The sequence below is a fragment of the Vombatus ursinus genome, unplaced genomic scaffold (genome assembly GCF_900497805.2).
Source record: "Vombatus ursinus unplaced genomic scaffold, bare-nosed wombat genome assembly UNPS02014859.1, whole genome shotgun sequence".
NCBI lineage: Eukaryota > Metazoa > Chordata > Mammalia > Diprotodontia > Vombatidae > Vombatus > Vombatus ursinus.
In genome coordinates, this window is record NW_020954637.1 from 5,183,463 (window position 1) to 5,244,515 (window position 61,053).

The 61,053-nt window shown below is 45.0% G+C and overlaps 2 protein-coding genes across 2 annotated transcripts; both read left to right on the forward strand.

Moving 5' to 3' along the window:
* Positions 1-29,090: 29,090 nt before the first annotated feature.
* Positions 29,091-39,672, forward strand: MUL1 (mitochondrial E3 ubiquitin protein ligase 1). The gene is made up of 4 exons (XM_027841478.1): positions 29,091-29,210; positions 33,643-33,730; positions 35,019-35,139; positions 37,493-39,672. The coding sequence occupies exons 1-4, from the start codon at positions 29,091-29,093 to the stop codon at positions 38,220-38,222; spliced, it is 1,059 nt and encodes a 352-aa protein (XP_027697279.1). The 3' UTR covers positions 38,223-39,672.
* Positions 39,673-57,637: 17,965 nt separating this feature from the next.
* Positions 57,638-59,865, forward strand: CAMK2N1 (calcium/calmodulin dependent protein kinase II inhibitor 1). Its single transcript, XM_027841328.1, has 2 exons — positions 57,638-57,934; positions 59,705-59,865. Exons 1-2 carry the CDS (start codon positions 57,769-57,771, stop codon positions 59,773-59,775), a joined length of 237 nt encoding a protein of 78 aa, XP_027697129.1. The 5' UTR covers positions 57,638-57,768; the 3' UTR covers positions 59,776-59,865.
* The last annotated feature ends 1,188 nt before the right edge of the window (positions 59,866-61,053 follow it).

Sequence of the window (61,053 nt, forward strand, 5' to 3'; positions counted from 1 at the left end):
GCCCCGGGAGAGACAACAAGGATGGGAGAAGAAACACAGTCAACAGAAAATTCAGAGAAAGCAGAAAGAAAAGACAGTTAGGATGTCTAAACTGAGTAAAACTGTTTTCATTTTGCGCAATCAGGACTTTGCCATAGGTTGCACCAGCTCCAGTGCCCTGGGAGACACGAGAGAATGGCTGGGGGCACTTGGCGTTGGCAGCATCCATCTTCAAGGAGTTCCAGATACGGGACTTATATAGTGGACAGCAATTGCTTGCCTCAAAAATAGAGGAACTGGCCAATAAATTCGTCCAAGCCCTCCAAGTGCAGGCTGATATTGATCAGCAGCTGGAGGAGCAGATTGAAAAAGTAGCATTGGCTACTCAGGACTTTGGGAATGAACTTATGTGGCTGGAATTGAGACAGCAGTTGCCATGCGATGGCTGATATTGATCCATTTGTGTAACATCCTTAAACCATAACGCCACTTGCGACACCATTTCACAAAGTATAATGACACTCTCCTTTCTTTTCTATTTGATGTAATGTTACCTGTGCCTTTTCCCAGATGTAGGCTACAAATCTTTCCTCTGTACTCCAGGCTTTACGGATGTTAATTAGACTGGCACGGTACATATCTGACACTTGGCACCAACACGAGACTGATGATATTGTTCATCACCTTAGTTTGGATTAAGCATATGTCTTTCCCCATCCCCTCCTTTGTAACCCATTGGGCATTTATAACCCCTTTTGCATTTATACTGTTATTTTTACTACCCACTATTTTAGGAGGTTTTCTTAGGATTTTTAGAGGTTTTGTAGAGGTACTAAGTACCGAAGGCCTAGTATGGAGACCCCGTCTCCACCCCTCTATTAAACAAAAAGGGGGAATTGTGAGGGACTGTCTGATGTTGGCAGCTACCAGGTTGAGCGCTGTGGCAAGAGTAGGGTAAGATCTGGGTATTTTGGAAGTCGAGGCAGGGACTGTGGTAGGCAGAGTCGTGTGTACTGGGATGGGCTGGATCGGAGAAGCCCTGAGGCAATTGGGCAGTGCTATGATGGTTTGCTGTGTTGGCCTCTGAATAAAGCTCTGGTGTTGGTGCCTCCCAATGGCTCGTCTCTGTGTGGTGATCCAGCTCAGAACCGAAGACCCAGGTGTGGGTAAGACTCTGGTAGTGTGCTTCTTATAAGAGAAGCAGGTACTGGCGCATGGCTGGCAGAAGGTCGGCGTGCGGCCGGTACACCTCCTTAAGCCAAATCTGATGAGAGTAAAGTTCACTCACTCCTTCTCACCTCCCCCTCTTCCCCTCCACTGTAAAAGCTTTTTCTGCCTCTTTGATGTGATAAAACTTACCCCATTCTACCTCTCCCTTTCTCCTTCTCCTAATACATTCCGCTCTCACCCCTTAATTTTCTTTTTTAGGTATCACCCTTTCATACTCAGCTCACCTTGTGCCCTCTGTCTATATATATTCCCTCCAACTACCCTAATGAGAAAGGTTTCATGAGTTACAAATATCATATTTCCATGTAGGAATGTAAACAATTCAACTTTAATAAGTTACTTATGATTTCTCTTTCCTGTTTACCTTTTCATGCTTCTCTTGAGTCTTGTATTTGAAAGTCAGTTTTTCTATTTATCTCTGGCTTCTCAAGAATGCATTAAATTCGTCTATGTCATTGAATGTCATTTTTCCCCCTCGTTGATTACACTCAGTTTTGCTGGATAGGTGATTCTTGGTTTTAATCCTAGCTTCTTTGACCTTTGGAATATCATATTCCACGCCCTCCGATCACTTAATGAAGAAGCTGCTAAATCTTGTGTTATCCTGACTGTGGCTCCACCATACTTGAATTGTTTCTTTCTGGCTGCTTGCAATATTTTCTTTTTTTTCTTTTTTTATTAATTTATTTTGATTTTTATCAGCAATCACTTCCATATACTTTTGAGTTTAAAATTTTTCTCCCCCTTCCTCCCCACCACCCTCCCCAAGATGGTGCACAATCTGATATAGGCTATACATATACATTCCTGTTAAACATATTTTCACATTAGTGATGTTGTAAGTAAGAATTAGAACCAATAGGAGGAACCACCAGAAAGAGGAAACAAAACTCAACAGAAGAGAAAAAAAATAGCAAATAGTATGCTTCGATCGCATTCAAATTCCATAGTTCTTTCTTTGAATGTGGTTAGCATTTTCCATCGCAAGGCCTTTGGAGGCGTCTTAGATCCTTGTATTGCTGGGAAGGGTTAAGTTTATCAATATTAGTCATTGCACAACGTGGCTGTTATTGTGTACAACATTCTCTTGGTTCTGCTCACTTCACTCAGCATCAGACCATGCAAGTCTTTCCAGGTTTTTCTGAAGTCAGCCTGTTTGTCATTTCTTATAGTGCAATAGTATTCCATTACATTCATATACCACTACTTGCTCAGTCATTCCCCAGTAGATGGGCATCCTCTCAATTTCCAATTCTTTGCCACCACAAAAAGAGCTGCTATGAATATTTTGTACATGTGGGTTCTTTTCCCCGTTTGTATGATGTCTTTGGGATATAGCCCTAGAAGTGCTATTGCTGAGTCAAAGAATATTTTCTCCTTGACATGGGAATTCTGGAATTTGGCTAAAATATTCCTGGGAGCTTTCCTTTTGGGATCTCTTTCAGGAGGCGATTGGTGGATTCTTTCAATTTCTGTTTTACCCTCTAGTTTGAGAATATCAGGGCAGTTTTCCTTGATAATTTCTTTAAAGATGATGTCTAGGCTTTTTTTTTGATCATGGCTTTCAGGTAGTTTAATACCTTTAAAATTATCTCTCCTGGATCTATTTTCCAGGTCAGTTGTTTCCCCAATGAAATATTTCACATTGTTATCTATTTTTTCATTCTTTTGGTTTTGTTTTATAATTTATCGATTTCTTGTAGAGTCATTAGCTTCCATTTGTTACATTGTAGTTTTTAAGGAATTACTTTCTTTTTTCTTCAGTGGCTTTTGGACTTCCTTTTCCATTTGGCCGATTCTGCTTTTTAAAGCATTCTTCTCCTCATTGGCTTTTTGGACTTCTTTTGCTATTTGGTCCAGTCTATTTTTTAAGGTGTTATTTTCTTCAGCATTTTTTGGGGAGTTTCCTTTAGCAAGCTGTTGACTTGTTTTTCATGATTTCCTTGCATCATTCTCATTTGTCTTCCCAATTTGTCCTCTACTTCTCTTACTCGATTTTCCTTTTTGAGCCCTTCCTTGACCTGGGACTGATTCATATTTTTCTTGGGGGTTTGGGATGTAGGAGCTTTGACTTTGTTGTCTTTTTCTGGTTGTATGTTTTGATCTTCCTTGTCATCAAAGTAAGATTCTGTAGTCTGAGTTTTTTTCCTCTGTTTGCTCATCTTCCCAGTTAGTTACTTGACTGTTTAACTCTTTGTTAAGGTAAGCTCTGCTTCTAGTGTGGAGGGTGTACTGTCCCAAGCGTCGGGGGTTTTGTGTAGCTGTTTTCAGAGATACTTCTAGGGACCTGTAAGTTTTTGGTTCTTCTGAGGTAGTATGATCTAAGGAGAGGTGTTCACTCCTCTCTTGGCCTGTGCTCTGGTCTGTGAGTGACCATAGGCACTCTTTTCTGCCCTGGAAATGAGAGGAGGGTTCCTTCTCCACTGCTGCCACAGGCTCTGCTATGCCAGTGCTTCTCCTTGCCCCAGAACTGTCACCCAGGACTGGGACCCAAATACAAGCATGAGCAAAGCAAGAGAATCCTGCCTCAGTTCCAGCAAAGAGATCCCTGCAATCCCCCTATACTCAGCCACTTGATTCCCCCCACCATCTGTGGGTTAAGAGCTCCAGAAGCAGCCACTGCTGCTGTGGCCACCACTCTGGGGTTGTACTAGGGCCAGGGCTAAATCATGCTCCTCTCCCACCCAGGTCTGACTGACCTTTCCCACTGACCTTCTAAGTTGTCTTTGGTATTTGTGGGTTGAGAAGTCTGGAAACTGTGACAGCTTCCCTTAATTCAGTCCCCTGAGGCCTGCTCCAGGTTTTCTGGGCCCCAGTCTTTGCCAGTGTGGCCCACACTGAACTGCACTCCTCTCCCAGTCTGGTGCAATAGACCTTTCCTATCAACCCTCCTATCAGCCCAATTTGGGCTGGAAATTTGTTTCACTCTGTCTTTTTGTGGGTTCTTTGGCTCTAGAATTTGTTTACTCATTTTTTACAAGTATTTAGAGGGGTTTGGAGGGGAGCTCAATCGAGTGTCTGTTTTTACTCCACCATCTTGGCTCTGTCCCCCTTACTGTTACTTTCAATCACTGATTTCACCCATGGCTGTCAGGGTGATGCTGCTCAAGTCCAATTTCTCTTCTAAGGAATAGCCCTTCAAATACTTGAAGAGAACTCTCTGAATGAATGAATAAAGCATTTATTAAGTACTTACTGAATGCCGAGCAATGTGATAAACTGAGGATGCAAATAAAAAACATATATCTTTCTTTGCCAGGGGTTCACATTCTTTTTTTTTTCTTTTGGTCATGAAAACTTTATCTTTATTTATTTATTTATTTTTCCACTCAATAGTATTTTCTTTTTTCCAATCACATGCAGAGATAGTCTTCAACATTTCACTTTTATAAGATTTCCAAATTATGAGTTCCAAATTTTTTTTCTCCCTCCCTTCCCTCTCCTCTCCTCTCCCTCCCCTCCCCTCCCCAAGATGGCAAGCAATCTGATATAGGCAATACATTTACAATCACATCAAACACATTTCCACACTAGCCATGTTGTGAAAGAAGAATCAGAATAAAAAGGAAAAACCATGAGAAAGAACAAACAAACAAAAAAAGAGAAAATAGTATGTTTCGATCTGAGGAGCTCAGAATCTGATGGGGGGGGTGGGGAGATAACACTTCAGCTTCAGTGCAAATGGAAAAGTCCCATGAGCTACAAACAGATGGCAATGCCCCTTCTTTAATATTATTTTCACTGATAAAAGCATCTCAGCTTCTAATGTTGAACCATGTGACAGTGCCAAGAACTTCAGTCATGAAAATTTTCTTTTCTGGGTTCTCAGTACCTGTGACTGTAGCAACCACAGGAGCAGTTCACAGGATGCATTTGTACGCAGGATGATAACTGAGGATGCTGGACTGGAAGCATTGTTCTTCCCAAGGTTTTCAGGTGTGTGGTCCTTGCCTGTCTGCCTCTGGGTAGAGAGGTGTGGTGATGGAGGTCAAAGAGGTGGTTTGACTTGCTTGGTACATGCTGCCTCTGGTCTCCTCTCTCCCTCTGAGAGCTGTGCTGCTTTGGCTAGGCTGGCCTGGCTACCTTGTTAGGAGCAGTTGGTGGTGATCACTGGTGCCTTCTCCACAAGAGTCGTTTTCCCAAGTGATGTCTGGGAGAGCTGGGCTGGAAGAAGGACAGGGGCTTGGGGGAGTACTACTTCTGGGTCTCTTGTGCTTACCTGTCTGTTGGTGGTAGGTGGTCAGTAGTTGTTGCTGGTGGTGATAAAGGAAGATGAGAACCTTCTCTACATGATTTCTGTCCTCAATAATGACTGGGGTGAGGAGGGGCTGGGCTGGAAGCAGGTCTGGTGCTACTGGGGACACTGCTATTCCCAAGGCTCTTGGGCTCAAGGTCCTGTTTCCCCCTAAGTCTTCTCTCCTTCAAACTACACTAAACACGCCCAGGTCCTTCATCCTATCCTCATATGATACAGATTCCAGTCCCCTAACCATTTTGGTCACATTCTCCTTGTAGCACTTCAGCTTGTAATTCTCTTTTGGGCAGTGAGGGCACACAGTGGGTAGAGTACTGGCTTGCAATCAAGAAGACGTCTTTCCTCAGACACTTCCTAGCTGTGTGTCCTTGGGCAAGTCACTTAACCTCTGCCTGCCTCAGTTTCCTCACCTGTAAGATAATAATTGCACCCACTTCCCAGAGTTGTTGTGGGGATTAAATGAGATAACTGTAGAACATTTAGCCTGGTGCCTGACGCTGTCATAAAAATATTAGTTATTATAGTAATCATAGTTTACATATGTGATTTTTAGGGCAGCTAGGTGGTGACACTTACTAGCTGTGTGACCCTGGGCAAGTCACTTTACCCTGTTTGCCTCAGTTTCCTCATCTGTAAAATGAGCTGGAGAAAGAAACAGCAAACCAGTCCAGTATCTCTGCCAAGAAATCCCCAAATGGGGTCACGAAGAGTCAGACATGACTGAAAAATGACTGAACTGCAACACTGTATCCAAAGCACTGTCATAGGATGATAAGGTTAGAGCTTGAAGGGGGCCTTAGAGTCTATTTAGTCTAACCCCCTGATTTTATAGATGAGAAACTGAGGCCCAGACTAATTATGTGACTTGCCCAGGGTCACACAGCTAGCACGTGTCTGAGGCAGGATCTGAATCCAAGTCTGCTTGATTCCAAGTCCAGGGTTCTACCTATGAAGCTGTGACTATAAGACTTAGGCCTTCTCACTTGAGGGGCTGTGATGTGGAAGACATATTTGAATTTTTTTTTCCCACCTTGAAGAACTGGATATCTTCTCTTTTTATTTTAAAAAAAAATATTTTTTATTTCATTCATTACATTTTTCCAAATGACAAGCACATTTTTTCAACATTCGTTTTTTAAAATTTTGAGTTCCAAATTCTCTTCTTCCTTCCCACCCCTCCCCTCTCCCTGAGAAGGAAGCAATTTGATATTTATTATATTTGTGAAGTCATGCAGAACATATATCCATATTGGTCATGTTGCGAAAGAAAACAGACAAAACCCCCCAAGAACAACAAATCTAGTATAAAAAGTATGCTTCCATCTGCACTCAGAGTTCAGCCGTTCTCTTTCTGGAGGGGAAGAGCATTTTTCATCAGAGGTCCTTTGGATTTGTATTGATCATAGTAGCTAAGGAAGACTAGTACCTCAAAGGTGTTTTGCTTTTTTTTAAAGCTATCTACTACTATTATAGTCACTGAACATTTACTTAAAACAAAACAAAACTGGAACTTGATCTCTTGAGCTTTTCTTGAGGGGAGTCAAAGAACATGAAACCTGATCACAATACTCCAGAGAGGGGCTGATGAGAGCAGAGCCCAATGTGGTGGTTCTGGCCCCTGTTCAATGCATGTGGGACTCTGGGAAAGAGCCTGAGCTCAGCCTGCTGGAACAGTGGGCGTAATAAAGGCCCTCACATCCTGCCTGCTGTCTTTGCTTACTAGAATGGCACTGTAGCCTGGCAATGTCCCAAGGCAGGGGATGAGTGACTTCATTTACCCTGAGCTGAGGGAGGTCCTTGTGCTATGTAGAGCCATCTCTGGCAGAGATTGATGAGACTCTCCCTATTGTCCCAAAGATTTTGAAATGTTGGACACAGAGACCTTATCAGGGTGGAAAAGAACCTCGGAGGTCATATACAAAGCATGAATCCCTCTGCAGTATCCCTGACAAGTGGTCATGTAGCTTCTACTTAAATGCCTCTGGGGTACCGGCATACATACACACACACACATATATATGTATATGTATATGTATATATATATGTATATATATATAAACATATCCACATAGCTACACTCATATATTTAAATATATTAAATACATATGTTTAAGATGTTAAAAAAAAAGAAAAAATGCCTTTGGGGATATGGAGATCATTACATAATGAGGCACATCATGCCATTTTCCCTCTGCCCTCATTGTCAGGAAGGTTTCTTCATATTGAGCTGGTATTTGCTTTCCTTTGACTTCGACACATTGGTCTTAGTGCTGGTCAGACAAGTCTCATCCTCCTTCCACGTCATTCATTAACTGTATGACCTTGGGCAAGTCACTGACCCTCTTTAGGTCTTATCATATACTTAAACCTGGAAGGGACCTCAGAGGTCATCTAGTTCAACCCCCTTGTTTTATAGACCAGGAGTGAAGCCCTGAAATATTAAGTCACTTATTCAAGGTTGTACAGATGGCTGTGTGGACAGCCACATGGACCAGAGTTTATAGGAGCCTGCTTATACTGACTCATGACAGCCAATTGTTATATTTTCAGTGTGAGCGTTTACACTTCAGAAATCATCAAACATTATAAATCAGCGTGATTTGTTGTTTTGTGACTTAAGAGAGTGATGGAGAAAATGTTAATAATGCAGGTTAAATCTAAAAGTGTGTCATATGTACATTTTTTTTTTTTAGAAAACCAGTTGTCAAACATTTACCAGCACGCACGGTTCTGAACTCTGATTCCAGAACCAGTGCTTATGTCGCTAAACCATGTTGCTTCTCAGCCTCCTCATCTGCATAATGATATGGTTGGCTTAGATGACTGAAGCACCTTCTAGCTCTAAATTTTGTCATCATCTTCTGATAGTCTTGCAGATATCTGAAGACAGTGATCATGGATCTTAGATCTTTTTTTCTCCAGGTTAAACGTTCTTAATTCTGTCAAATATTCTTAATGTAGAATGGCTTCTGCTCATCATCTTGGTTGCCCTCCTTTGGACATTTTAGAGGATGCCAATTGACACTGAACCTCTTCTTTCATTGGTGTAAGTATCCTTCAGGGAAGAGCTAATAAACTCTCTGGCTTATAATGAACCACGAGCACACCAGGTGGGGGCTCATGATTGGTAGTATAGGAAAACTTCATAGTAATCCTTAGGATTACTCCTAGAATCCTAGGGGAAGAAGTAATCTGAGGACCCAATTTGCTAGTCTTATTTGGAGTTGGAGAAGTAGTCGAGAGTAAGGGTGAGGTTGGGAGAGTACTATGTATTGTTATAAGGGATGGTTATCAAGGAGGGATATGTATTAGAAAATGCAGGTAATATAAAAACAAAACAAAACAAAAATCAGCATAAAAAAGTGGCACCTACAACTGAATGTGATTCTTAAGACATGATCTGACCAGGGCAGAGTACAGCAGGACTATCACCTCTGTAGTCCTGGATGCCATGACTCTATTATCATAGCCTTGGTTTGCATTCTTGGACTTTAAGTCGTACTTGTTGACTCCTGTTGAGCTTAAAGTCTACTGAAACCCCTGGACTAATTGTTGTCTAGACAAACCTCTCTTAAATTATACTTATGAGGTTTCTTTAAAAAAAAATAACCCAACAAACTCAATGAGAATACTCCATTTGTCTCTATTAAATTTCATCATGTTTGATTTGGTTCAATGTTCTAGCAGCCAGGGGTTTGGAATCTTCGGCCTCGAGGCCACATGTGGCCCTCTAGGTCCTCAAGTGTGGCCCTTTGACAGTTTGGATTCATCTCTGCCATTTTCCATGTCACTGTTAACAATGTTCAACAGCACATGGCCAAGGCCAGGGCCCCGGTTCATTCTACTAGGGATAGCAGACTATAGGTGACTCTTCTTGGAGTCTGGCCATTCAATCAGCTTCGAATCAACCTAATTGTACTATAATCCCAGCCATCCACATGCCATGCTGCTTCTACTCTGGCCATGACTCAGATCCATCTCCATCCCACCAGAGGGAGGACTTTGTTTTGGCCTTGGGGGTGCCAGACTGGCTTTAGCTTTAGCCTTATCTCATCTAGAACTAGGCTTCCCTCTCACTCCCTAGCTGCTTCTACCCCATGCCGCTTCCCCTCCAGCCCCCTTTTATGTGTTGCCATACCCTCATTAGAATGTAATCTCCTTGAGGCCAGGCTTATCTTGCTTTCTTACATATTATCTCCAGTTCTTTTTTTTTTTTTTTTTTTTGGTGAGGCAATTGGGGTTAAGTGACTTGCCCAGGGTCACAACAGCTAGTAAGTATCATGTGTCTAAGGTCGGATTTGAACTCAGGTCCTCCTGACTCCAGGGCTCATGCTCTATTTGCTGCACCATCTAGCTGCCCCTTGTTATCTCTAGTTCTTAGTGCAGTATTTGGTATATCATAATATATAAATATATGTGTATATATATTTTGTGTATTAAGTGCTTCATCCACCTGTCCATCTTCTAGTGCATCTCCCTCCACAAGGTAGCCTGAGAGGCTTTGCTAAACCAAATGATTTGCTAAAGTCTGGGTCTGTGATATATGCAATATTCTTAATCTCCTGGTCCAGTAACGCTGTCGAAAAGGAAATCAGGTTAGAAGACCTGTTCTTTCTGAAATCATTAATTATAATTTTACTAATGAATAGCCATATAACCATTTAGACTTTGGGTAGCAATTTATATTTCAATACCTAAAATGTCATGACGGCAAAACTTACAGTGTCGAAAGATGACTTTTTGGTCACCCTCTCTCAGTCCCCATCAGGATTCTTTGTCTATTTATTCTTATTCATTCACTTGCATTCCTAGTGTCCAACATAGAGCCGGACACATAGCAGGTGCTTAATAAATGCTTGCTGATCGATTGATTCACTTTTTTCTAGGCAGCTTTGGTGGTACAGTGGGTAAAGTGTTAGACTTGGATTCAGGTAGTAGACCTGAATTTGAATCCTGCCTCAGACAATTATTTGCTGTGTGACTCTGGGCAAATCACTGAACCTCTGCCTGTCTCAGTTTCCTCATCTGCAAAACGGGAATGATAATAGCACCTGCCCCTAAGGGTTGTTGTGAGAATCAAATAAGATAACCTGTGTAGAATACTTTGCAAACCTTAAAGTGATAAATAAATGCTAGCTATTATTCCCCCCCTGCCAATACGATCATGGTTAGAGTATGTTTTGTTCTAGTGCTACTTTTTTCACTTTTTATTATTTCAAAAAAGAATCTCCATTTAAAAATATTCCTTGGACTTTTGAGTTTTAGTTGAGTGATAGTCTAGCAGCTAGCACTTACTAGCTGCATGACCCTGGGCAAGTCACTTCACCCTGTTTGCCTCAGTTTCCTCATCTGTAAAAAGAACTGGAGAAGGAAATGGCAAACCACTCCAGTATCTCTGCCAATCACGAAGAGTTCGACACAATTGAATAACAACAAATTAGCTGTCATGTGGTGGTTGGTCGTTTGGCTTTTCCATCAGTAGGGTCATTCATTCATTCTTACTTGCTGTCACCCTTGTGTGTACCTGTCTATTCCTCCCTCTCTACCCCCTTGGCTTATCCCATCTGGGAGCAGTTTTCCTTTTGAACCATTCCTGGGGAAATAGGGAAGGAAAATAGTGAAATCCCTAACTCCAGTACTAGCCTAGGTAGTCAAAGCTCTCTCAGCCAGATTGCTGACTTATTGCCTAGAGAAAGCTCCTGGCCTAAATGTTCCTTTTGCTTTGGGAAATTGAAAAAATGAATCAGCAATTTTCTCTCTCTCTTCCTCCATTCCTCTTCCCCTTCTTCCCTCTCCTTTTCTCCCTCCTTCGCTCCCTCATCTCTGCTTCTCTGTCCCTCCTCACTCACTCTCTTCCTCTTCCTCTCTTTTCAATCACCAACATCTTTGCTCTGTCTCTTTCCCAACCATCATCTTTGCAGCACCCCCTCCTCCCTTCTCTCTCTTTTCTTCTCTTTCTTCAGCTCTAAGCTCCTAGCCAGGGGACCCATTCTGTCAAAATATCTCAATTGTAAATGTCTCTCTTTCCCCCTCTAGGCATTCCCTTATGGCATCTCTCAGCTTCATTTGATCAAGGATACACACAGATTGGTAATGAAATAGTTAATCATATTTTTCGTAAAAATCAGCTTTAAAGACAAAGATAGCAGAAAAAACAAATAAACTATTAAGAAACAGAGACAAGTTTGGGAAACAGGCTCCATGGAGAGAAAGGGAACAAAGGGGATAAGGTAAATGGAGAACACTCTGCCTTGGGTCTTGCAGTCCAGAGGGGTTTCAGTGGCACAATTTTCTTCCCCACATGCTTCATGCACAATCTGCTCATATAGCCCCAGACTTGGAGTCTGGTACCAAGGATTCCAAGGCTGGCACTGCTTCTCCTACATGGCTCTTGGAGATCTCCCATCTCGGCATCTCTAGCTCCGCTGCTTTTTCGTGGAGGCTGCCTCTCCCTTCCCCCTTCCCTCTTTGTGCAATGATCTGGTGTCAGTATTCTTGCAGACATGGTTTCTGCTGCCCACAGTCCCTCAGGAGGAGAGCACTTGTCGAAATCTAGCCCTGTCAGTCACAAGATTAAGGCAACTTCCCAGGGGACTGAAGAGAGAAATGCTGGTATGATTTCTGCCTAACCAGCAGGCATCTATCTCCAGCATCCTGATCTCCTTGACAATGCCAAGACAATGTTCCAGTAAGATTCTGCAGCACTAATATACCACAGTTTGTTTAGCAATTCCCCTCTCCTTGGACTAATTGAGCATACAGTGCCTTAATAAACATTAAACAACTTTTAACAACATGGAAGTCACTTGAGAATCAGCTGTCTGTGCAGTCAGATCATTAATGGGTTACAACAAAATAGAAATCAATATAAAATCAGAAGCAAGGATAAAGGTGGGAAGACATTTCATGCAATAACAAAAGCTCCAGCAGAGCCTCTTTAAAATGAGCTATTGATGCTAAAAAATGGGAGATGGAAAAATGTGGACATTTGCACTGATTGTCACCATTTCTAATTAAAGAAAATCTTGATGCATTTGTTTTTTTAATGCCACAATCATTTCCCAGCATCCTCCAATAGAACCTTCTCTTGTGACAATGAAAAACAGTGAAGCAAAACTGATGCCACGATTGGGTGTGATAGCTAATACAACATTTTGCACCTGCATTCCCCCACCACTTTCTGAGGAAGTGTATTTCATAATCTGTTCTCCAGGACTAATTTGGGCCATAACCCATGCTTGATAAAGTCATGCTAAATTTTCTTGATTACTACTTCCTTTTATTAGTAATAGAATGGGGCTGCCACATGAGCAGAGCTCCTTTGATAACATCTTCCCATATGGATGAGGCTAGGGAACCTGCTTATGTGAGAGTATTGATGCTGGGTGATGACGGTGCCTTGGAGAAATTTGAGCATGTGTAAACATTTTGTAAACGGTTCCAATCCACTGATATAGTTAGGAAGCTTTTCTATTGTCTGCATAGCTGACAGTGGGACTCCTCATCGTCATCCTTGGCCATTCTTTCTAGGTTTGATTCCTTCACTAACGGTGTCTAAGGTGAGAGGCCTTGGGCCTTCTTCCCTCTAAAAAGAGCTGTTGGTTGGTGAAATAGACCCTAGTCTTTGGCCTTTGCATATCTTCTTTTCTGTTTTATGTGAAGGAATTTAAGACTCTAACCATGTGGATTTTGAAAGGTCAGGGAGCAAGCCTCCAGAGGTCCAGGCTTCCAGATAGCCTAGTGTCCCAGTATTTGGGCTTTGTGGTCCACTCAACCTCAGTTCCCTGAGGATCAAGGAATAACCTTCAGGAGTGACCTTTAGTATTTAACCCAGCAATAGTTGAGATGAGGACACATCTTGCTGTCATGACTCATCTGAAAGTGGATGTTAGTGGTACCAATGTTATGTAAAAACTATGCTAAGATTAAGCCCAATCTCCCCAGAGACTGAGGTGGTATAAGGCACAATGTGCCCACAGTGTTGATGGGAAATGCCTGTCTTTTTGATATCTTCTAAAAGCTAATTTCTGTTGTGATTAAATGGAATTGAGGCAACAGTCACTGGCATCTGACAGTAGGGAAGGGAGAGGAACACAGTGGGGGCAATGGAATTAGAGAGGAGACACCACCAAAGCCCCCAGTGTACCCCTAGACCAGAGGTGGGGAACCTGTGGCCTTGAGGCCACATGTAGTCTTCTAGGTCCTTGCATGTGGCCTTTTGACTGAGTCCAAGTTTTATACAACAAATCCTTTTATTAAAGGAATTTGTTTTGTGAAGTTTGGATTCAGTCAAAGAACCATACTTGAGGACCTAGAAGGCCACATGTGGCCTCGAGGCCGCAGGTTCCCCCTCTCTGCCCTAGACCCTTGATGGGGGAGGTCTGTAAAGCCTCCCTCTAGAGAATGAGTCTGGAGTATACTCGCTACACTAATAATCTCTTTAATAATGTATTCTCGACTTTTGCCAGGAATCAAAGTCAAGTTCACTGGCCTAACGTTTATAGATTCCATCCCCGCCCCTTTTTTGAAAATTGGGATGACATTTGCTCTTCTTTATTCCCTGCAAATTCTTTCTTCTTTCAAATACTTTTCTTGTTCCATCAACTATCATTGAAGATCCCTTGGCAGTCATACCTGAGGATGTAGTTCACCCAGGCTTGCTGACCTCAATTCATCAAGGGCAGCCAGATGCACCTTCTTTATTGGATATTAGTCCCCTATTTGCTATCGTTGTTCTGTCCTCTCCAGTCTAAAAGTCATTCTCTCTGGCAAAGAAAATAAAAGGGCATTCCAAAGTGAGGAGCTCTGTCCTCTCTCTATTGTCAGTTATCATTAACCTATCTATCTTGAGCAGAGCTTATATCCCTTTTCTCTCCAAGGTAGCTAAAGGAAATAAACAACCACTAGCTCTTTTTGTGCTCCTTGACATTCCTTGACAGCCTCAGTTCAACCTGAGATTTATTTCAGGATTGTGCCATACTTCTGTGTTCAGCTGCCCTTGCTTCCATTTTCTGTGCCTCTCTTTTTAATGTTGATTCGATAGCCACACTGTCCTCTGCCCTAATGAGACCTCATCTGAAATAATAATGTTGAGTCCTGGGCACTACAGCTGAAGGAGGACTTTGGTAAGCTGGAATGGTCAAAGATGGGCAAGCAGGATGGTGGAGGACCTTGACTCTATGTCATATGAAAACCAGTTGAAGGAATTGGGGGGAGGATTTAGCTTGGAGAAGAGAAGACAAGACTCGGGGAATGGAGGGGCATGATAGTGGTCTTCATGTATTTGAAGGGCTATCAGTTAAAGGAGGGATTAGGTTTGTTTATCTTGGCTCCATGAAATAGAGCTAAGAGTAATGGCAGGAAGACTTAAAGTATCAGGAAAAACTTCCTAACAGAGCTATTCCAAAGTGGAATTGACTGCCTTGGCACACTGAAGTTCTTCAAGGAGAGGCTGAAGGACCACTTGTTGGCCATGTTATAATGGAGATTAGTTCAATGTATGGAGTGGATTAGATGGTCACTGAAGTCCTGTGAAGGGAAACTGATTTTCATGAAGAATTCAAGAATACTTAATTCTATATTGGGAGGATAAAGGGATCAAGCATTTACTAAGCACCTACTATGTGCCAGAAACTGTGTTAAGCACTTTGCAAATATCTCATTTGATCTTCACAACAACCCTAGGAAGCAGGTGTTAATATTATCTCCGTTTTATAGTTGAAGAAACTGAGGCAGACAGAGGTTAAACAACTTGCCTAGGATCACATAGCTACTGAGGCCCCGTAATCTATCCATGGTGCCACCTAGCTGCCTCTATTGGGGTGAAGATAGGGAACCTCAAATGGTAGAGCCCTCTTGCAGAGCCTTGGCTGTGGGGAACTCAACTTTGAGAGGATTTTCCATAGCTACAAGCTATATGTAAATCATATGTTCCAGCGCAGGGTCCCTTCCATGGATTGAGAAATGCCATTTTCCTTGGAAGATGGTGGGAAGCATTTAAGTGAGAAAGCAGGAGCATCCTACGGACAAGACATCTCTAGAATGGCCAGCCCATGTCTGTTTCAAGGAAAGATGAATGGGAAACTTGATTCCAAAGAGGCAGCATGGCTTCATCAAGAATAGGTCACGAGGACTAACTTTATTTCCTCTATTTTTTTGGTATAAGTTTACTAAACTGGTTCCCACACCTCTGGTCTAGGGGTACACTGGGGGCTTTGGTGGTGTCTCCTCTCTAATTCCATTGCCCCACTGTGTTCCTCTCCCTTCCCTACTGTCAGATGCCAGTAGATGAGGGAGATATGGGGATATAGTTTACTGAGATTTTAGCAAAACATTTGATAAAGTATCTTCTATGAATTGAGTGGAAAAGTTGGAGAGATGTGGCTAAAAGAGTGGCTAAGAAATAGTCAGATTCTGGGTTCAGTGGCAAGACTCAAATGTAATGGCTAGTCTCAAAGAGTAATCCTTAATGGTGCAATGTCAGAATGGCAGGAGGTCTATGGTGGAATGCCCCAGGGATCTATGTTGTTGAACATTTTTATCAATGGCCCATCACATTTACAAATGACACTAATCTGGGAGGGATACCTAATACATGGGGTGACACAGTTAGGATCCAAAGGGATCTTGATTATTTAGAGCCCTGGGTGGAATAGAATAATTCAATAAGAGGAATAAATATAAAGACTTAGTATGGAGTTCAAAAAAATCAACCTCATCAATATAGGATAGAGGAAGCAGGGGTAGGGAAGGAGAGGGAAGCAGTTTCTCTGAAAACGTTGCCAGCACAATATGTCAGCAACATGATGTAGTAACCAAAAAAATGAATGTGACTGTGAGCTGTGTTAAGATACTGGGCTATAGTCAGACCACTTCCGGGGGTCTTTGGTTCAGTTCTGGGTGCCAGTGTTTAAAAAGGACATTGATGAGATAGAGGGTGCCTAGCAGAGAGCATCCAGGATGATGAAGACCCTTGAGCCTGTGCTAGATGAGAACTGATTGAAGCAACTGGGTATGTTTAGCCTATAGAATAGAAGACACAGAGAGGACGTGATAGCTGTCTTCAGGGAGATTAATGACTATTCAGTGAAGGACAGATGAGCTCTGTTCTATTTGATTCCAGAGTGCAGAGCTAGGAACAATGATGGTTTGAAGTTGCAAAGAGGCAGATTTAGGCTTAACTTTCTAACAATTATAGACTTTTCCAAACATAAACTGGGCTTCATCAAGAAAGGGTGGGCTTTTTTTTTCTCCCATTGGAGGTCTTCAAGCATGTGAAGACAAGAGATTGTCATCATCAACAACAAAATGGTGTCTAACCTACTTTCGCCTGACATTCCCTAGTGACTTGACTTCTCTTTGGGGGAAGGGACTGAGGCAGAAATGCAATAGATTCTGGGGCATCTATTGAATAACAGCTACTCTTCAGACCAATGGAGAGCTTTCAGGCTTGCATTGGTGTTAAATTTCTTTGGAACTGGCCAGCTTAGCCCCATGCCAGTGAGGGTAAAGGGTCACCAAGTGCAGGTGAGTTTCATGCAACTTCCAGGAGGGAGCCCTTATCATCCCTCTATGGCCACATCATTCATCTGCCTTAGACAGAACAAGAAGACTGATAAAGTGGGTGTGTCTGTGGGGAGGGTCAAACCTCACCCCTGTCATCCAACTGCTGCTACTCAGCCTCTTTCCCCTAAATTTGGAACCCCTTGAATTCTACCCCCAGCCTCAGATATCAGATATCAGGACACAAGGAGGATACCCCAAAAGCCCTTCTATGACTAGAAGGCTAGATTCTGGGATCTTACTGCCTGGGAAATGAAAATACCTACTCTTCTGCATAGGAAGTTGTGTTTCAGGAACATTTTCCATGAACTCTCAACTCTGGCCACCTGGGCAAGCACATGTCTACTCCTGCCATGTGTTTCTTCAGGAAGTTTTCATGCTCCATCACTGGACAGATGTTACTGCCTTCCCTTGAGATAGAACCAAGGCAAACCTGCCCCCCCCCCCATTCAAGTTTATTCTGCTCTGTCCTTTGAAGAGGAAACATACAAAAAAGGACTGAGGAGGTCTATTGGTTCACCTTTATAGGCCAGTTTAAAAGGATGACTCTTCCCATAAGGGTTTATCCCCCCAAAAGTCCCAGGCAATCTAAGCAGATGTTATTTTTTTTTCTTACCAAAGTATCATTGGGAATGTCCCAATACTCTGTAGGGGAATTTTTTTGCTCATCATATTGATAAAAGAGATTTCCCATGATCAACTCCTATTACATAGGGAAGAAATTTCTAACAAAAGATTTGCCCAACAGGTGAGTAGGCTGCTTCAAAGGGTATCACTCAAACAGGTGCTGAATGACCACCTGTCAGGGATGATGTAGGAGGAATTCTGGTAGTGGATGGAGATTACACTCAATGACCTTTGTGGACCCTCTGGGACCTGATTGTCTGTGGTTACCTCCCTGCCAACCCTCTACTTATACAAATTCTACCTATATATGACAAAAGTCCTACCTCCTCCATAAAGTCTTCCATGGCCATGCCAGCTAAAACTCATCTCTCCCTTCTCCGAATTGCTATGGCACTTTGCCTGTTCAACTAATTTGGCACACAGACATATCCTGTGTTAGTATTTAACGTTTACAACTTAATTGGGAGTAGTAATGATTTCTTAGTTATCCTTGTCTCCCTCTAGGGGATACTGTAGCTCTTTGTGTGAAGAACATTAGAACCAGAAGGAAATTTAGAGTTCATCTGGGTTCAATGGTGGGTTCCCCCCCCCCAATGTTTAATAAATACTTGTTGAATTTAGATAATGCTAACCATACTTGGTAGGGATATTAAGCATCTGGTTCCTTTGGACTCTGGTGCTGTGTTTTCTACCAGGAGTGGCTTGGTTTTTGGGAGAGTGAGTTATTGTGACTACAACAAACATTCTTGGAGAACCTAGAGTTTTATCAGCTCTTCAAGGCTGAGCACATACAGTTAAATTTAACTGTGGCTCAGGTTCATTAATACATTAACTGTTTTTTGCAAGAAAGTGAAGAAAGGATCTTTTTCTTCTGTAACTTCATGAATCTTGTAGAGTTAAGTCCTCTGTCCACAGGTACAATTCGTAATGTACTTATTCCTTCTCATTGAGCACTCTTTTCATCTACATTTTTTTCATTAGTTTTCCAGAGAAGAAAAAGCTAATCAATTAATCAATCAACAAGATTTATTAAGATCCTACTGTGTACTAGGCCCTGTGGTAGGCACATGGGATTCAAGTACCACAGTAGGTACTTGGGATACAGATATAAAAAGTGAAACAATCCCTACTCACAATGAGCTTACATTTTAATGTAGGCATCTGGGTGGCACAGTGGATAGAGTACTGGATCTGGTGTCAGGAAGACGAGTTCAAATTTGATCTTACATGCAAGCTGTGGGACCCTAGACAAGTCACAACTTCTGTCTGCTCACTAATGGGGGAGAAAAATACATATTAAAATAAATACAACATAAATATAAAATTAATAAATGAAAATATATAATAGTAAAATACAATGTAGTTTCGAAGGAAGAGTATTACATTTGAGGGTGGATCAGGAAATTTTATATTTGAAAGATGGTATCTCAACTGCATCTTAATGGAAGAGAGACATTCCTAGGTGAGATATCAGGGTATAGCTTCTTACCACTACTTTATGTGAGATAGGGATGATTTAATTGATTTATTCAATTGACCTCTACCCTTGGATATAAAATAGATTAAATGGATAATTTTCTTTTACAAATATATTTATTTTAACTTTTTTTAAAAAAAAATTCTGAGTTCTAAATTCTCTCCCTCCCTCTAGTCTCTTCCCCATCCCATTGAAAAGGCAAGCAATATGATATCAATTATACATGTGTAGTCATGCAAAGCATATTTCTGTATTAGCCATGTTACAAAATAACAACAAAGCAAGAAAAAACAAAAGAAGTGAAAAAAGTATGTTTCAGTATGCACTCAGTGTTCATCAGTTTCTGTCTTGTGGTAGATAGCATTTCTTATCATGAGTCCTTTGGAATTGTCTTAGATCATTGTATTTCTAAGAATAGCTAAGTCATTCACAGTTGATCATCTTTACAATATTGCTGTTACTGTGTACAATGCTCTTCTGGTTCTTCTCACTTTACTCTGTATGAATTAACATAGATCTTCCCAAGATTTTCTGAAACCCTTGGGCTTATCATTTCTTATAGCACGATAGTATTCCACCACAATCATACACCACAGCTTGTTCAGCCATTTCCCAACTGATGGACTAAATTTCCAATTGTTTAGCACTACAAAAAGAGCTACTATAAATAATTTTGTGCATATAAGTCCTTTCCCTTTTTCTTTAATCTCTTTGGGATGCAGTCTTAGCAGTGGTGTTACTGAATCTAGGTATGCATGGTTTTATAGCCCTTTGGGCATAGTTCCAGATTATTCTCTAGAATAGTTGAACCAATTCACAACTTCACCAACAGTGCGTTAGTGTGCCTGTTTTTCCACACTCCCTCCAGCATTTGTCATTTTTCTTTTCTGTCATGTTAGCCAATCTGATAGGTATAAGGTGGTACTTCAGAGATGTTTTAATTTGCATGTCTCTAATTGATAGTGATTTAGAGCATTTTTTTTTCATATGACTATTGATAGCTTTGATTTCTTCTTCTGAAAACTACAACTGCTTATTCATATCCTTTGACCTTTTATGAATTGGGAAATGGCTCTTATTTTTATACATTTGACTCGGTTCCTACATATTTGAGAAATGAGGTCTTTATGAGAGAAAATCATCATGAAAACTTTTTCCAAATTTCCCAACCATTGACTTTCTTTCCTCTGCCACTTAAGAGTTTTTGTTTTTTCCAATTACATGCAAAGATAGCTTTCAGCATTCACTTTCACAAGATTTTGAGTTCTAAATCTTATTTTCTCCCTCCTTCCCATCCTCCTTCCCCAAGACGGCATGCAATCTGATATAGGCTATACATGTACAATCATATTAAACATATTTCCACATTAGTCATGTTGTGAAAAAAGAATCATAACAAAAGGGAAAAACAAACAGAAAAGAGAAAATAGTATGCTTCGATCTACATTCAAATTCCATAGTTTTTTTGGGGGGATGGGGCCTAGGCAATGGGGTTAAGTGACTTGCCCAGGGTCACACAGCTAGTTAAGTGTCAAGTGTCTGAGGCCAGATTTGAACTCAGGTCTTCCTGACTCCAAGGCTGGAGATCTATCTACTGCACCACCTAGGTGTGCCAAGTCTGCCTGCTCATCATTTCTTATAGAACAATAGTATTCCATTACACGACTTGTTCAGCCATTCTCTAATTGATGGGCATCCCCTCAATTTCCAATTCTTTGCCACCACAAAAGAGCTGCTATAAATATTTGTGTACATCTGGGTCCTTTTCCCTTTTTTATGATCTCTTTGGGATATAGCCCTAGAAGTGGTATTGCTGGGTGAAGGGGTATGCACAGTTTTATAGCCCTTTGGGCATATCAATCATTAATTTTCAAAGCTGTCTTGCTTGTCTTCTTCCTTCCATTTTTTCTTCTCTTCTGTGCATTTTAAAAATGCTTCAGAGACTCTCTTTTATTTTCTCTTTTTTGTCATTACTATTGCAAGACCCCGTCTCCCTCCCAAAACAAAATCCACACATTGTCCATGTCTGAAAATGTGTGTCTCATTCCTCACCCTGGAGTCATTACCCCTATCAGGAGGTAGGTAGCAGGCTTCACCATTGGTCCTCTGGTGTTTGAGTAATTCATTGCATTGGTAAGATTTCTTAAACCTTTCAAAATTGTTTTTCTTTATAACGTTGAGGTTATTATATAAATTATTCTATTTCTTGTGCTTGCTTTGCTGTGTATCAGTTCATATAAATCTCCCCAGATTTCTCTAAAATCATGCTTTTTATCATTACTTACAGTAAAATAATATTCCTATTATAGTCACATACCATAATTTTTTCCACTCCTTTAGTTTTCTAGTTCTTTGTTACAATGAACAATGCTGTTATATTTTTGTACATGTACGTCCTTTTCCTCTTTATTTAATCTCTTTGGGGCATAAGCCTAGCAGTGATATTTCTAATTCAAAGGTTATACACGGTTTAGTGACTTTTTTTTTTAGTATAGTTCTAAATCACTTTCCAAAATGTTTGGACCAATTTACAGCTTCATCGGTATCTCATCAGCATGACTGCCCTTCCACATCCCCTCCAACAATGGTCATTTTTCTTTTTGATAATCTTTGCCAATCTGAAAGTATTTTTCAATATGGCTCTTAACTTGGATTTCATCCTTTAAGACCTGCCTGTTCATATCCTTTGACCATTTACCTATTGCAAAATGGCTCTGGCTCTTACACATTTGAATAAATTCTACATATACCTATACAGGTACACATATACATATACATATATGTGCATATATCTATATGATACTAGGTCTTTATCAGATAAAAGATGCAGACACCCCCCCCCCAGTTACCTATTTCCCTTCTAATTTTAACTGAGTTTATTTTGTTTATGCAGAAGCATTTCAATTTTACGTAATTAATATTGTCCATTTTTATCTCTCATTATCCTATCTATCCCATGTTTGGTTAAGAACTTTTCCCCTCTCCATAGCTGCGAAAGTTGTCTCCTTAGCTCCTCTAATTTTTGTTGGTGATATGATTAGCCTGTTGTCTTGATTTTTGTCTTGCCACTGGACTTCAATGACTCTGGAAGAGTGAGGCTGATGACTTTATGCAGTTCTGCCCCTCTTATATCCAGTTCATGCCTTTGTGATGTCATTGGTCCTCTTTGACAACCAAGGAGGAAAAACGACAATGATATGATCTTTTATATCTGGGTCACACATTCATTTGGGGTTTCATTTGGCAGAAGAGTCAAACATGCAGGGTGTGGGCTCCAACTGAAAGAATAAAATGTAATTGGGTAATATTTAACAAAGTAAATATAATAGAATATAGATAATGTTAATATGTGTTTTTCTAAGTCAATATGCAGCCAGCAAGGATCCTTATGTGTGGTTTAGTGGCCCCTGTTTTTTACTTGAGTTTGACACCAAGGGTCTTTGGAGTGAAATGTTGATCTAAACTGAATTTCTGCAAAACTGCTTTCCAGAAGTTTTTGGCTAGTTGTCAATGACAATTATTTGTGCAAGCTTAGCTGGTCCCTTATGTGCCATATCCTGTGCGACATTGGGTTCAGTGTGGTACTTTGGAGTTATTGTCTCTGTTCAGCTCTGGGTCAGAGCTCTCATTTAATACAGATGTTCTCTTGCTAGACCATATAAGAGATACATGGATACAATAGCAAATGCAATACTTATGATATGAAACAATGAAACTAATAAGTATAGGCATGCCCAGTTCTATTAAGAGAGTTGTTCCTGGAGAAGCTAGGAGGTGCAGTGGCTAGAGCACCGGCCCTGAAGTCAGGAGGACCTGAGTTCAAATCCGGCCTCAGACCAAACACTTGACACGTACTAGCTGTGTGACCCTGGGCAAGTCACTTAACCCCAATTGCCTAAAAATTAAAAAAAAAAGAGAGTTGTTCCTGAGGGGTCCTTGGAGCGTGTCCAAGTTGTTTAAAATGGAGGTCTCTTTGTCTTTTACCACATGGGTGAGGGTAGCCTCCTTTGGTTGGCTGCCTGTGTCTTTAAAACTGGAGAGACTGAGCTGTTTGAACCCTTTTCTCATCTGTACTCTCATCCATCACCCTCTTTCTGCGGCTTTCGGTAACTCTTGTACCCAGTGTGAACATGATGAACTCAATCTGTGAGAAGGTCAGGGCTCTCCTTCCCCTGCGCCCTCTCTTTTACCCCAGTTTTGTGAAATGGGTCTGGTGGTGTTTGTTTCTGTCCTCTGTTGTTTGTCCTCACAGGACCTGGGAGTTTGAGCCATGGCAACCTTGGAGTAAGGATTGCAGCTAGTCAGTCCCCGCAGGGAAGTTCTGAAAAGCCAGGGTACCTGGGACTAGAGCTTGAGGTGAGTTTTGGAACTAGGACTAGGCCGTATGAGAACCAAGCTAACCTATGAACCCAATCCTTTTCCCCTTCCTGGAAATTGAGGTGGTGGTGGGAGGCAAGGGAATAGTCTGGGGGTAGGGGAAAGGGATTATAAAAAGATCATGCCTCTCATATGTTGTTTTTTTTTTAAAATTATTTTTTGAAGTGAATATTGTTGTAAAAGCTCCAGTGTTACTCAAGGAAGGGACTCAAGTAGTAAAATATTTTCTGTGCCCAAACACCTTCTATGTTTCCAGGGGAGTTATAATTCAACCCCCTTTAGTCTCTTTGCTTCCCCCAGCATAACAAATGAATGACAGTTGCACTGGAATGCATGGTTCCAGTAATAAACATTTAAGGTGTGGTATCATCTGCCTCTTGGAATTTATTCTCCTGGGATTTCCCATAGCAGAATGGAGAATGAATGAAACTTCTCACCATGGTCCAGGCATAGCAAGTTCTTGGTCATGTCATGGTCATACCACTCTACATGAATTTGCCTTAATACTCTACATGGTCTTGTGATATTGCCCCCCTGTGTCTGCTTTGCTTCGTCCCCATATCTGCTTACTATCCCCAGTGAACCATATTTTAAGCCTCTTACTTTGTAATTCATTCCCAATTGATCAGAATCCTTGCCTGGTGACATCAGCATGCTATGTACTCATGTGTAGACCAGAAGACCTCTATCTTTGTTCTAAGTATTTGTAGGAAATGAAGTCGTCAGCTACTTTTTACTTATCAGTAATAACCATAGCTTATGTATCAATATCTGTTGCAGAGGGTTATGTGGGCATCCTGGGAAGACTAGTACCTCTGGTGTGAGGGATGCTGAACCCTTTTCAGAGCTGCTTTCCCCGGTTAGTGTCCAACTGGTCACCTGGCTTCAAGAAGCTGAACCACTCACAGTGGCCACACCCTGGTAAACTATTTTGGTGGACAGGCTAAACCAGGTTGAGGATAACCGACAGACCTCAAACCTGTTGGTGAGTTAGGGGGATTATCTACTTCAAGCATGTGAAGATTTCTCCCAGTGGAATGGGCAAATGAGAACAGTTTGTTCTAATAGCCATGGGGGTGGCTGAAGCAGGTTCTGTGGAGCACTTAGAGCTTGGTCAGACATTGAAGATACCAAAGTCATCCATGAATCCTGAGCCATCGCTGGTTGTCTTGACCTTTGTCTTCACCCTGGACTTTGATGACTGTAGAGGAGAGAGTGAGGCTGAAGACTTTGAGCAACCCTGCCTCACTTCAATACAATTTTTGCTTGAGTCAAAAGATATCACCCATACCATTTTACCATTTTTACCTGCCTCAAAAGTTCTGTAGAGTATGGAATGATTCTCTGCCACTTGTGCTAACTTTGGCCTGACAATTAGCACCAAGAAAACAGACATTCTCTACCAGACAGCACCACACTATCCCTATGGGGAACCATCAGTTACAGGAAATTGAGTTTTGCATGCTGTGGATAAGTTCACTTACCTTGTGAGTATACTTTCCAGGGATGTATACTTAGATGATGAGGTTGATGCATGCATTGCCAGAGCTAGCTCAATGTTTGGGAGGCTCTAAAGGAAAGTGTGGGAGAGAAGTATTAGGCTGCCTACCAAACTGAAGGTCTACAGAGCTATTGTGCTGACCTCATTGTCGTATGCCTGTGAAACCTGGACAATATACCAGTGCCATGCCAGAAAACTGAATCTCTTCCATTTGAATTGTCTTAGGAAGATTCTGAAGATCACCTGGCAAGATAAGGTACTGGACACTGAGGTCCTTTCTTGAGCTGAACTGCTGCACATTCAAACATTCTACTGCAGAGAGCGAAGTTCTGATGGGCTGGCCACATTGTTGAATGCCAAATGTGTTTGCCTAAAAGACTTTTAAGGAGAACTCACACAAAGCAAGTGCTTACACAGAGGTCAGAAGAAATGATATACATCTCTCTGAAGAACTTGATTGTGACACATGGAAGATGCTGGTATAAGACTACTCAGTATGACATGCCCACATCAAAGAAGGCACTGTGCTCTCTGAGCAAAGCAGAATTGCAGTAGCTCAAAAGAAATGTGAGATACACAAATTTAGAAACATGTCCCTCCACCCCAAACATTCATATGGACTATATATGCCCAGCCTGTGGTAGAGCCTTCCAAGCTTGTATTGGTCTGATCAGCCACAGTTGGACACACTGTACCTGGATCCTGACATAGTGATGTCTTTTTGGAGTATGCATTTTATATCTCCATTAGAATATAAGCTCCCCGAGGGCAAGGATTGTCTTTCTGCTTTTTTTTTTTATTTCCAATGCTTAGCACAGTGCTTGGCCTGTAGTAAGATTTTATTAAATGATTGTTGATTGCCTGATGTCTCTGTTATATGACGAACAATTGTTTTATAATGGATACTTGTCTTGTTGATACCATCTTGAGGATGATTGATGATTCAGATTTAGTTCCTATATCTGGTATAGTTCCTATACCAAAGCTACATCCCTGGGTTTAATGTTTGAAAGAGGGCTACATATAACCTCCAATGACAGGAGAGAAGGAAAATAGAGAAACCTAGAGAGGTGATGTTCCCCACCCAGACTCAGACTCAATTTCTTGAAGGAAGATTTGTCCATAATGCAGTTCCTAAGGGGAAACATCTGGCTCCTCTAGGGAATGAGAAGAGGACCAAGTGATAGTGTTCCTATAACAATTGGGAGCAGTTAAGGGTCAAGCCATGAAGTGGAGGAATGAGCCTCAACTTTGCCCTTCGTTAGTACTGTGAGTAATGTGTTCAGTGTAGGTCCTGGGGTGAGGAAGATCAATTCTCTTAGTGGGAGATCCTACCCACTACCCAGGGAAGTATTTTACAGGTCCTTAGAAGGCAGAATTCTTCTGGAGAAGGAAGGAGAGTGATCTTGACTTTCAGTGGACTTGTGAGTTCTTTGCAAATTTTTGTCAGGTTAGATAAAGCCTGATATATATTTAATGTTTTGCTAGCCTGAGTGAGCTGAGAGTAATTTTCTTTTCCTTTTCCATTTAATTATCTTTTAATTCATTTATTTATTCACCTATGTATGTATGTATGTATGTATGACTATCTATCTTACTGTCAAGACATAGACATGATATTCCCAAGGAAATCCTGGTGATGGGGAAACAAGCCAAATTCAGCTGTTGAGAAATTTTATTATGAATTTGACAAAATGTTTCAAATTAATTCAACTTTTATCTATATGTCCAGTGATTTCAGTGCAAAGATGGTCACAAGGGGGGACAGTGAGAACTGGGGTGGAAAATGTGGTCCGGGATCAAGAACTTAGAGAGCCCAAAGGCTTGTAGACTCATACCTGTATGTTATAAAGAAAGTCCAATGGGATAAGAAGCAAAGCTTCCTAACACCAGGTCTAGGGCTAACTCACTTTCTTGCCATTTGAACCTTTCCACTATCTTCTTCCATCAAAAGCCTTGGTTGCTTTCCAGAGCTGGGCACAGAGGAGAGTCCTCGACTGGCAATCAGGAAATTTGGAGTTGATTTCCTGTGTTGTATTGACCAGTTTTGTGACTTTGGCCAAGTCACTGACCCTCTCTGTGCTCTAGTTTCCTCCTTTGTAAAATGAAGGAGTCAGAATAGATGGAGAGGCAGAGTAGTACAATGGAGCTTAGCACTGGCATTATTCGAATCTTAGGTAAATTGCTTAAATTCTCTAAGCCTCCATTTCCTTATCTGTAAGATGAAGGCTATCGGACTGGTTGGTCTTTTAAGACCCCTTCTAGCCTTCAGCCTATGATCCTGTAGGCACTAGGAGGTGAAGCGATTAATGTTGATTGGTCATATGGCAAAGCAGGGGCCAAAGAGGGCCCAGAAACCAGAAGGATGAGAGGATGGAACGAATCTGGCATCAGAGGCCTTTCCTTAACAATCTCTCTCTTCTTGTTCAGACCTCAACCCACATCTTCCCCAGGTGTGGCTGATCTCAGCATCCCTGTGCTGCTCCTGCCCCCTAGTGGCCCAAAGCATCAGGAAAGAAAGTCACTGTGAGCCTAATTTCCAGGTGTGATCCTTCTGTTTGATTTATTATTGCCCTCCAATCCCTCTTTCTATAATAATAATAATGATGATGATGATGATGATAAAGCCAAGGTTTCCAAAATGCTTTCTTTACAAATATTAGCTAATTTGATTTCTGCCATTTTATAGACTCAGATAAAGTTAGAGTTGGAAGACGTCTTGGATATTAAGGAAAACTGTCCTAGTTTTGAGGGAGCAGTGGGGGAAGACACAGCGCCTGACTTTAGGGGCATCTCCAAACTGGTAGGAGATATACAATGCCTACTCCCAGGGGACCCCCAGTCTGAGGAAGAAGGCTCCCCATCTTCTTTATCATGACACAATTCCTGCTCTCAGGGAGCTCTCAGTCAGATAGACTCTGAGATACATCTTCAAAGCTCTTCATAACCTAGCCCTCCCCCTCCTATTTTTTACAGTCTTCTTACACCCTACTCCTCTTTTGGGAATTTTTTCTTTTTGTTCTTCCTGCAACTTTTGGTTAATATTAACCTTAATTGATCAAAACCTGTCCCATGGGATGTAAACATCTACTTGAGTCTTAACCATTCCTTAGATAAGAAACCAGAGAAAGAATCTCAAGTGTCTCTGGTGACCCATAAATCCTTCTCACGCAGCCTATTTATGAACCCTCTAAATTCAGTTTAATCTGTAACCTGACTTTGTTTGCCCACAGAGTTTATCTGAAGTTTATTTCCTTAGGGACTGTGTGACATCATGACTGTTTAAGTTTGTTCAACTTTTGACATTGAAGGACGGATGAGATTATGGATCTATCTTCTCTAACTTTCATGGCCTAAGAGTAATGTACAAGATTGCAACATGTAGAATAATTATTTCCCTGTCACTGACATAATTTTGCCTATAAGAAGCCTTGTTAGAATCCTAATGATCAGGTTTTCTCTGAGGCCTGAACTTATGCTTGAGCATAATAAGAAAACCTAGGTTTTTACCTCCATAATTCTGTGTTGTGGTGAATATGTGTGTGTATATACATACATACAGATATACATGGAGAGAGAAACAGAGACACAGAGAGAGACAGAAACAGAGAGAGACAGAGACAGAGAAGAGAGACAGAGAGAAAGACAGAGAAGAGAGACAGAGAAAGAGAGAGGAGACAGAGAGAAGAGAGACAGAGACAGAGAGACACAGAGAGGAGGGAGAGAGAGAAGAGACACAGAGAGGAGAGAGACACAGAGAGGAGAGAGAAGAGAGACACAGAGAGAGAGGAGACAGAGAGAGAGAGAATGCTGCAGGGGAGAAGTTGGGGGCAGGTGCACGGAGGTAACTGGGAGGGAGGGAGGTGGCCACCTCAGTCCCACCGCGGACACTAAAGTCTGGGTGCCGGAGCGCCGGGGGAAGGAGACCGTTCTCTCCCCTTCCGGTCTCTCCCCTTCCAGTCTCTCCTTCCCGGCTCATCCCCTTCCGGCCTTTCTGGCCGCCGGCGGCGGCGCGTCTCTATGGTTCCGGCGCGGGCTGAGGGCGGCGGCGTTGGGCCGGCGGAGGCCGCGGAGGAGGCGCCATGGACACCGGCGGGCGGCCCTCGGCGGCCCAGCTCATCTTGCTGGGCGCCAGCTCGGCCGTGGCCGCCGCCCTGTACTCTGTGTACCGGCACAAGGTCCAGGCAGCCCGCGAGCTCAAGGTCAGTCGGTGCGCACCGCGGACCCGGACTCGGACCCCGGGCCACACGTGGCCCCTGACCCCAGACCACCACAGCCTCGTCGGAGTCCCCAGACTCCAGGCTCCGCCCCCCTGCCTCGCATCCCTCTTCCCTCCCCGAAACAAACAGTCCAAAGTGCCTGAGGCCCGCCCAGGACCTAAGACCTGGCCCGGTCCCGAGGCGTCCTCTCCTTCCTCCCCGTCCACTTCTGTTACCGTCGAGATCTGGGGGGCTTAGTGGACCACAAGCCCAATTTGAATCAACGAAAACGACTTTGATTTTTAGGCTGCATTAAGAGAGGCGGGAGCAGAGATGTCTATCTCCCTATACATCCATCCATCTATGCCTGTCCATCATTCGTCTGTATCTACCTCTGTATCCTATCTATCGGTCTATAGCCATCTACATATCTATATCCTTCTAGCTGTGCATCAGTTTATCCATCAATATCTATCCATCGTTCATCTATATCTACCTGTCTATCCTAGCCGTCCATCTGTATCTGTCTATATCTGTTTATCTATTCATCCATATATCTATTCAACATTTGTATCTATTTATCTCTGTATATATCTATCCTAGCCTATCTATCCATCTGTATCTGTCTACTTACCTTTCTCTTTCTCTATTCTTCTGTCTTACCTAGTTTTTCTCTCTCTGTCCCTGTGCCTGTCTATCTCTCCCCCTCCCCCCATCTATATCTGTCTCTTGCCCCTTTTTGTGTCCCCATAGTAGGCACTTAATACGTATTGATTGATTGATAGGGACATGATAATTCCATTGTTCCCTGTAGTTGGGCCACTGAAGTTTTGTGTTCAGTTCTACGTGCCACCTTTTGGGAAGGAAGTTGACAAACAGCCACCCAGGATGTGGAAGGAAGTCAAAGTCACGGCCAGTTGATGGTTTAATGATATGTAGCCTAGAGAAGAGAAAACTTGGAGGGAGGGCATCATAACTGTCTTTAGGTATTAGAAGGGATACGTAGGAATGGGATTTCACCCCCTTGGTCCTCTGGGCAGAAACCATAGACAATGGGCAGAAATTTCTGGGAGGCAGATTATGGTTCCCTTTAAGGAGAAATTTGCTAACAATGAGAGCTCTCCATCCCTGGAGGTTCTCAAGCTAAGTCTGTATAGCTACTTGTTGGGGATAGGGTGACAGGTATTCTTCACAGTAGGGTTTGGTCTTTGTGACCTTTGAGTTGTGGACCTTCCAGTTGTAAGATTCTGTTAAGTCTTTGCTGTAAGAAGAGCCATGGCATAAAGCCGAAATTCGGGAGTGTCTCCAAACCCTTTTCAAACCTGGTTTTATCATCAGCCAGGGCTATCTCCTGAACCTAAGGAGAATACATACAACTTTATTCTTATATATAGGAGGAATAAAGAAGGAAAACCTTAAAAAATTTTTCCCCTAAGATTACGTCAAGAGCATTAATCATTTGCACTAGACATACTTGAGGAATGCAATTAAATACTTACTATATTTGTGTTCTTAGGGCAGAAGGATTTACAGAGTTTAGATGCACACGGTCCTTCCCAAGTAGCTACAGTCTAGTCAGGACTTAAGATAGAAAGCCATAATACACAACATTATGGGATAAATTTTTTTGCCAGAGAGAGGGGTTCATTTTGGAGTGGTGGACTTCCAGAAATGACTGTGATAGATATCAGTAAGCATCAGTAAGGAAGTGTAGGCAGTCCAGCTGTCATTTTAGAGTCTTTGCTAAGATATAATTTGTTCCTCTTGCTTTTGTTGTTGTGTCTTTTCTCCTACAAAACAAATTGAAATGATTCAGGGGAAAAGTAAATTGATACGTTACAGGAGTAAAAATGAAGTGCTATGTGAAGTCAAAGGGCAAAGTCCTTATGATGGGGGAGAATCAGGGAAGGCTTTATGGAGGAAGTGACATTAAAATTTGGATTAGAGGGTGGATAGGAATTTCTTAGGAAGAGGAAGAAGGAAGAAAAATCTGGGCAGGGGGCAGCCTGAACAGAAATGAGGAGTATGGAGAATTTTAGGGGGTGAAGAAAGCATGGCCTGGAGTAAAGAAAAGAAATGCTTTAGTGGGGAAGTAATTGTAGGTTTAGATCTAGAAGACACCTCGGAGCTCTGGTCCAAATCCCTTGTTTCACTGTAGAGCACTGATTCCCAGAGAAAGTGGCTTGTCCAATTTTATTCAGCAGCAAGTGTCAGAACAGGGATTTGATTTTGCAGCTGATCAGATTTCATATTTATTGCCCTTTCCATTACATACAACTTATGGGAGGACTCAAATGCCCAGCAAAGGAGTTTGAAACACCAGTCATTGTTTGATTTTTTTAAAAGTCAGGATCATTGTATGAAACATCAGCAAAGACTTCCCTCTGATGGTACAGATGGTCCTGGCCTAATGGGTAAAGAGCTAGTCGTGGAGTTGGGGAGATCTGGGTTCAAGTCCCTCCTGACACATGGTGTAGAGTGCCCTAGTTGCTGGGGCAGATACAAGGGTGGATAAGAATATTCTCAAGCAATGTGTATCTGCGTAAGTTTGTTCACGTCACCCTTCTGCTCAGAGTCCTTCAGTGGCTTCTTATTTGCCACATAACATTCAGACTCCTTTGCCTGACATTCCGAGTCTCCCATCCTGGGGCCTTCTTGCCTTTCCAACATTTTATCAGAAGTACAGTAAAGGAATGCATAGGGTGGACTTCTGGACTTGGAGTCAGGAAGACTTGAATTCAAACTGTGCCTGGGCAAGTCACTTAAGGTCTCCCAGCCTCAGTTTTCTCATCTATAAAAAGAGGGTTGTACTGTAGGTTGGGGGCCCCTAGTGTAGTACATCTTTATTTCCTCATCTAGTTTATCAGCTGTTCTAATAGCAATGAAAACCCCTCAAATTTATTTAGCACTTTAAGGCTTACAAAGTGTTCCTCACAATCCTGTGAGGTGGAAGTGTAATTACTCCCATTTTACAGATGAGGAAATTGAGGCCCAGAGCTGCAAAGTGATTTGCCCAAGGTCACACAACTAGTAAGTCTGGATTCAAACCCAATTCTCAGTTTTGACTGTATTCCAAGTCCAATGTTCTAGTGATGTTGCCTCTTCCAAAAGAGGAATCATGTCTTTTTCTTTGCTATGCCTGTTATGGTGCTTGTTTCTGAGACTGGTTGTAGAAGCCACTTAAATGGAAGGTGGTCATAATATAAGATGTCACCTAAAAACCTCATATACCTGGGAATCTGTTATTTGGCCACCTCAGTTATCTGAAACAATGGGAAAGGAAGGGAGAATGGAATAAACATTTATATAGTGCCTAATATGTGCCAGTCACTACACTAAATGCTTTACAATTATTTTCTCATTTGATCCTCACAACAGTTCTGGGATGTCGGTGTTATTATCCCCATATTATGGTTGAGGAAACTGAGGCAGACATATGCTAATTGACTTGCTCAGGGTCACACTGCTAGTAAGTGTCTGAGACTGGTTTTGAATTCATATCTTCCCGACTCTAGACCCACTGCTCTAGCCACTTTGCCACTGAACTCCCTAGCAGGAAGGAAGCAAAAAAGGTCTCTGAGCAGCTAAAAAGTTCATGTACTAAAGCTCATGCCTTCTATTCAAAGGAGAACTTCATAGCCGTCTTGATTTTATTATTTTGTGCATGTCTCTTACAGCAGCAAATAAGGGACACCTATAAGAACTCGCAAAATTCAGTGGTCTGGGACTGTTGTGTGTAGAGACAATTCAATTCAATTTTAGAAAACATTTGTTAAATGCCTGATATGTGGAGGGCACTGTGATTGAGGGAGAGAGCTAGAGATGAAAATGGATAGAGTCTGCCCTCAGGGTTATTGAAGTCTAATGGGGGGGTGGTGTTGGTGGTGGCTGTGATCTGCACACAAATACATTTAAAGTAACCTGTGCAGTGTTATGGCAAAGCAGACATGAAGTGCTCTTGGAAAATTTTCTAAGAGAGAGCACTCAAGTAACTGTACCCCTGCGCTGGCACCTGAGGGCACCACTGTGGCACAGCAAAGTAGTGGATGTTCATAAAGGTGACTGAATTGTTAGGAAAAGGTTAGGTGGCTGGGGAGAATGTGATATAGTTTAGAAAGATTCACACAGAAATGGATAAGATTTTTAAAGTTTTCACTCTTGAAGGTACTTAATTTCTATAGAAAATATTCTTAGTTGTATTTTCAACAATGCTGCCTGATAATGAGGTGTCACCCTGTTCCCATTTTTGAATGGTACTTTCTATAATTGCTGTTTGAGGGTTCCCAACCACTCCCTTCTAGATTGAAATAGAAACATAAGCTTTCTCTTGTCCAGTTCACCCACATTTATCATTTCTTCTCTGGATATTAGTGGGTTTGATAGAATATGTCACAACATAGGTAACATTGATCGTTTAATTTTTTTTTCTCCCTAGGGAGCCAAAAAAATTCACTTGGGTGAAGATTTGAAGAGTATTCTTAGTGACGCTCCTGGGAAGTGTGTGCCTTACGCTGTCATTGAGGGTATGGTTCGTTGATGGCTTGGGTTTAGTGGGAGGGAGAAAGGTGGAGGAGGAGGAGGCGGTGCCAGGAGAAGAGGTGGCTTAGTGAGGGGCTGGGCTCGTCATACAGGATCAGAGAACCTGTCCCCTGTCCTCCAGGGTGGGTGCAGGCCCCTTCCCCCACTGGGGTGCACTCCCTCCTCATCTCTGCCACTTTGCAGCCTGATCCTCCTCAAAGTTCACGTTCCTCTCTTCTCCAGGAAGCCTTCTGTAGTTGTCACCGCCTGCCCCCCCATATTAACATGGATACGGGCTGTATCTCTCCTACCCCTCCTTCCTTAAATGTTGTGTTTTTGTCTTGGGAGCCCCAGTGCCTAGCGTGTAGTTGGCACTTAATTGTGCTTTGCAAAGGAAATTCTCAATTGATTTTTCCATTGCCTAAGTGAAGTTAATTTCATCTAAGTGAGTAAAAACTTGAACTTACTCAGAGATAAGGAGAGTATTTTTATTCTATTTTTATTGATACCTTTTGTTTTTATGTTACTCCTATTTCCACATATATCCCTCCCTTCTCCTTTCCCCAGCACGCAATTCCTTTTTCACAGTGATTAAGAAGCGGTTCCATAAAGCCAGCCAGCATGGCAGCTGCCTCTTCCAGCATATGCAGTAGTCTGCCCATTGTCCTCCACCTGTGCAGAGCCGTCCCCCAGTTGATGGGCACCTACTTTGTTTCTAGTTTTTATTACTACAAAAAAAAGTGCTGCTGTGAATAGTTTATTTTGCAGAATGTGAATCTTCCCTTTGTCTTTGCCTTTCTGTGGGTGTCTGCCTGGCAGTGCCATCCCTGGATCAGAGGGTATGGACTTTGTGGTCACTTTGCTAGCATAATTCCAAATTATCTTCAGAAGGATTTTACTCATTCACGGCTGCACCGACGGTGAATTAAAGTGCCTGTTTTCTGGCATCCTCTCTAACACTGTTTCCATCTTTTGACATCTTTGCCAGTTTCCTGAGAGTAGGATTTTGATTTGTATTTTGCTATCATTCGTGATTTGGAGCAGCTTTTCATATAGCTGTTAATAGTTTATAGTTCTTCTTTTGAAGACTGTGTTCATATCGTTCTCTTTCACCACGGATCCACTGGGGAATGGCTTTTGGTATTCTATATTTTTGTTAATTCCCTCTATACCCTTTTCAGGGAGAGTTGATGCAAAGATAGATCTCCCCATTTCATGGGGAAATTGATTTTTTTTTCGTGCAGAAGCTTTCCATGGGAGGACAGTTCTTAAGGAATCTCTCTTCCCTTTCAGGAGCTGTGCGTTCTGTTAAGGAAACCCTTAACAGCCAGTTTGTGGAAAACTGCAAAGGAGTGATTCAGAGACTGACCCTCCAGGAGCACAAGATGGTGTGGAATCGAACAACCCACCTCTGGTGTGTACTTTTTTTCCTGTTGCTTAGGAGCTTTTTAATGGTCTCTTCCCCTGCTGGACTCCTGGGTCTTGATTCATGATGTCAGGTTTCTCTCTTTGTAAAATGGGGAAGCTCTAAGAAAAGAGAAGTAGTGACTGATTACTCAAGCAGATAGACAGTTTGTCTTGCCTAAACCAGGGTTTCCCAGTCATCCCTCTGTAGGAAATGTTTACTGGTCCACACAACCTCTACCACCCGAGGTCCAAAAACCTGCCTCCCAAGGGTCAGAAGGTCTGGCCTCTTTTTCCAGTGCCAACACTTAGGAGGTCTGTGACACTGGGCAAGAAGTTTGCCATTTAACCTCTCTGAATCTCAGTTTCCTCATTTTTATTGGTAAATAGTTATTAAGCTACCACTGTATGCCAGTCAATGTGCTAAGAACTGGGAATATAAAGGAAGCGCAAAAATAATTCATGTTTTGAAGAAACATGCAAAGAACCTGTGTTCTAATGGTAGCGACAGTGTGTGCCTGTGTAGGTGTGCACGGAGTAGTTCCAAGGTAATCTCAGGGGCCAGGCACGAGGCTTCCTACAGATGGTGGCACCTGAGCCAGAGATTCTGAAGAGGTGGAGGTGAGGAAGACATTCAGCTCAGAGACATCCAGATGGGAGCTGGAGACATATGTGAAGGGCAGCAGGCTGGTCAGTGGGATGGACGGCAGGGGGGAAGATTGGGAGGGGAGTAATGTGGAAGAAGGCTGGAGAGATAGAAAGAGGCCCAGGTGGGAAGGGCTTTAGACACCAGACAGAGGAGTTCAAATTTGATCCTACAGGTATTAGGGCATGGTTGGAGTTTATTTAGTCGGAAGTGGGGGCAGAACTGATTAGACCTGGACTTTAAGGAAATCGTTTTTTTAAAGAAGGAATATCAGATAGCATTGCGTTTATGAAAAGCTCAGGCACTGTGCTAGGTGATTAGAGGAGGGGGGAGTAGTCCCTGCCCTCAAGCAGTTTACATTCTAGGAGAGAGACAGTGTTTACATGTATGGGTATGTAGGAAACACAAAATAGGTGTAAGGTAGGCTTAGAGGCGAAGGTGAAGCATCCATTTCATAGGAACTCTGAGCCTGAGAACTCTCTTCTGAGCCAGATTGCAGCTGGTCTGCGCCTTTGTAGATAATACTTTAGGGAATTTCGTGAGACATAATATTACCTGCCTCACTTAACATCACCTAAGCAAGCATGGGAAGCATTGAGTGGAGGTCTTTTGTTATCTAAGCCCATCCCTCTCTCTGCCAGGCAGCTTCCTTGACACCCGAGGGCATCAGGGGGCTGTTTCTCTAGCAATTTAAAGTTTGCTAATGCTTTCCTCTCAGCAGCCCTATGAACGAGGTACTAGTATGAGTATACTTCTGTTACCTACGTCATAGACTTGGGAGGAGGGTGCTCTGTGAAGCATAAAGCACAATAGAAATGTGAGATCATGTCACTGGTTATTTCTTCCCTTTTATCCTCAGACACTTTTTCCTCCACATTTCCTCCTCCCTGCCCCTATTCTCGGACGAGAACTCCATTCCTTGACTAAAAGCCCTCATACCAAAGTGGAGGAGGACAGTAGGGAGTTTAGATCTTTTCCTCCTCCACAGTAGAGTTTGAGTCAGGAAATCCTCCTCTCAGTTTTTTGCCAGTGTCAGTCTATGCAATTTAATCAAATCCCCCAAACATTTATTAAGTGCCTATTGTGTGCAGGCCACAGTGCTTGCCATTGGGGGAGAGATAGTTTAGTTTAGAGAGCATCCCATCTTTTGGTTTTATAGTCTAACAAATCACCCATTTCATTCAGTTTTTTTTTTTAATCTTTTTGGTGAGGCAGTGGGGGTTAAGTGAGTTGCCCAGGGTCACACAGCTAAATAAGTGTCAAGTGTCTGAGGCTGGATTTGAACTCAGGTCCTCCTAACTCCAAGGCCAGAGCTCTATCCTCTGTGCCACCTAGCTGCCCTTCAATCACTTATTATTAGTGTTGTCTCTTGTTGCCCTAAATTTTGTAGTATTATTTCTACACATTCTTATCTGGCATAAATTGGTAATTTAAATATTTAATAGAAGCCTCTTTCCTTGTATGAGAGAAAATATTTTCCCATTGGATTCTGATAGATTTTTAAAAAAACTGGCAAAGAGAACAGGAAACATCTTGGGGCCTTTTGCCTCTCCCCTCCCCAAGTGGCCCATTGGTTGAAAAAGTTTGGGAGCCACACGTAGTCAAACATGTGCTAACAGGAATTGACAAATTCATCTGCTGACTTTCAGTGTCCTCCTTTGCTTATGGGTTTGATGTTTTCAGCTCTCTGTCTTAGGTTTTTATTTTCCTCTTCCAGGAATGACTGTGAAAAAATCATCCACCAGAGAACAAATACAGTGCCCTTTGACCTGGTGCCCCATGCCGATGGCACAGGTGTGGCGGTCCGAGTTCTGAAGCCCCTGGACGCAGCTGACCTCGGCTTAGAAACGGTGTATGAGAAGTTCCATCCTACAATCCAGTCCTTTACTGATGTGATTGGTCACTACATCAGTGGGGAGCGGCCCAAAGGCATCCAGGAGACAGAGGAGATGCTCAAGGTGGGGGCCACCATCACGGGTGTGGGGGAGCTGGTTCTAGACAACAATTCCATCCGTCTGCAGCCCCCCAAACAGGGCCTACAGTACTACCTGAGCAGCCAGGATTTTGATACCCTCCTGCAGAGGCAAGAGTGTAGCGTCAAGCTCTGGAAAATCCTGACAGTCATCTTTGGCTTTGCCACCTGTGCCACCCTCTTCTTCATCCTGCGCAGGCAGTACCTGCACCGGCGAGAGCAGCAGCGGATGAAGCAGATGCAGGAGGAGTTCCGGCTACACGAGGCCCAGCTCCTGGGGGCAGCCACTGCCGAGGACCGAGAGACTTTAAAAAATGCCTGCGTTGTGTGTCTGAGCAATGTCAAGTCGTGTGTCTTTCTTGAGTGCGGTCACGTCTGTTCATGCAGCGAATGCTACCAGGCCTTGCCCGAGCCAAAGAAGTGCCCTATTTGTAGACAGGAGATTGTCCGGGTAGTTCCCTTGTACAACAGCTAACTGTTCAAGGATTTGGAGTTTACAGAGGAAACGGTTCTCCTTTTCAATGGATTTTACCAATCCCTTAGAGAGGGAGTCTGGTGGTGGCCACTTGTAACCACTAGGCATCATCAGGGCATGGAGGGAGAGAGAAAAAACATCCTGATCTCTTAAATACAGTTGCAGAGATTGGACATTGAGGCCTGTGGGATTATGCTTTAAATCAAAAAGCAGGAGAGCCAAAGAGCCTGGGTGGGTGTGTGTAGCAAGGCCAACTGCGTCCTTTCTGCCATTTCTCTGTGTGTGTGTGTGTGTGTATGAAAGAAAGAGAAAGTTCACTAGACCCCTTAACCTCACAAGCGGTTCTCTTCCTCACTCGTGTCAGAGATTTTCTCCAGCATCGTTCCAGACGAGTTGCGTGATCCCCATTGGTTTAGGACGGCCTGGGTTCAGTGACCCAGTTATCCCGGCAGGAGAAAAGGGAGAACATAGTGAGTGGGGGTTGGGTTTTTCAGAGCTGCCTCAGGAGAAGCCTGGGGTCAGAACAGGAGCTGCCAGCTGCTAGTAGGACTGTTTTTTTTTCTGCTCCACCACTTGCATATTGTTCAGTTATTTTAACCAAAATTGCTAGGAAATGATATGTTGATGAGGCTTTCCTTCCTCCTCATCCCTCTCATCAACCAAATAAGGGGGATGTGTCTGTACAGGCATGTGGAGAAGTAAGGAAGTGAAACTTACTTGTCCTAGGCCTTATACCCCAGGCAGCTCCGCATGGTGGGCAGGACCTTGAAGGGGACATTAGGGGAAAAAGCTAATCAGTCTTATTGGTGATAGTGGAAAGTCAGGCCTGGATTTTGAAATTCCTCTCTAGCTTTGTCGTGTCCCCTTTTAGCTGTCTCATCCTCAGTATCCTCACTGCCCTCAGAGCAGGAAGCCGACGTGTAAATGGCAGCTGTGTCCACAGGAGATGACGACACCAGGATCCCTGTGCTTGGGGTTTAAGCTGGAAATCTTAAGGCCTTTCAGAGCCACGGAATGATTAGGTGGTGCGCCTGTTTCAGGTGAGGATGGAAAGTGCTCCAGACTTCTAGGATATCACCGAGTTAGCCTCCTCACTCTTGAAGCTTTTCACCAGTCAGGAGGATGGGAGCACAAGTTCTTACTTGATCCCCCTCACCCCAAAGTGAGACTGTCCCATGGGTCTGATAGCATTATTTCTTCTTGTGTTGTTTTCTCCCTTCCATGTCTGCTTGAGTTTTGTGAGCGCCAGCCTGGGGTGGGGATCCCCTTTCCCAGCACTTCCTCAGCAAGCCAAAGGCCGTGGTTGTAGCCTCTCGTGTCTCCTTCCCCCCTCCCGCTTCCTGGCCTCCCCCTGAGAACGGGATGTCACGGCAACACACCAGTACTATGCAGTGTCCCCTTCGGCTTACGTGCAGAGGACACAGAGTAAACATTTTATGTTGAAACTGAATGTGAGTCCATTGCTTTGTGCACGTTTCCACTAGGGCTCCTCTGGATAAACCTTCTCAGAATTAGAGCTGCGTTTAGGGTTATCTAGTCCAACTCCATTTTATAGATGAGCAAATAATAGCTAGCACTTACACATAGTTCTTTGAGATTTGCAGAGCGCTTTACAACTATCTCATTTGAGCCTCACACCTTGAGAATTAGGTGCTCTTATTATCCCCATTGTATAGCTGAGGAAATTGAGGGAGAAGTGAAGTGACTTGTCGGGGTCAAACAACTAGTAACATCTCAGGGCAGATTTGAACTCGAGCCTTTCTTACTCCAGGTCCATTGCGCTGTGTGCCAGCTTTCTTCTGAGGTGCCCAGAGGACCATGGTCACATATGTAGAGCTAAAATGATCCAACTTGGGAGTCTAAATATGGTGCTATGCCCAGTCCACACAGTGAGAGCTGATGTCCAGTGAAAGCCCTGTGGCTCTGCTGGGCCCTCAAAGGTCGTCTGACCCGAGCGGGTGATGTGAAGGCAGGCTCAGTATGGCTTTCGTCTTGTGTATATTTTACTGCATTATTTTGAAGATAGATGATCTATGTATGGAAGTTTTTATGGTTGAATGGAAACAGCACTGAATTTGGAGTCAAAATCTGACTTTGAATCCTAGTTCTGCTACTTTGTAACCTGAAAGTCACTTCCCTTCTCTGAGCCTCAGTTGCCTCCTCTGTAAAATGAAAGCTTTGGACTAGATCAGCAATTCTCAAAGAGTGTTTTAGGGTCACCCAAGAGTTCCCAGGCCCTTTGAGATGGTCAGTGAGGTCCAAACTTCGTAATGCCAGGACGTTTTAATTCCTGATATGGTAAATATTGATAGATAGAACCTGCACAAACAAAAGCTCTTTGGGAAGTGTAAAAGGGTCCTGAGACCAGAAAGTTTGAGAAGTGCTGGGCTAGATAGTCCCAGAGGTACCTTCTGGCACTAAATTCTAGGCGTGATAGCCAGCGTCTTTAACTAGAACAGCCCTGGTCTTTCTGGTTTAATGGAGGTTTGTTGCACAGCAAAGTATGAATGTACCCTAAATAAGAGTGCCTCAACCAGTGTTCTTTTGCAGGAGCCTATGGTTAATAACACATAGTAACCAGAATCCACTCAGAACCTCACTCTTCACACCTGTCAACCACTAGGCCTTCTTAATACTTATAACAGTGTAGACCTAATTGGGCACCCTCTTCCCGGCTCCTCGGCTTAATGGGTTTTCATGGAACCAATAAAAGAGGTGGCACAAACTTACTGAAGGTGTCAATGCTGGAAGGCTTCCTGGAGGCAGTGGGGTTTGGATTTTGAGATTAGGATTAGTTTGGTGGTGAGGAGGGAGGGTTGGTATATGAACACACCCCGGGGGGGTGCGTTGAGGCCAGGAAGGTCAGTCCTCCCATCTGTGACTTTACTGGCACATTCCCAGGTGAGGCCTGGGAATCCTGGGTTGAGCCAACTCTAACCTTGCCTGAGCCCTTGTCTACAACTGCAGAGATGAATTCCCTCATATACGGTCGCCTCGGATGTTGGCGCTCTGCACACCTCCTCTGAATAAATTGACTTGGGTTTTGGAGTTTGTTGGCTTACCATGCTGCCTCTCCCCCCTAATTCAGACTCTGGATACCCTGACAGCATGTCCGTGCCACCACCTTTTCCACCCCATACCCCTTCCACTGCACTGTAGTTAGAATACTTCAGCCTTGGGGTCTGGAGCAGGGTGGAGGTGTGGGAAAATAGCTGACCTGGAGTCTGTAGGTATTGAAGCACGCTGCAGGGACAGGCAAACCGATTAGCCTGGCCAGGGCATGGAGTACCTGAGTAGATGAGGCGAGGAGAGTTCTGGAATTGGGGGCCTTCGATGTGAGGCAGAGGTATTTTAAGGTCCTTGTGTGCTTGGCGGGCTAGTCTTGGAAATCAGACGTGACTTCCCTCAGGCTAGCTCCTCTGCAAGGTGTCAGGATTGCCTTTGCAGAAACCCAGAAGGGGAAGATTGCCTTTTCTTTCTAATTAGATGGCGTTAACATCCATTTTGAATGAAATAAATTTCCATGTATTCTAAGCTGAATGGCTCCCAGAAGTGCTCATTAGCCACTTCCCCTGCAGCTGCCTTTTTGTTCTAACTCCCAGGCCCGGGTTCTGCTCTGGAGCAGTTGGCCTGGGGGGGATGGCCTTTCCCTTCCTGAAGGTGACTGTGGTGCTGCTGCTCATTAGCCCCTTGCCAGGCCCCTGAACTGGCTTGGGGCTGTGGGCCCAGGGATTGAGATCATGGACTGTTTGAATCCCGAGTCTGAGGCTTGGATCATACTGGCTAAATTGGCCATGACTTCATAGGGCCTGGTGAGGGAGCTGAGTTCTTCTGAATCATTCAGCAGAGTCAAGTAGTCAAAGCTGATTAATGAGACCAGGGTGGAGAAGTGGAGGCTGCTGTAGTTGTTGGAGGGCAGAGAGCTGTCCATCATTCGAGTGGTTGGAAGAAGAGCTGTAGTCCGTGGTCCTAAATCTGAGGACTGAAAGGTCTGTGCCCCTAACAATTAGAATTAGGCACCCCACGAGGCAGATCCTGGAGACCTGAGGTGCTGGCTCCTTACAGACCTCAGGCCCTGTGGTCGTCCTTCAGGGAGCCTCCACTAGCCACTGGCCCTGTGTCTGAAATACAGGCATCCTGTTCCTTGACTTGGCACGTTGTCCCCCTAAACAGCCCCACGTCTGTGACAAGTGCTGCCAACACAAACAGTGAAAGTGACCCTTTTAGTGGATGACTTCAGCATGGGAGTGAAGGTCCATGTTATCCATGGCACATCAGTGTCTGGGGCCCTGGGGCATTGCCACCTTGGAGAATCTGGATCTGGCTCAAGACAGCTCCTTTGAGGTTTTGTGGACCATTGTAGACAGCCAGGTATGGACAGCGATAAATTTTACCAATGAAAGTGAAAGGTAATTAGGATCCTTTTGTGGCCTGTTCCTTTTCTGTCCACCCCAAACCCATAAAAATAACTGTTTCCGTTTCTATAGTGCTTGATGCTAACTACCTTGTGTTCAGTATGTCCATTGTACAGATGAGGAAACCACAGCGTCAGAGGCTGACTTGCCCAGGATCACCTAGCCGGTAAGTGTTAGAGCCCAGGAAGCTGGAGGGGAAAAGAGACCCTTTGCTTCTGTTAGAAGACTGCCATATGCCATCCCCTCTTTGCCCTCCCACACAGAGTCCCCTAGAGGGCAATGGGCCTGGACCCTGGAGCCAGGAATCTGGCCTCAGTCCCTTTCACCAGAGGCTCTGGTGAGAAGAGCCCAGGAGGAGCCTGAGCCCCTGGACAGCCTGTAGTGGCGGGGTCTAGGAGTGGGCGTGGCTGGCTTTGGGTACTCCCCTTGGGGCTACAGTTATTTCTTCAGCCTCTGCCTAACAGGAGAAGTCGGGGTTAGAGGGAGGCAGAGCTGGGTTCTAGTGCTTAAGAACTGCCACCCTGGGTCACACCGCTTCTCTCTCTATTTAAATAACCTTTCTGGGCTTCTTTTTTCCCCATCTTTGAAGTGAGTGACTTGGGCTAAAGTATTCTCGTTGGAAATTGCCTCCCATTCAGCTGTAACATGGTATGTTCTAAGGCCCCTCCCGGCTCTGACATTCCATGTTCTAAGGCCCCTTCCAGCTCTGACATTTTTTGTTGTAAGGTGATTTTCAGGTCCCATAGTCTGTGAATCCCCAGGTGATCGCTGCAGTAAGGTGTTTGCATTTATGGCTGGCCTCCCTCTGCTGTCATGGCAGTCTGTCTGGAGGGAGGACAGTGAGCCACTGTATCTTGCCAGTCTGAGTTTACCAAAGAAAGGGTCTTGGAGGATTCCCATTTCTGGGTTCTACAAGCTTACATTTGCCACCTCCAGGAAGGAGTGGAGATGGGGTTGCCTGGGCCTGTGGCAGCCATTTCATAGCCCATCTGAGGAAATTAGGTTAAATGATCTCCCCAAGGCTCCCCTCACTTCTAATATCCTATGTTCTAAAGTCCCTTTTAGGGGCAGCTAGGTAGTGCAGTGGTTAGAGCATTGGCTCTGGAGAGGGAGGACCTGAGTTCAAATCTAATCTCAAACAGTAGTTGTGTGACCCTGGGCAAGTCACTTAACCCCAATTGCCTCAAAAAAAAAAAAAAAAAAAAGAAAAGAGTCCCAAGAATTAAGGGGGCTATGAGTATGTAACATTGCATATATTCTCATAATTAGTTGATATATTGGGTTTTTATTTTTTCTTTATTTAAAAAAATTATGTCCCTTTCGGCTCTCACATTTTGTTCTCTAAGGTCCATTGCGGTTTTGATATTCTCTCTTCTAAGGTCTCTTTCAGCACTGGAATTCTTTGTTCTAAGATGCCTTCCAGTTTTGACCTTTTCTGTTCTAAGGTCTCATCTAGGCCTAATATTCTGTTCTAAGGAACTTCCCACTCTGACATTTTATGGTGTAAGGTCTCTTCTGGCCCTGCTGGCCCTTTAAGCTGTGATACTCTATATTTTCAAGTCCCTTCCAACCTTAGCATTCTTTATTGTAAGTAAGATCCTCTTCAGCTCCGCCATTCTATGTTTTAAAATTCTGTGATTTTTGAGAATAATTCTGTTGATGTGAAAAAAAAAAAATGGAGGTTGCAAGCTTTTTCCAGTTCTGCCTTCCTGCCACTGGCCACGAGGTGGCAATGTTGCCCCAAGGTCGGCGCGGGAACTGGGCTCCACTGTCTTATTCGAAGACTTACTCCATTGCCGACTCCTTCCTTTAGGACAGACCCTAGAGGGAGGACAGAAAGGATGCCACCTCCTGCCCACCGCACACTCACTCACACACTCTCTCTCTCTCTCTTTTTCTCCTTTCCAACCACTGTCTGTTAGAACCTGTGGCCCAGGGTGGGGTAGGGGCGGGAGATGAGTAAAAATAGCAATAATATCACATTTATATGACGCTATCAGGTTTTCAACCTGTTTTGCATAAATCATTCGAGCCTCCCCATCTTGTTAGATGCATGCTATTATTATCATCCACGTTTGAGAGATGAGAAAATAGACCCAGAGAGTCAGTGACTTGCCCAGGAACACCCAGGTTTTAAGTGTCTGAAGCAGGATTTGAATCCGGGTTCACTATGGAGTCCCAGGTCCTGAGTTCAAATCTCAGCTCTGTCACCTGTGTGATCTTGGGCAAAGCACTTAACTTTGAGCCTAGGTTTCTTCAGTGGTGAAAAATGAAGGGATTGGACTCGATGGTCTCTGAGGGAGGTCCAGTCAAACTTTAGATCAATGATCCCAAGCTTTACTTCAGGAATAAGAACAGCCCTGGGCGGAGGAGAAGCAGGAACCCAATATCTCAGCTTCCTGTGGTCTCTTGGGGCCCAACACACTAGAGGGCTTGTATAGAGATATGAAAGCTTTGAAAAGAAACCTCCGTCAACAAAACAGGGAATTAAGACCAAATAAATGTTGATTTCTGAAGCTCGTAACAGGATCAGAGAACTGGAAAGGGCCTCAGAGATCACCTTAGCCAACCTGTGATAGGATAGGAATCCTCTCAACAACACCCCTAATTAATGGCCATCTACCCAGAGATCCCCAGTGAATGAGGAGGAGGCTCTAGAGGGGGCCCATCCCACCTTGGACAGCTCTAGTTAGGAAGTTCTCCCTACAATTGAACCAAAGAAATATGCTTTCCCAAGGCTGCTCTTAGTTCTGCCCTTTGGGTGGGGGTCAGTTAGAACAGGTACAAGATGGATTCATGGTAGCCCTTCTGACCCTTGAAGACAAGGGTCATGTTCCCCCTACGTCTTCTCCAAGCTAACCGTCTTCATTTCAACCAATCCTCATACAATCTGGTCTTCTGTCTTCTCACCATCGCTGGTCACCCTTCATTGAATCCCTTGTTTGAGTGAACAGTTAATGTTCCCTGGGGTATTTTCAAGGTCACACTATGGCCAAGTAGAATCATTCATCAGTTTCCCCTGGTCCAGGTTTGCCCCAGTTTCCTAGTGTGTTGGGTCTGCACACCAGTCTCAGCCAAGTTCTCCAACCTCTTTTTATTTAGGTTCATCTGAGCAGTAGCTAAGAGAATCACAAAGTTCAGACAAGTTTTCTTGCTCCCATGGAGCTCAGACAGAAACCTTAGTTAGTAGGGGAATCAGTCCCATTTCTCAGACTTAACATCCCATCTCCTCTCCCCAAGCCTTTGTTGGAGCTGGCTTTGCTTGAGACCACTGGATGTTCACTTCTTCCTTTTAGACACCTTGGCTTCCTTCAAAATCTAGCTGAGGCTTCTCATCAGTGATCAGCTTTGTCTTTAGAGAAGTCACCACTATGGTCACTACTGATCCTGGTGGTTGTTAGTGGTCTTTCTCCCCTGAAATTCCTTTGTTTTTACTCAATAGGATACTTATTATCTGTTGTTTCTCCCTGGAAGAATGTAAGCTCCTCCTGGACAGGGATGGTTTCATTTTAGTGTTAATAACACTACTACTAACATCTAACATGTATATTGTATTTTAAAGTTGGCAAAAACACTTTACACATATTACCTCATCTGATCCTCACAACAACCCTGGGAGGTGGGTGCTATTATGATCCCCATTTTGTGGTTGAGAAAACTGAGGAAGAGAGAGGTTAAGTGATGTGTCCAGTGTCATACAGATAGTAAGTATTTGAGGCAAGATTTGAACTTAGGTTTTTCTGATTCCAAATCTGGTTTCCTATCTGTTATACACTTAGTTGCTGAATATATGTTTACTGAATCGGGTAATAGATAATAATGCATATTACATGGCAAATGTATGAGGGGTGCAAAACAAAGTGAGGTTTGTGGGAAAAGAGCATTTGTGATGGATTAATGGGGTTGATCAGGGAAGGCTTCCTGGAGGAGATGGACAGGATTCATCAGGTAAAGTTGGAGAGGTATGGAAGTGCAAGAATGTATGATCCATTTAAGATATAAAAAATAGACAGAGGTAGTCTGACCAAACTATGATTTATAAGTATAGAGCCCATGGAGGGGAGATGACGATAGAAAGCTGAGATGTTACTATACTGGGGGAGCCTTGAATGACTGGTATAACATGTCTGCAATTTCTGTTGTGTATGATGGCAGCTGGGTAGTGCAGTGGATAGAGTGATGGGCCAGGAGTCAAAAAGACCTGAGTTCAAATCCAGTCTGAGACACTTCCTAGCTGTATCACCCTGGGGAAGTCACTTAATAATTGTTTGCCTCAGTTTCCTCATCTGTAAAATAGGGCTAATAATAATACCCACCTCCCAGGGTTGTTGTCAAGATCAAAAGAGATAGAATTTGTAAAGGGCTTAACTTGGCGCTGGGCACATAGTAGGAGCTTATTACCTTCCAATTAGAAAACACAATGAGAATTGAGGCACATGGGTCTAGTTTTCCTAGAGGGCAGGCCATGAGATTTGATGAACTAATCCACACATAACAAATCCTAGACCAGAGAAAAGTGATAAGGCTCCTAGACTCACTATCTCTGCAGATTCCATCCCTCCAGACAGAGCTAGGCAGTTACCCTGGGGCGCCCTCTGGTGTTAGATGGCCCACACAACAAATGGGGCTGGGCACTAGAATGAAAGGAAAAGGGTGAGGGTTACACATTTATCTTACTATGTGCCAAGCACATTGATGGCAGTGAAGAGGGCCGGTCACCAGACAAATCATTCCTTACCCGCTACGTGGACAAACAAATTGGAATTTTACCATGGAAGAAAAAGGGTGCAAGCTGGAAAATTTTTTTTTAACAGAGGAAAGAGATGACCCAATGTCTGTGCAAGAAAGACTAATTTGGCAGCAATATATGGGAAATATTGGAGGGAGGAGAGAATGGAGGTGGCAGCTGACCTGTTAGGAGACCATGGTAATAATCTCAACAGGTCAGAGTGAGGGGCTGTACTTGGGTGAGACAGTGGAACTAGAGATGGATTCAGGAGATGCTTCAGAGATAGAATTGACAAGATTTGGTCACTAAACTAGTGTGAAAGTCAAGACAAAGGAAAGAGTCAAAGATAATGTCGAGATTGTGAACACAAGATGAAGATTGAATGGTGGTAGCTCAGGCAGAGATAGTGAAGTCAGAAGATTTAGGGAGAAAGATGAAAGTTGGCTTTGTATAGTAGATCACAAGACTTAAGAGTTGCAAGAGACCTTAGGGTCATGGAGTCCAGTCCCCTCACTTTACAGATGAGGAAACTGAGGCTTTGAGTGGTTAGGTGACCTGCCCAGGGTCATAGAACTAGTCACTATCTGGGGGTGGATTTGAACCTAGGTCTTCCTGACTCCAAGCCCACCATTCATTCACCACACCAAGATTCTTCATGCTGAATTTGAGTGCCAGTGGAGCGTGCAAGTAGAGAGATCCTGAAGGAAATTGTCTGATATCTGTTTGATGCTCAAGGTCAAGCCTTGTAAAATATAGATTCATTAATTTATTAATCACTTACATAGTGTTGGTATTTGAGGCTATGGGACTGAACAAGATTGGTGAGGGAGAGATCATGGAGAAAGATGAAAATGGGGCTCCTTGGGGAAAGAAGGCAAAGAAGGGGGTATTTGGAGAGGGAGGAGGGAGCTGGGGGAGTGGTGGCTTTGGAGCGGAGGGAGAAGACAGTATCCAGTAGGAAGCAGTGGTCAGTGTGTAAGGGGAGTACTTAAGGCTATGAGATCAGCTTGTCTTGTCTTGTCCAGTCTTTCAGACCTCTGTTTTCTCATCCCTCTCTCTTTTCTTTCTCTTTTCTCCCCAGCCCCTGGCTCTTAGGCTTCCCTGGTGCCTCTGTCTCTCCCCTGGGCCCCTTGCCTTTGTTTTGTGGGGGCTGGTTCAGTTCCTTCTGCTGTAATCCTTCTGTTTCCTTGTGCCTCCCCCCATCTCTCAGTCTGCCTTTCCTCCACTGCTCTCCACTGTTTCTTTCTCATTATCCCCATTTTCTTTGTACTCCTCTCTGTTGGATGTTTCCCCCTTCGCTCTAAGAAACCATCTCCCCTCAAAGCACTTTTCCTGTGAGTCATTCAGGCCCTAAATAAAAAAAAGCTCCAGCAACCAGACTCTCTTCTTCTCCCCAGTTCTTATGACTCAACCAGGATTTTGAGGACTGGAGTAGAAGGGTCCCAGAGTGACCTTTTGTGGACTTGGGAACCAGCCTCTCTACCACACATGAGTGAAGTAAACTCCCCTGTCTTATAGGCTGAGGTGGCTTTTAAAAAGTGACTGTATAAGCATGAAGGGAATTGTTTTGAGGCATCAATTTGTCTGAAGATGATCTGGGGGTTTCAGTGGACTCCAAGCTTAGTGTGAGTCAGCAGTGTGATGGGTAGACCAAAAAGCTAATATGATCTTGGGCTGCACAGAGATAGAGCTTTGAGAAATAAGGAGGTGAGGGGCACATAGGTGGCATAGTGGATAGACACCAGCCCTGAAGTCAGGAGGACCTGAGTTCAGATCCAGCCTCAGACCAAACACTTGACACTTACTAGCAATGTGATCCTGGGCAAGTCACTTAACCCCAATTGAAAGAGAGAGAGAGAGAGAGAGAGAGAGAGAGAGAGAGAGAGAGAGAAATAAGTAGGTGAGAGTCCCATTGTCCTCTGTACTGGTCAGGCCATATCTGAAGAATTGTGTTCAATATTAGAAAAGATATTGATAAGCTCTGGCCTGGCACATAGTAGGCACTTTATGGATGCTTGCTGATTGATTGTTAAACTGGAGAGCATCTAAAGGAAGGTAACCAGAGTGTTAAAGGGACCTGAGTTCATGTTGTATAGGACTGGTTGAAGGAACTGGGGATATTTAGCCTGAAAAGAAAAGATGGGGGTGGGTTGGGGAAGGGATATGACAGCAGTGTTCAAGTATTTGAAGGACTGTTATGTGGAAAAGAGATTAATCTTATTCTATAGCTATAGTGGATAGAGGGCTGAGTCCAGAGTCCAGAAGACCTGAATTCAAATTTGACCTCAGATATTAACTAGCTGTGTGATCTTGGGCATGTCACTTAACCTCAGTTGCCTCAGTTTCATCACCTATAAAATGGGATAATAATAGGGTTATTGTTAACTCCCAGGGTGGTTGTAAAGATCAAAAGAGATAGTGCTGGGCATAAGGTAGACTCTTGATAAATGTTTATCTGGCTTCAAAAGGCTGAACTAGGTGGCATAGGTGCAGGTTGTGAAGAGGCAAATTGGTCCTTCCTACTAGTGAGCCTCAGTTTCCTCATCTGTAAAATGAACTGGAGAAGGAAACCAATCTTTGCCAGGAAAACCCTAAATGGGGTCATGAAGAGTCAGACACAACTTGTATGACGATGACCACAACGATATAGACAAAATGAATACCAAGTCTATGCACAGTGTTTGGAGGTTGGAACAAGGACTAGAGGCTGACTGGATCGTAGAGTTTGTGAAGAAGAGTAAGAAAGGTCAGTCTGGAATTGGGTAAGGAGGTTGGTGTCAGATCACAGAAATCCTTGAGACCCAAACAAAGTTCAAGTATGGGACCAGGCATGGGACAAATAAGCCTACCATTGGGGGTCCAAGCTGGCCGTATTTGATGGAGCTCATTTCCAGGGGGTTGGCCAGTTAGGGGTTTTTTTAGGTCCACAGTGACTAATAAAATGGCCTGCTAAAGAGGAAATGAAGTCGGTGTTGGTGGAGAGAACTGCGACACTTAGAAACCTCATGACTTCTTGGAGAATTAAAGTATTATCCCACAAGATCCAGAGTAAAATCTCTACCATGTCGGGTAGCTTCTCTACATGGTTCATGGAAAGGCATGAATGAGAACTTCATAGGACCAGAATAGGGCTGGCTTATGGCACAGGGGGTTACAGTGTTGGACTTGGAGCCAGGGAGACCTGAGTTCAAATCCTTCATTCTTACTATGTGACCCTGAGAAAGTCACTTAACCTCTCAGCCTCAGTTTTCTTCATCTGTCAAATAGGGATAATAATCACACAAGCCTTACAAGGTTGTTGTAAGGGTCAAATAAAATAAAGCACTTGTAAAATGTTTTGCAAACCTTAAATCAACATAGCAATGTCTATTATTACGGCTCTTAACTATTGTTATCCATACTGGGGAAGAGAGAACCCAAATCAGTGAATGATCAGTCATTAAGCATTTAGTAAGCAGGTGCTATGTGCCAGGCATTGGGGATACAAAGATGAAATTAAACAGTTTCTACCCTTAAGGAGCTTACAGTCCATCAGAAGGGGATGTGTGTATGTAGGTATGTGTGTATGCATGTATGTATACACACACACACACACAAACTCAAGACAATGTAACTTTTGGGGGAGGTGGCCAGGAAGCAATGGCATCTGGAGGGGTAGCCAGGTAAGGTCTCACATAAAAAGTGTTACTTGATAGAAATTTTTAAAGATTCAAACAGGAATTCTTAGAGGTGGCAATGAGGAGGGACTGCATTTCAGGCATGAGGGGCAGCCCATGCAAAGCAACAGAGACAGGAGATGAAGGGTTAAGTTCAGGCAACAGCAAGGGGGCATGGTTTGGCTGGATCGTAATGCTGGAGCCAGGTTGGGTAGGGCTTTAATGACATGCCCGACAGAGAATTTGTATTTGATCCTAAAAGTAAAAGGGAGCTAGTGCATGTTATTGAGGGGGGGAGTAATATAGTTGAGATCCATAGTAGTATAGAATTACATGTGATAATAATAATGACAATTGACACATTGCTTTAAGCTTTCCAAAGCATTTTGTGTACATTGTATCACTTGATTTTCATCACCCTGTTGGTAAGTAATATGGATTTATTTATTTATGTATTTGTTTTTGTGGGGAGGTGTGGGGAGTTCTGGACAGATCTGTGATTTCCTTGGTTCAGGGAGCTTCCAGTGAGGAAACTCTCTCCACCATCTCACACCCTGGACAGCTCCTCTGTGGCTCTTCCTCTTGGAGAGTTGTCTGGGGACCTGAGAAGTTGCGTGACTTGCCCAGGATTTCAAAGTCAGAGGGAGGACTTGAACCTGGGTCTTTTCTGGATGGAAGCCCCCGTTCCATCATACCATTCTGAGAGTTCCTGAGGAAGACCAAGCACCTCCTTGCATCCCTCAGCCACCCTTCAATGGCTTCTGCAAAACAGGAAAGCTGGATGGGGCTTGTATGATTGAGCAGCTCTCAACCTCATTTGTCTCAGGACCCCTTTATACTGTTAAAAATCACTGGGGACCCCGCCTGCCAAAGAGCTTTTAGTTTATGTGGGTTATATCTACCTGTATGTACTGCATTTGAAGTTGGAACATCTTAGTACTTTTATGAAAATCATCTTGACCTCCCCTTCCCCCCCATCTTTGAATCATGGTTTGAGAACCATTGGTATAATCCAGCCTCCTGCCTGAGCTCAGGAAATTCCTCCACTGCATCCCAAGAGGTGGTCATTCAGTTCCCATGCAGACACTTCCAGCATCTGAGAGCTCACAATCTCTAAAGGCAACCTGTTTGAATGTCTGACAGCTCTAAGTAAAAGTGTTCCAGTTTCCTGGGCCTTGGGAGGATATAGAGATAAAATGAGGCAGTTCCTGCCTTTAAGGAGCTTACAATCCATCAGGATGATGATGATGATGATGATGATGATGATGATGATGTGTGTGTGTGTGTGTGTGTGTGTATGTATGTATACACACATGCACACAAATACACAGACTCAAGAGGGTGTGGATGGGTGAAGGATAGACATTGTGCTCTGCAAACAATAGGACATCAGCCAAAAGGAGGAGAGGCTCGTGGTCCTAAACAAAATATTCTTTCCTCTCTAATTGATTCCTGTGCTCTGTGGTAGCTTTCCTAACAGGATATAATCTCCTTGAAAGCAGACAGAGGCCCTGGTTTATCTTTGTATATCACCGCTTAGCAAATGCTGTGTTTTTGAATTATTGAATTCTCTCTACTCCCATCCTACAGTATCTCCCAATTGCCCCCTATACTGGGCTTGAGTCTGAGCCCAGGGCACAGCAAAGTTCTCTGGATCCCAGCTGCCCTGAGGATGGGGACTGTGACTTCTATACAGCAAGCTCAATGAACCAGTGGATAAAGTCCTGGTTCTAAGTTCAAATCCTTCCTCAGACACTTACTAGCTGTGTAACTCTGGGCAAATCATTCTTTCAGTCTCATCTGTATATCTACTGTCAGGAGTCTTCATCTGTATATATAATTGCAGGGTTATAATTTCACAAGGTTGTGATATACATCCATATACATTTATACATATATGACTATATATATATATATACACACATGTATGTGTGTGTGTGTAAATTTTAAAAGCTAGCTTACAAAAAGATTGAGTGCTGGACCAATGAGCTAAAAGGCCAAGCTTCCAATTCAACAAACATGTATATTAAGCACCTACTATGTGCCAGGTGGAGGCATTGAGGTGGCTTGGTAGATAGAGGGCTGGGTCTGGAGTCAGAAAGACTTAAGTTCAAATCTGGCCTCAGACACTTACTAACTGTGTGACCCTGGGCAAGTCACTTAACCTCTGTTAGCCTTAATCCACTGAAGAAGGAAATGGCAAATGATTCCAGTTTCTTTGCCAAGAAAACCTCAAGGGGTCACAGACACAACTAAACAACCACAATGTGCTGGGCATTGTGCTAGAGCCATGTCATGTCCTTGGCTCCATTCATGACCTCTCTGTGCTTCCTCAATAAAGTGAGGGCCACAATCCTTGATCTGCAGCACTAGGGTGGAGCTAAACTCACCGTGCAAATGTCAGATAGCAGGATCTTTAGGACTGCAGTATTGTTGCTCCTTTATGTCTGCCCCCGCCCCGGCCAACCTGGTATAGCAGCTACTCACTGGATCACTGTTCCCAGAATGAAGCGAGGAAGCAGGACAGAGACAGTGGCCTCATCATCCAACCCTTTGTACTTGGCCTCTCATCTTGACTGCCACTTACTGGCTGTGACATTGGGCCATCTCCACTTCTTGAACCTTGATTTACCTCATCTGAAAAATGTTACTAGACGGCTTCTAAGGACCCTTCTACCCTCCCATTGTATGAGCTGAATCCCCAGACTTTTACCAAGGGTTTACCATCTGAAAAGTTGAATATTGGAATTTGAGCAAAAGTGCTGACATAAAATTCTGTTTTTATATCCTCCATCCCCCCGGCTCTGACATTCTTTGCTCTAAGGCCCCTTCCAGCTCTGACATTCTGTGTTCTATGGACCCTCCCAGCTCTGACATCCTGTGTTCTAAGGTCCCTCCCAGCTCTGAAATTCTGTCTTAAGGTCCCTCCCAGTTCTGACATTCTCTGTCCTAGGGCTCCATCCAGCTCTGACATTCCATATTCTATGGGCCTTTCAAATTCTGACATTACACGTTTCCAGTTCTGACATTCTATGTTCTAAGGTCTCTTCCAGCTTTAATATTCCATATTCTGAGGGCTCCTCCAATTCTGACATTCTTTCTTCTTAAGGGCTCTCATAGGTCTACTATTCCATGACTGACTGGATATAGTGCAGCTTTCTGGTCTCCCTTGATTCCCTAGCAATGTGAATGGGCCCAGGACAGCCCTGTGATGCTCTGTGAGGCTTGGCTTGCCATGGGGGTGAAGGGTCCCTGGAGGTGAAGGCCCTTTCACAGTACAAATCTTGCTAGGGAGTCTGAAGACCCCAGAGGCAAAATGAGACTGAGTGGGGCTGCTTTCCTCTTCCTTTTGGTCACCTCTCTCCTAGTGAGATTTTCTAGCACCTGTTCCAAGGACATCAATGCCTTCCTGAAATGGGTGTAAGAGTCTCCCTTATACCTGATGCCCACTGAGCAAAGATGGTATCAGCTTTCATGTCTACAGTTGTCCAAGTCTTGCAAAGAGCTTTCCTCACAACAAAGTTATTCTAAGGATTGTGAAGTAGATTGTGTGCCAGAATTATTATCTCAGTCTTACAGTGGAGGTAACCGAGACCACGTTGTCCTGCCCAAAGGCAGGAAGTAAGTAAGGGTTGGAGCTAGGATCTGATCCCATTTCTCCTGACTCCAAGTCCACTTTCATCACAACCTGGTTCTGTGCTCCCTTCCAGTTTTCTGTCCTGGATTGGAAGGGGCTATTTTGTACTTGGGAACTTCCTTTCAGACAGGACTCTGACTATGCTGAGGTGTCTTGGGGAGGTCCCTGTAGTAGCTAAAACAAGATAGGAACCTATGGAATTGGCAGACATGAATTAATTTCCTAGATCTGCTACCAACATGGTTGTGTGACCTTGGGTGGATGACTGCCCCTCTGTTGTGGGGGATAGCTCCAGCCAATAGAACATCTGTAGGATAGGAGAACAGGTGTCACCGGAACTCCGGGATGCTAATGATCATCCTTCACACTCCTTGGCCTCCTCCTAGCAAGCCATCTGGGTAGGTGACAAGCCTCTTAGAGCCCTGGGATTCCCTCTGCTCTTCCAAGCTACTATAGACTCTCCCCCTCCCCTTCCTCTTGAAAACAGAGGAGCAGGTGTGCTTCCTTGCACCGGGGCCTCAGCCTTTTCCAAATGACATTGAAAATAGAACGGAAGGGAGGGAGGCAGGAAGGAGGGAGGATCTTCTCAGAGGACCAATGGTGGCTGATGTTCCCTGGGCAGAGGTTACCACAGTTCACCGAACAGGAGCAGGTGCTGAGTCGGGGTGGGTGGTGGGTAAGGTAGGAACACTTAGGGCTTTCCTCACTTTAGGGAGCTCAAAGCCTCCGGGCTCCCGGGAGATGGGGGGGGGGATGGAGGGATAGATCGGGAAATGCCTGCCTAATCCCCCAGCGAGGGAATCCTCACCTTCCCTGAAGGCCACACCAAGGAGCACCAGCTGGGGAGGGAAGACTTACCAGCTTGACTCTTCCTCCCATTCCCCCTACCTCCGGAGCTATGAGGGGGGTAGAGTGAGAGGAAAGGCCCTGTCTTGGCCTGGAAGGGGCTAGGAGGCCGTGGAGCATGAAAGGAAATAGAGCTTCCTTGGGAGCAACTGAAGGCGCTCTCTCCCCCAAGGATAGAGGGGAGCGGACTTGGCTGGGGATGGGGGAGGGAGACGACAATTCCGTGCATTAATCATGAACTACCCCCTTTTCGCTTTTGGTACTCCAGTCACAGCAGCCCTGCCACTGGGAGTTGGGGTGTGGGGGTCAGTTTCCCTCACTAGCCAGCAGCTCCCGGGGAGGGGCTCTGGGCATTGGGAAGAAAGAGGTGTGCGTTCCAGAAGCCTTGCCCTTGTCCAATCCCGACTCCCCTCCCCGCAGCTGAACGCAATGACGTGCTATACTCCCCTCTCGCTTGCACCTCTTCAGCCCCCAAGCGTGAATGCCTGCTCCCCTGGCCGGAGGTGCGATTGCCCTTTCTTCCTCCAGTGTCTACCCCTGAACTCGGCTTCTCCTGGGGCCAACGTGGAGTGAAGGGGGTGAGGTACTGCTGGAGAGGCATCGCCGCCCCTCGACCCCGTCATTCCCAAAGCTTGTATTACAATAATGCACCCCCGCTTCTGTCCTGATACGACACTCCCGTAAAGACTTCGCCCTTCCCCAAACCAGAGTGCCCCCCCCAATTCCAGTCCCATTCCCTTAGCATTTTACTGAAATCATTTCCCCTCTCTACCCCCAGCCCGTGTCCCGGGGAGAGGTGGGCACTCCTGGGGAGGAGTGCCTCCCTCCCCTAAACCATCAAATCAGAGCCCTTTCCCATGCCTGTGTCCCTGAACGCCCCCACCGTGTCCGCTGGGGACAGGGAGAGATGCTTTTGGTATAAAGTCTCCCTCTTCCCCATACAAAAGCCTTTCCCCCTAAATTGCAATAACTATTCCTCCCTAGCCTGGGTCTCCCAAGCGCTCGGCTCTCCCTGGGCCAGGGTGGTGGTGATGGGGGATGGGGGATGGGGTGCAGCTGGCGGGCTGTGACCTCGAAGCACACTCTGAGGCCAGCTCCAGCCCAGGGGGAAATAATACTAATAATCCTCCTCCAACGGAGAGGCATCCTGGTGGCGGAGCCTAAGCACCCGGGGAGATCGCGTAGCGCGGCCCCGCGGCCTGGGAAGAGGCACTGAGCCGCTGCGCCCTGGCTCCCTCCCGGGCCGGAGTAAACACTGCGCGGCTGGCCCTGCGAGGGGGAAGGGGGAGGGGGTAGGGGAGGGGCAGGGGAGGGGAAGGGGGCGAGCCCAGGACTCGGCCGCCCGCGGAGCTGGGGGCGGGGAGGGAGCGCACAGTGGAGAGATCCCCGCCAGGACAGAGTGTGCCTGGGGAGGGGAGAAGGGGCAGGCCTGGGAGCGGGGAGTGTCGCCAGCAGGAAGCCATCCCTCGTAGTTCGAGCGCGGCCAGGCTCGGCCGGCCCTCCGTGACGTTACTCATCTTCCAGGGATCTCTCCTCTCCTCTCTTCCCCTCCCCTCCCTCTTACCCTCTTTCCTCTCTCCCTCTCCACCCCTCCTCCCTGTCCCCTCCCCCTCTCTCCCTCGAATCCCTGTCTCTGCACATCTCTCTCCATCAGCTTCCTCCGGACCTTCGCCGCCACCAGCAGCAGCAGCAGGAGCAGCAGCACCTCGGCGGCCGAGGCAGCAGGAGAGGGGCCGCCAGCGGCTCCCCCCCCCCTCCCCGGGGCTCCCGTCCCTCCTCCTCCTGCACCTCCTCCCTGCCCTGCCCTGCCCTTCCCAGCTCGCCTTGAAGGGGATCCCCCTTCTCTCTCTCTCTGCTCAGTCCCCCCCCCGTTGCGCCCCAGGATCCCAGCCCCCCTCCCCCTGCATAACCCCCTCCTGAGCCCGAGGAGCCGCTCGGCGGAGACGAGGATGTGACCGCACCCGGCGGGCGGAGGGTGCACTCGGCGGCGGCGGCGGCGGCGGCGGTCGGAGCGAAGCTGCGGGCGCCCGGGGCTCCCTCTCTCCTAGCTCGCCCTCTCTTCTCCCGCTTCCCCTGTCCCCAGTCCGCGGCCCCCGGCGGTCCGGCTGCCCCGACCCCGCGCCCCAGACCTCGCCGCCTCGGGGCACCCTTCCCCTGCCCCGGACCGCCACTCTCCGGCCGCCCCCCTGCTCCAGCGCTGACCCTGTCCGCCGGCGGGGAAGGAGGAGGAGGAGGCGGCGGTGCCGAACCACCGGGCGAGAACATGTCGGAAGTGCTGCCGTATAACGAGGAAAAGCTGGGGCACTATGGAGATGGGGGGGACGTGGGCCAGATCTTCACGTGCCGCCTGCAGGATACCAACAACTTCTTCGGGGCGGCTCAGAACAAGAGACCGCCCAAACTGGGCCAGATCGGCAGGAGCAAGAGAGGTAAGGGAGCCCCGGGAGCGCCCAGCCCCTCTCCCCCTCCGCGGGCCATTCCCCCCTCGCGTGCTGCAGGCGGACAAGAGAGGGGGGCGACTCTCACATCTCCCCTATCCCGGAGTGGGCAGCCCGCTTTGTTTGAACCCCATCCCTAGCGCTCCCCGTTCCCGAGATCAGTCAGCAGAGCCTCACCCTTCTTCATACCTGGGCTCTGACCCCAGGGGCAGTAACAGGCTAGGAGTAGGGCGAGGGATGCAGCATCACCCCCCATAAGTCGGGGTCGGGGGCACCCGTCAGTTAAGGGGAGCGAGACAGTTAACCCTCCCCCCACCCCAGGTGCTCCCGGAAGCTAGGGGAGGAGGGAAAGACGCAGGCTTACGAGGGTCTTGGTCCCACTGGGGGCTCCCCTAGGCTGGGGGATGGGGAAGAGACGAAGACCTCCGAGGGGTACCCACAAGCTGCAGGAGGGGCGCCCTGCAAGGGCCAGAGAAAGAGAGGCTGGTGGGATCTCCGGACCCTCCAGAAAGGGGAGTCTCCCGAGAGGGGGGAGGGCGGGCGCACTGCGGGGTCCGGCTGGGGCCAGCAGCGGGAGGGCTGGTGCTCCCTCCTCCTTTCCTTTCCTCCCTTCCCATCCCCCCTACGCCCCAGCCTGTTTGAACCAGCACGGTCTCCGGGCCTCTGCCCCCTTCGATCAATCCCAGTCTAGGAGCCTCGGCTTTCAGCTGGAGCGGGGCCATCCCCGAGGCCCCCAGCTAGATCAGCCTGGTCACCGCCCCCGCCAAACTTTTTTTTTTTTTTTTTTTTTTTTTTGCGCAGTGTAGCCTCGAGTCCTTTCCCCGGACGCTAAGGGACTTGGGGCCTCCCCATGGGGTAGTACGGGGGAGGGGGCCTGCAAAGGGACAAAGTCCCCTCTTCACCACCGCAGTGGCAATGCAGAGCCAACCTCTGCCTGCTGTTGCCTTTCCTAGGGGTCTTGGGGAAAGGTGGTGGGATGGGGTAGAGGAGACCAGGGAGACCTGAGCCCTCTGCGTGTTGTACCCCCTCTTCCTGGACATGCTCACAAAAAGCAAAAAAGACAGCCTCCCTCTCTTCCTCATCTCCCTCACCCATGACTGGGAGAGCCGAGTTAGGGTGACGGGTGAGAAAGGAGAGAACCAGAAGAGGGATTTCCCCACCCCTTCCCCACCCCATGGGAAATCCAGCCCCCACCCCCACTTTCTCCCTTCCCCTCCTCTCTGAACCTAGCCCAGGTCAACTCAAAGGCCGGGTTGCCATCTTCATCCCTCCCCCTTCCCCCGCCCCCAGCCCCACAGGGACCCTTGGCCGTGTTATCCAGAGCTGACAGAGCAGAGAGGCTGCTGTTTGCCTAGCTAACTCTGTGCCTCACCACTCCCCCACCCCACCCTCCAGCGCCAGTAGAGCCCTTTTTCCAAATAAATAAGCCCTAGTGGGGAGGTATGTAGATGTACAGGCGGGTGGGAGTCAGCCTTCTGGGCCACTACTACCCTCCCACCAGCCCTTGGGTAGTCTGCAATCCATACCTCCTAGCCTGGGCTGTCCCCCCACCCTCCGAGTAGCTCTGACAAGGACAGAGGCTTGTGGGCAGAAGAGGAAAGCTAAGGAAAGCTGGAGATGAGGGAGCTCAGTGCCCTAGTGGGTATCTATTGGAGAGGGAGAAGCCCCCTCCCCTCGACCTCCTTCCTTTTCCTCCTCCCCCCTCCCCTTTCCCGAAGAAAAGGCCTGCTTATACTCTTCACTCTCTTTTCTGCCTTACAGTTGTTATTGAAGATGATAGGATTGATGACGTGCTGAAAAATATGACAGACAAGGCACCTCCTGGTGTTTAAAGCCCCCAAAGACACTGAGTTAAGGGAGAAAATGATGATAACAAACACAGCAACTTCACACAGTTTATTGGCAAAAAAAAAAAAAAAAAGCACTTTGAAAAAAAAATCTTCATTACTCTAGCCTGCAGTCCACAATGCGGACACACCACCAACCTGTATCTTGTGTCAGGCCTGGGGACAGAAGAGGTGTGAGCATAGCAAGGACAGAAAGGCTCTAGGGTCTTCTGCAGAAATAAAAACAAAAAGCAAAAAAAAAAAATTATTCAATAAATTAATTGATTTACACACACTCATATGGAAATTGACATCAGCTGCAGCTGTTTGTCTAAATTAATATGCGTTTCCTTTTATATACAATGAATATTGCGCAATTCTAGACCTGGATTTCCAGCCACTTTAAATAATGCAGCAGCAGCAGCAGCAGCAGCAGCAGCAGCCGCCTGCCCAGCAAAATGCCTCTGGGTTCCCGGTGGGGGGGGGGGCTGGCATCCCCTTTGCTGATCTGGCTGCCCTGAAAGTCAGCCCTTTGTTTACATTATTCCCATCTGGCAAAAATGATTCTGTGCACTTAGATGTGAAATGCTGTCCGTTTCATTTTTACAAAAATATTCATATCTTTGGATGTGTGTAAAACAAAACGAAAAAAACAAAAAACAAAAAAAAACCAGAATGACTTATATATAGATATATAGATAGTTATTCTATTTCGTTTTCCCGCCACCTTGGAAAGTCTTCCTTGGTGGGATGTGCGTGCGCTCCACAGAACAAAACCAACCCACTTTCCCTAAGGAATGCCATCTAGGAAGAGTTTTCTTCTGTTTTCAATGTGCTGTGAAGCTTGTGTTCTCTGGACTGCTTGCAAGCAATCCAGGCTCCAGTTCACATGGACTGAATTTTATATGTGGGGGGAGGAGGAAGGGGAAAAAAAACCTTCTTCTCTTGTTGTATGAGCCCCCATCCCCGTTCTTTCCTCCTCCCGGTGTTGTGGCGATTCATCTTCTTCAATGAATGGATTGTACAAAAATGTGATCACGAGAGTGCCAAATATCTGGAAATGCCAAAAGGCAGTTCAGTTTGGTTCCCCTTCTCTGTGCTCCCTGAGCCCATGTAAAGCAGTGCTTTGTTAGAGTCTCTCTTTTCTGGGTTATTTATCGGGCTTTCTCTTAAGGCAGAACCGCTCTCCTTTTTGCATGATGTTTGCAGAGATGCCTCTTGCGCAGGGGCTGGGGGTGGGGGGGTCTTTTCACCATTTTGTTTTCTTTCTTCTTTTGGGTTTGC

Bases quoted from the DNA above. Each gene is read 5' to 3' on its own strand.
- MUL1 (XM_027841478.1), top strand. From the start codon at position 29,091: ATGGACACCGGCGGGCGGCCCTCGGCGGCCCAGCTCATCTTGCTGGGC. The intron at 29,211-33,642 runs GTCAGTCGGTGC...TTTTCTCCCTAG, and splicing joins AGGCAGCCCGCGAGCTCAAG to GGAGCCAAAAAAATTCACTT. The intron at 33,731-35,018 runs GTATGGTTCGTT...CTTCCCTTTCAG, and splicing joins GCCTTACGCTGTCATTGAGG to GAGCTGTGCGTTCTGTTAAG.
- CAMK2N1 (XM_027841328.1), top strand. From the start codon at position 57,769: ATGTCGGAAGTGCTGCCGTATAACGAGGAAAAGCTGGGGCACTATGGA. The intron at 57,935-59,704 runs GTAAGGGAGCCC...TCTGCCTTACAG, and splicing joins GATCGGCAGGAGCAAGAGAG to TTGTTATTGAAGATGATAGG.